The sequence below is a fragment of the Garra rufa genome, chromosome 8, assembly GCF_049309525.1.
Source record: "Garra rufa chromosome 8, GarRuf1.0, whole genome shotgun sequence".
In the NCBI taxonomy this organism is placed as follows: domain Eukaryota; kingdom Metazoa; phylum Chordata; class Actinopteri; order Cypriniformes; family Cyprinidae; genus Garra; species Garra rufa.
In genome coordinates this window covers 1,067,187-1,139,275 of record NC_133368.1, presented here as the reverse complement: position 1 = coordinate 1,139,275, position 72,089 = coordinate 1,067,187, and the positions used below count along the sequence as shown (strand labels likewise).

At 38.4% G+C, this 72,089-nt stretch overlaps 3 protein-coding genes and 1 long non-coding RNA gene across 4 annotated transcripts; 2 read left to right on the top strand and 2 right to left on the bottom strand.

The window, feature by feature from the left end:
- Positions 1 to 16,997: 16,997 nt before the first annotated feature.
- Positions 16,998 to 28,566, top strand: LOC141340642 (uncharacterized). The gene is made up of 5 exons (XM_073845692.1): positions 16,998 to 17,129; positions 17,593 to 17,730; positions 24,383 to 26,899; positions 26,999 to 27,277; positions 27,451 to 28,566. Exons 2-3 carry the CDS (start codon positions 17,646 to 17,648, stop codon positions 25,459 to 25,461), a joined length of 1,164 nt encoding a protein of 387 aa, XP_073701793.1. The 5' UTR covers positions 16,998 to 17,129; positions 17,593 to 17,645; the 3' UTR covers positions 25,462 to 26,899; positions 26,999 to 27,277; positions 27,451 to 28,566.
- A 13,074-nt stretch (positions 28,567 to 41,640) lies between these two features.
- Positions 41,641 to 42,391, bottom strand: LOC141340647 (uncharacterized). The gene is made up of 3 exons (XR_012356591.1): positions 42,265 to 42,391; positions 42,007 to 42,118; positions 41,641 to 41,899 (listed from the first exon to the last, which is right to left on the bottom strand). It is a non-coding gene; the product is annotated as an uncharacterized lncRNA (long non-coding RNA).
- Positions 42,392 to 52,418: 10,027 nt separating this feature from the next.
- LOC141340789 (uncharacterized) lies at positions 52,419 to 55,358 on the bottom strand. Its single transcript, XM_073845882.1, has 7 exons — positions 55,345 to 55,358; positions 54,540 to 54,738; positions 54,134 to 54,241; positions 53,898 to 54,049; positions 53,687 to 53,782; positions 53,372 to 53,565; positions 52,419 to 53,036 (listed from the first exon to the last, which is right to left on the bottom strand). Exons 1-7 carry the CDS (start codon positions 55,356 to 55,358, stop codon positions 52,423 to 52,425), a joined length of 1,377 nt encoding a protein of 458 aa, XP_073701983.1. The 3' UTR covers positions 52,419 to 52,422.
- A 5,836-nt stretch (positions 55,359 to 61,194) lies between these two features.
- LOC141340641 (uncharacterized) lies at positions 61,195 to 69,166 on the top strand. Its single transcript, XM_073845691.1, has 11 exons — positions 61,195 to 61,350; positions 61,583 to 61,736; positions 64,599 to 65,091; positions 65,187 to 65,494; positions 65,624 to 65,825; positions 66,121 to 66,228; positions 66,309 to 66,442; positions 66,556 to 66,744; positions 66,858 to 67,087; positions 67,176 to 67,394; positions 67,555 to 69,166. The coding sequence occupies exons 2-11, from the start codon at positions 61,714 to 61,716 to the stop codon at positions 67,956 to 67,958; spliced, it is 2,310 nt and encodes a 769-aa protein (XP_073701792.1). The 5' UTR covers positions 61,195 to 61,350; positions 61,583 to 61,713; the 3' UTR covers positions 67,959 to 69,166.
- The last annotated feature ends 2,923 nt before the right edge of the window (positions 69,167 to 72,089 follow it).

Below are 72,089 nucleotides of genomic sequence, written 5' to 3'. Positions count from 1 at the left end.
TAAACGTCTAATCGAAGTTAACAAAACTTCCCATACATCTAGATGTTGTGAATTAGCACACTAAATCTCCAACCACTTCATGTTATTTTACTCTATCTCTCCCCGTCTTCTCCTTCGCGTCTTTTTGTTTCTTCTTTTCGACCAATTACCTCACTCTCCTTTACACACTGACACGTGAAGCATCCTATCAGAGTATAAATAAATCATACCCTTTTTACAACATGAAGGAAACATTATACAAATGAGAACTACACACTGTATTAAATAATTATTTTAACTAAAAGTACTCAGTGAGGTAAACCGCAGTAACAACAAAAGAAACATATATTTAGATATATGTTTTCCATCAGGGCTACAGATAAATGAGGACATGAATGGCATATATTTGTTCTGACCTTACAATCTTCTTACAGTGAGCTATTTTTTGATGGTTTTCACCAAGATATTTTAGTACAGAATCCTCCATTCTCTAGGATATATCACCTGCAAACTTAATATTGTTTAATCTTGCTTTGAATTTAAAATCACGTTAGTTCATAGAAGGATGAGAATGGAAAGAAACAGACCATGAGTGTCCAGTGGTTGATCTCATTAATTGAACTAATCACAACATCATATTCCCCTGAATCCAGCTACAGTGAAGATGCATGGAATATTGTAACAAGGCCATTTTGTTAGTTTTACTATAGCATGAAAGATCCATTTAAATAAATCAGGATTTTTGTTTTTACCCTTTTCATTGAACTGACACTGCCATTCCACAGGGTATCTGCAGGTTTCTATGAGTTAGATTTAAGACTTTTTAAGACCTTTTTAATACCGTACAGAATGAAATTTAAGACCAGTTTTGTAGTAACAAATTTGCAAACGCCACACAACACAACCAATTACCTTAAACTCTTTATTGATTTACAGAAAGAGTGAAACAAAATTGCAAAAACAGTCTTTGCACTGACTAATCATTAGGAAGAATATTGACAGCCATGGGATTATGAAGATTTCAAACAAACACTGCACAGCAGTAAGTACACTGCATGCCATTAACCTGAACATTTGTTTTTTAACAGTTCTTTGCCTCCAACTTGGTCTCAATTTGCTGTAATTCACTTGTTTTTTCTTTATATCTATTCCTCAGTGTGTTTGATTTTGTAATGAGCTGTGCCATCAAGGTGCCAGCTTTTCCTTCAGCTTCTTCTGCAAGCTGATCTGAATCCCTCTGCAGGCTCATAGATACCTGGACCAGAATTTTCTTTTTCTTTTTCAGGTCCTCGATGTTTTCTTCTAAAGATTTCCGTTTCTGTGCCTGGACATCTGTAATTTTCTTAGCCTTCTGCTGATCAAGGTGCATTCTATATCTAGACCTGGCAGATGCAGCTGAGGCCAGTAACTCTTTAGAAATAGGCACATTGAGGAGCCCCCCACAGATGTTGACATAATCGCATACCAGTCGATGTGTGACCATTGTCTCCTCCTGCATATTGCAGGTCTCCACTTCTTTGTTAATGGAGAATCCCCTCTCCACTGTAGCCTGCCCATGGGACAGGAGAAGCAGTTTCTTGCAAAAGCCCCACAACTCATCATAGCGCTCGGCAAGTACACCATGCAAGAACGTATATAGCCTGGTCTCTGTGGATCGGTATGAGACAAGGGTCTCATTTTCAGCAGATAACATGTCACTAAACTGCTGGATTATCACATCACCTACAGAAAACAACAGTAAGGAAAAAAATACTATTATTTTTTTTTTCTTTTAAAGTATGCATGCATATAAAGTATTAATACAATGTTTACACAAGCCATTTTTACATTTAGAATAACGGCATATTTCACAACTTGATTTACTACCCTTCGATAGAACTGAACTATTCTTTCCTACCAGCAGAGACACCTCCTGACAACTGTTGGGCTTGCAAAAACTTCTGCACCAGTTTTGTCATGTTGCTCTTGCACCAGTCAGGGTCAGACAACATCATGCTGGGATCCAAACAGGCCACCTGCCTCACTACAGGATACTTTAATGGGCTCTTTTCCTGTACTTGCTGGATGATGGTAGACATCATTTTAAGACGGTCTTTCCTAAACTCCAGAACTGTGGGTTCCCCTATCTTTTTCTGTTTCTGTAGTTCCTGATGGGAGGATGCAAAAACCAATTATAACCTATTATGACCTTTTATGAAATCAAACTTTTAGCTGAATCAAAATAACTTGAAAACAATACCTTAAGAAGAGATTCTGCACCCAAGCCTATGTTTACTTCCTTTGGGTTGACCCAGCTCTGATTGTCACTGACATCCAATCTGACCAGCTGAAGTGGACTGATATCCTTGAGTACTTCTTTCTTGACAAAACGCCTCAGCATACTCTATATTTTAGTATACTACTGTAACAACTATTGTTGTTAGTGTTTGCTTCATCTCTTAGTTCCATAAACTATGTATGCCATTAAATGTACAACATCCAAACAAGATTTAAAATTAAATAAAATTATTAGATTAATTATTAGCATTATGAGAGTGCTGCACTGGAAATACAATACCTTCAACAGCTCAGCCAAGTCTTTGGCAAGGAACGGAATCACAGGCACATCTGTTTGATAGAAGGTAAGGAAAGGACTGAAGGTCCTTGTGATAGCCATGTAGAAATGTAGCTTTGCCAGAATAAGAGGATCTTTTTCAGCAGCTTCAAGAGTGTCATAAGATGCCGTTCCTAGATTTGGTATCTTCTTTTTCCTGACTGCATCCATGTACATGGTGTCAAGTTTGAGAAGGAGGAGATCTGGGTCCAAATGCGGGGAAGAAGATTTTAATTAAATAAACACAAATAAACAGAACAAAAGGCCAACACGGCACAACACAACTAGAATTGAAAATCAAAACAGGAAACACGGTCTGGAATCAGGAACAGGGAAACACACACGAAGACAATGCAGCCAGAATGAGCAGTGAGACATGAGAGTTCTTATAGACCAGATAATAGTGAGCAGGTGTGAGTGTAATCAGTGCTAATGACAAGACAGGAGTGAACAATCAGGGAAGTGCAGTGCAAGGGGAACAGCGACCTCAGGTGGCTGAGGGAAACCCCACAGCCCAGATCATGACACATGGTCACTGATGGCCAAACCTCCAAAGCTCTCTCCACGACTGGTAGATTTTCAAACCACCTGTGTCCACAGAACGAAAGTGGAAATTTTGTGCATTTGGTTAGAGCCTTGAAATCCTCTCTCCTAGCTGGCGCATTGTGGAAGAGTTTGTGCAAGGCCCTTAGAACCTTCTCCATGTGCCAAAGGAAGAAGCCACGTTTGCAGGCATTGTGGAGGGTTTGGAGGCCACAGCTCCCCACCACAATTAGCTGTGTGCCACCAAACTGCTCACGATGCTCCTGTTGCAGGAGTTCTAAAAACCTCCAATTAACATTTGGTCCATCCATAGAAACAGAAGGTTTTTCAAGTCCAACTGTAATGCACATTCCTAGGGAAAAGGTAAATAAATGAAATATATAAAAGTATGTATGTATATACATACATACACACACACACACACACACACACACACGCATATACATATATATATACACATACATACACATATATATGTATGTATGTGTGTATATATATGTATATGTGTATGTATATATGCATGTGAGTGTGTGTGTGTATGTATGTATATATGTATGTATGTATATGTGTGTGTTTAATTTTGTTTAATTAACAATCATTTTGTTCTATTATGATTTTAATAGAACATGTTTTATATATAAAAGTTTTATTTATTTATATTAATATATATATATATATATTAGGGCTGTCGAAAATAACGCGTTAACGGCGTTAATTATTTTGTTGTTGTTAATTACGTCAAATTTTTTAACGCATTTCATGCATGCGCAGTATGACGAATCATTTGTCAGGATTGGGGAGCTAGAGGCGAGATGGAGCAAGGTGAGCCTATGGACGGATTCAAATATAAAAAGAATGATGATGGTACAGTTAACAAGTACAAGCCTTTGCGACAGCCCCTCTGCAACTGGAGTGGTTAGCCAAGCTTAAGCTCGGTTCTACTGGGGTAGACGGTGCTATATAGCCTACCCTCAAACGAAAGCAAAGCAATTGAAGATCTGACAAACAATCCAGCGTTGTTCATCTCCTGACTAAGTGTAGACGCGATGTAAATAAAATATTCATTGTGTAGTTTAGAAAGCTTTATTGATTATAACGGAACGTTGTGAGATCTCTATGAACTAGATTTGTGACGCTTTTAGTGATAATAAAGGGAGCGCGCTTTGCACTTTCCATGCCATAATCCATTCAGAATTTGTATGAAAATTTCGTTTTTCTTATGTTTTGGGAATTACATCTGTACATCGTACAATTACGTTCATTCTCGAAAGAGCGGTGACTGACGCAGTGACAGAGTGGAGAGTGGAAGATACATGAAGCCGCTTTGCAGGTCATCGAGGCACCAGCTCAATCAATTGCATTTTTTCAGTGGAAGCAATTTCAAATTATCCGTCATTTTTGCTCACAAAGGAAAAAGTAATACACCAAAAAACGTTGCAGTGTTTTTATAAAATAAAGAAAACAAAAATGATGCGCTTTCTGTCGTCTCGTTCTTGAACAGGAGTGCTTAACAAAAATAAAGCTAAATGCATGCCTCACAGACATGATAAACATATCTATAGAAAGTTTTAAATTATTACTTAACGAAATAAAACAAATCGAAAACAAAAACTTGTTTAATATGTAATCCTTAACGATAAATTTCTCTCTCAAGGCGCGTCCAAAAATGAAATTGCAGGATCTTTGCGACATTGACTCACATTGACTCACAGTGAATACACTTTATTAATAAATAATTCAGATATGTCCTTACTCTTTCCCCGACACATTTATTATTTATTTTTGCCGGTATTTGTTTTAGCCTACTGCGTGCGATTGAACGCGGATCTCTTCCAGTTGCGCCATCCCAGCCGTTATCGAAAGTAAAAGCGAAAGTCTCGTGTTGTTTCCACCAGCGCGACATTATTGATGGATGTCTAAAATATAAAAAATAAGGAGTAGCCTAAAACAGGCCCGATGCGGGCCCTGGCATAATATGAAAATGTGAAAATTATGTATCCTGTTATTTATATTTTGGTATGCATTTTAGAAAAAAAAAATGGTTAGGATTCAGGTGTTGCAAATAGTGATTAATCATGATTAATCCACTGAAAAGTCTGATTAATCTGATTAAAAATTTTAATCATTTGACAGCCCTAATATATATATATATATATATATATATATATATATATATATATAAACACACACATACATATAGACACTTCATAGCATTTAAGAATAATTATTGCTTCCAATGATACATAAAAATTTGATTTGTGAAAGGTTGGTACTTACTTTGAAATGGTGAAGCAAATCCTGAGCTGTTCCATGTCCCATGAATTGTGACCCTAGGTATCTTGACTGGACGCGATCCTGCCCCCAAAATCGAACATGCAATTCCAACTGCTTACTTTTGGACGTTTCATTAAGACTCTCATCGAACAATAAAACAAACATTTCCTTGTTAACATCCGCAACGAGGAGCTTGGTTATGTAAGGAGCCAGTCCAAATCTGGCAATGTATGCGGTTTTGTCTTTGCCACATGCAAATGTACGAGCGATTTCAGAGTCTGGAAACATAGTTCGGAAAACATCACCGACAGCTTCGTTAGCAGTATAGGACTGATGCTTTGTTTTCCTATCCAGACAGTACCTCGGCTCTAAGTGTTGTGGTAGAGGCAAACATTGCTCTGATGTCTGCTGGAGCGGAAACCGCAGTGCTTAAAGTTGAAGCTGATGCAGTCACCGATGTTTGGGATGTAGCAGCGCTCTGTGGTAGGCCTACTGTTGTGGGCTCGACGGAGCAGAACTGGTAAATACCAGGTGTTTTCTGACAGGTTTCCGCACCCACTTTGTGTTTGTGTCTCCAAAGCTTTCACTCCCATTGTTCCGAGTTTTAAGTTTTTTTTGCATAGTATGCACCGGACCTCGAACACACTGCCACTAACTGGTCTTAACCACGGTGCAAAATTAGGGTTATGTAACCAATTTTCACTAAATTTACATTTCCCCATGGCTAAACAAGGCTAAAGCTCAAACTTTACCATGGTTCATGCAGCGCTGATAGGAATCAAGTACAAAGCCCTTGCCTGTGTAGTTTTTAGTAAGCAAGGTCAAGTATGCATTGATAACCTAAAACAACTGTACCATTTACAGCACATTTATTTATGCCTAGTGTTTTGGATTTGGATAATAATATTGCTGCTTACCTGTTTCAGAGTTATGTTATTTGCTTATTTTAAGTTGATGCCAGATGCTTTGAGATAAGGATGCTTGCAATTGCAAAATTTGCTTTGTTAGGATGAGTAATAAACAATTGTGTAAGACATGCTCATGAGTTATTGCTATGTAATCAACCACAAACGTTAACAGGAGGGTACACAGGGGTGAAGAGAGCATGTTGCAACCCCAAGCAGAGTTGAAACAGATGAAGACTTTGAAGAGGAAACAGAAGAGTGCTAGATGCAGACAGCAATGTAAGAGACAAAGGAAAGACCACCGCCTCATTACGATTGACGATTGGAACATACAGGACATTGAGGAATTGATCACTGATAAGATGATTAATTTATGTGTAATGGGAATTACCAAAAAGTTTGTATAAAAGGTCTGAGGGGTAAACTACTCTTCAGATGCTGACTGCATTAAGTGTAAAGGATACCTGATACCCTAACGAAGGACACTTAACAGCATCTCCAAGATTGCTGTTGAAAAGTTTGATTATATAAAGAATAGCTAAGCTGATTTTCTTTCTTTTTTGCATTAAACTGGTTTGTACTGTAATCAATAAATAATAATTTTATCGTTACTAGTGCCTCTTGGGAGATTTTACTTAAAACTTATAAAATAAACCTTGACCAAGAACAACCACAAGGAGAGTCTTCTACGTCATTCCTGAAGGACTGCGACCTGCAGACATGTGAGTGCATTTTGGTTTAGGCTAGATTCGGCTATCCTTACCCTACCTGAATAATCATAGGGTTAAAGGTGTAAGATGCACCATATTAACACTAGAAAACAATTGATTAAACCAAAATATTTTAGAAGAGCAATTACACACACTATTTGCTTTCAAGCGTTTCTCCAGGTCTGAGACGTTAAACATCCAATGTAAAGACTTCATATGGGCCAATTTTACTGCGTAGTATATATTCTTCTAACGCTGTATGTGAGTAAGAGAGTGAGATGCTCAGTTACCTTACACTGTAACATTACAGTTAATAATATGAAGATGTACATGTGTGTTGGCAGAGGCATACATACAAAGTGAACACTGGGTGGGTGCAGATATTTGGGGATATTCCATGAAGTGGACTAAATGGTCTTTGTTAATTCTGGGAAAGCAGTGTCCTTTGTCAAACTGCAAGTCAACAGATTTGTCCTCCACATTTATTACTGTGTACGGACCAATGTAGTCTGGGTCGAGTTTGCCTCCCTTGCTCTGTCTGCTTCGTACATTCTGTTGCAGTACCCTGTCTCCAATTTGAATATCAACAGATGATCCCTCTTACAGTTGTCTCTTCTTTGTTTAATGTTGGACATTAGTAATATTGTCTACTAATATTGCACATTTTGGTAAATCCTGTCCTGCCTTTTAATGCATTCCACAATAAACTCCTCTGCTGTAGTATCCTCGATTGTCTTGTTGATCTATGCAAGAATTTTTTTTTTTTATTCGGATTACAGAAGAAAATGTAACTTTTAAAAATGAATATACTAACCACATATTTCTCAGGTACTTTATATGGATAACTTGCTGTATGGCCAAACATTAGAAAGTATGTTGAGTACCGAATAGTGACTTGTTTTTTTTTTTGTACAGAGGCCAAACATTGTGGCCTCCAAATAATCTGCCCACTTGTATAGTTCCCTTCACACTAGCTTGTTCAGTGACTCTTGAATAAGAGAGGAGTCATTAATAGCAAAACACTCTCTATTTGCATGATATTTTTGACAAACCCCCTGACATTCTTCATTTACCATCTATGCAATAGACAATATTTTTTATTGTACTTTAATTAGAAATTGTCAGTTTCAATTCAACCAACCCATTGGTCTGTGGATGGTAGGGAGCAAATAAACTCCTTTTGATACCAAGTATTTCACAGACACCCACATCGATCCATTTACATAGGTACAGAGAACAGGAATTATTATATATTTTTTTCAATTCCTAAAACTAATAAAAACAAGCAAATCAGGTTTAACCATTAGCTTGTTCACAAATTATGTGCCTTGGTCTGTTAATATTCTTTTTGGGGCACCAAATTTGTAAAATAGCTTAATAATACAGTCTTTGACCTCCTCTGCGCTTTTAGTTTTTAGCGGGAAAGCCTCACACCACTTTGTAAAGTAATCAATAATTACACAGATGTACTGATAACAATCCTTGGTTTGTGTAAGTTTTTCCACTAAATCAAGACCAACAACGTCCCACGGCTCAACAACCTGAGGAAAGATGTTACATGTTCAATCTATTTGCATTTACAGAAACTTACTTCAATAGGTGTATAATCAGCTTGGTTCTTAATGTGAGCTTGCTTTGACTGTCAGGCAGCATAGTGCTTGACTTAAACAGAGTCATTTAGCAGTAGTAGAGTGCAACCCCTCACACTCAAAGATTGCTGAGATCCGTTGTAATCAAAATGGTCAGGTAGCACTACTCATTGAACTCCAACTCTGATGTGTCCGTACTTTTAGTCAAATGTTCGCTGACAGTGATATTGCTAAACGGTTTTCTTGTGGTGCAACCAAATCTGCTTACCTCCTAACCTTGAACAAAGATGTTAGAAAGGCACAATGCTGTATAGTGTCATTTGATTAATGTTTGAATACAGTGACACAGATACAGGTCCTTTTAAAAAAATTAGCATATTGTGATAAAGTTCATTATTTTCTGTAATGTACTGATCAACATTAGACTTTCATATATTTTAGATTCATTACATACAACTGAAGTAGTTCAAGCCTTTTATTGTTTTAATATTGATGATTTTGGCATACAGCTCATGAAAACCCAAAATTCCTATCTCAAAAAATTAGCATATGTCATCCGACCAATAAAAGAAAAGTGTTTTTAATACAAAAAAAGTCAACCTTCAAATAATCATGTTCAGTTATGCACTCAATACTTGGTCGGGAATCCTTTTGCAGAAATGACTGCTTCAATGCGGCGTGGCATGGAGGCAATCAGCCTGTGGCACTGCTGAGGTATTATGGAGGCCCAGGAAGCTTCGATAGCGGCCTTAAGCTCATCCAGAGTGTTGGGTCTTGCGTCTCTCAACTTTCTCTTCACAATATCCCACAGATTCTCTATGGGGTTCAGGTCAGGAGAGTTGGCAGGCCAATTGAACACAGTAATACCATGGTCAGTAAACCATTTACCAGTGGTTTTGGCACTGTGAGCAGGTGCCAGGTCGTGCTGAAAAATGAAATCTTCATCTCCATAAAGCTTTTCAGCAGATGGAAGCATGAAGTGCTCCAAAATCTCCTGATAGCTAGCTGCATTGACCCTGCCCTTGATAAAACACAGTGGACCAACACCAGCAGCTGACATGGCACCCCAGACCATCACTGACTGTGGGTACTTGACACTGGACTTCAGGCATTTTGGCATTTCCCTCTCCCCAGTCTTCCTCCAGACTCTGGCACCTTGATTTCCGAATGACATGCAAAATTTGCTTTCATCCGAAAAAAGTACTTTGGACCACTGAGCAACAGTCCAGTGCTGCTTCTCTGTAGCCCAGGTCAGGCGCTTCTGCTGCTGTTTCTGGTTCAAAAGTGGCTTGACCTGGGGAATGCGGCACCTGTAGCCCATTTCCTGCACACGCCTGTACACGGTGGCTCTGGATGTTTCTACTCCAGACTCAGTCCACTGCTTCCGCAGGTCCCCCAAGGTCTGGAATCGGTCCTTCTCCACAATCTTCCTCAGGGTCCGGTCACCTCTTCTCATTGTGCAGCGTTTTCTTCCACACTTTTTCCTTCCCACAGACTTCCCACTGAGGTGCCTTGATACAGTACTCTGGGAACAGCTTATTCGTTCAGAAATTTCTTTCTGTGTCTTACCCTCTTGCTTGAGGGGTGTCAATGATGGCCTTCTGGACAGCAGTCAGGTCGGCAGTCTTACCCATGATTGCGGTTTTGAGTAATGAACCAGGCTGGGAGTTTTTAAAAGCCTCAGGAATCTTTTGCAGGTGTTTAGAGTTAATTAGTTGATTCAGATGATTAGGTTAATAGCTCGTTTAGAGAACCTTTTCATGATATGCTAATTTTTTGAGATAGGAATTTTGGGTTTTCATGAGCTGTATGCCAAAATCATCAATATTAAAACAATAAAAGGCTTGAACTACTTCAGTTGTGTGTAATGAATCTAAAATATATGAAAGTCTAATGTTTATCAGTACATTACAGAAAATAATGTACTTTATCACAATATGCTAATTTTTTGAAAAGGACCTGTAGAACAGATGGAACAGCTGTGCGCTATTTTGAATCAAACTTAAACAAAAAATACAGTAACACCAAGATATCAAACCACATGTTGTCTGGAGATGGTCCAGAGAACCAGCTGCCAATACAACCAGTGAGCCATCACCAATGGGAGCAACAGAGCGAACAATCTCTGTGGAGCTTGAGGATTAAGGGTTACATCTGACCAGGTGTGAGAGCCGGCTACAGAGCCCACGAAGGTAGAAGTTACTTTGGAGTGAGAGGTGGCCATGGAAGGCCACGCCCACTGCACTACCTCTGAGGGTGAGCAAATGCAGGACTCTGGGGACTTAAAATATTAGATTGATATCACTGAGGACATTGAAACTGAAATCCCTTTTTTTCCCCCGAACTGTCTGCCTGCCTTGAATGCCTTTCTGAAAATGATCTAATGGATGTCTCTGAGGATATTGAAATTGAAATCCCGTTTTCCCATGAACTGTCTGAACTTCCCTCCCTCCATCTTGTTCCTATTTCTATTGACCACCTGTGCAGTGGGTTCACCGCGGGTCTGCCAGTTTCCATCGGCGTCATTGCTGGAGGATCCCCCATCTCCGCCTCCAGCCTCAGAGTCCAGAACTCCACCTCCACCCTCCGATTCTGCGGCTCCACCACGGCTCTCAGCTCCCTTGTCTCCACCATAGCCCATTGGTCCACCAGCTCCACCGGGCTCCCTTGTCCCTCCGGCTCCGCTCCGGTCAGCCATTACATTTGATTTTCAGCCATTACGCCCTCAATGTTACAGAACTGTCAGTCTGTGTGTATTGGTTTCTCCCATTGTCTCCCCTTTCGATCTGTTTTCTTTGGTTTTGCTGTTTGTTTTAGTCATTGGCACTCCCTTTATAAGTTGGTCTGTGTTCTCAGTGCTTTGTCAGCCTTTAATGTTGCTGTATGTACTTGTTTCTCCTATTTGTTCTCCTTGTGGATTTAATAAAGACTGTGTTTGATTTTAACTCCATGTTCTGTGTTCTCCCTTGAGTACGTACTCATTACAGTACTTGTACCCTTGTACAGTCCCACCTCTAATAAATTATAAAATTATAGTGTCTCACTTCTATGAAAACATTTTAATTATTACATTTTTTATATTTTATTTTCACCTAGAATATATAATGTTGATAATTTGCTCAACCACTGTAGCTCTAACTTGTATTGACAGCTTAACAAACTTAAGATCTTTACTGCTTAGAAAACTTATGCTACCATTAATCTTGTTTGGCTTAGGAATGCAAACATCCAGGATCAGGTGAGGGCCTAAACAATGGAAAGCCCACTGCTGAAACTTGGCCGGGGTTTGTTCTGAAAGACGAGATGTTGGGTCAAAGGCCCTCCATTTCCCCCGTTCTCATTGCTTCACTGCCTGATGACGAAACACGGCCAGGTTGTAGTTCTGTTGAAGTCACCCAAGAAGCAGAACCGGAGGAGAGGCCAGGAATAGAGCAGTCAGCACGGTCAAAAAAGAGAAAAACCAAATCAGATTATCTTCTTGAGCTACTGAAGGAAGACATGGCACGAAGAAAGGAGAGATGCAGAAGACAGGACAAGGAGTTATATCTTTAATTTACTTGAAAAACTTTTTGATAAAATGTAACAAAAATATTTATAATATTTACTACTAGATTTACTTACAAATGTTACAAATATTAAAACGTAATTCTATTGTTAATTCTATAATTAAAAGGTATTTCTATTGTCAACATATGACTACATGTAAAAAATTTATAAATGAATAAATTCTAAATGGCTAAACACATATAAAAATAAATAAATATCTTTAGTTAAACATTAACAAAAATAAAAGATAAAGAAAGTGGAAAAGATGCCATGTGTTGTGTGAGTTCTCTTGCTGACTTCCTAGTAAGCCTAAGAACACAAATAAGAAAAAAAAACAGTATACTGGGTTAAGGTTTTTTAAATTCCATGAAAAGTTAGTCATTTGGAATGCTGTTTAAACTTACTATATTATAGGTAAGTAATTAGTTAATATCAAAGTCGGTATTTGTAGCAAATTATATTCATGTGTGTTCAACTTACTTTTCTTTTTATATAGGATGACAAATGTAGTCATGGTCCTGGTTGTATAATGGACTTGTGCTTGTCTAATAATAAATGGCTCCTGTATGATCACCTGTATACACACAAATCTGAAAACAACACTCGGTAAATTCTTCTTTCTGAAATTTAAGTTGTGTGTTAAAGGACAAAAACAGAACAAACATTTACAGATAATGTACTCACCCCTTGTCACCTAAGATGTTCATGTCTTTCGAGCATTGAAGCGCTGAGTAGATGTTGAGGCTGGATTCTTAAATGGTCATGATTGCGATTGGCTTCTCTGTTCAGGAGTACCCACCATCACAGAGGAGGAAAAAGCCCTGATGTGAATACTTTGACTATTTGTAAATGGGGCTGTTCTTAAGCACCCGAGAGTCGTGGACACTCCCGGAGTACCCTACAAAACTGTCTAAAAATTCCCCATGATAGTCGCATATCCCTTGAAGCAGGATGGAGGAAAACAGCTTTCTGTTTTTATAAAACTGCCCATCAGGGCCAGCTGACGGTTATATTCCCACATGGCATCCATCAATTGCTCCAACAGCTTTACCAAATACCTGGTGTTTGGTGAGAGAAGGAAAGCCAGCACCAACCTGGAGCAGGTGTTCTTCTGACTTTGGTAGGGCCACAACCAAAATTGCCATTCACCAGCCACTCAATGTATAATTCTGTTAATGGTTGGCCATGGGATCCCAAAAGCATGCGACACAACCCCAGAACCCCACAGGCCAACCAATACAAAAACACCAATGTCTGGAGTGTTGTACCCCAGCCATGTCTCTGTTGTTGATGAAGCAGCTCCAAAAGCTTATTGAGGATCTCTCTCTTCAGGCGAAAGGCGAATTTGGTTCAGAACGGCAATTCAATGCACATAAGGCTAATCATTTGATTCAGAACAGGACTTTAAAGCACACATTGTGAATCATTTGATTCAGAGCTGGAATTCAATGCGCATAAGGCTAATCATTTGATTCAGAACGTAATTTTAAAACACGTATCCCAAATCACTTGATTCAGAATGGGAAAGTGCATAAGGTGAATCATTCGATGGCATTAATCTAACTGCATTCAAGGCTCACTTGCATAACTTGCTTTGTGGGGCCGATCCTGCAAACGCACCGGCACTTCCTAATAAACATGTACCACTTACAGACTACAGCACTGCAGAAGTTTCTGCCCTAACCTGAAGCACTTTGGCTAGATTTAGGTTATGGCCAAAACAGCCAAACCATTTACATTTATTTACATTTATTCATTTAGCCGACGCTTTTATCCAAAGCGACTTACAATTGGGAATACAACAAGTGATTCATCCTAAGGAGGCAGATCAACATAGGAAGTGTTCAAAAATACCATATATCAGGCGTTGTTAGAAGAGTGCAGGCTAGAAGGAGAAGATCAAGAAAGAGAGGAAAAACAGGCTAGAAGGGAGGATTTTTTATTTTTTTATTTATTGAGTCAGATAGTGTCGAAAAAGATGGGTTTTCAGCAGTCGTTTGAAAGCTGTTAAGGAGTCTGCATTCCGGATAGGGGTGGGAAGATCATTCCACCAGGCAGGAACGTTGAACGAGAATGTTCTGGACAGTGATTTGATACCTCTCTGTGGTGGTACAATGAGGCGTCTTTCACTAGAGGATCTCAGACTTCTGGAGGGAGTGTAGATGTGTAGTAGTGAATGGAGGTAGGCAGGTGATGATCCGGTGGCTGTCCTATATGCCAGCATCAGTGTCTTGAATTTGATGCGTGCTGTAACCGGTAGCCAGTGCAGGGATATGAAGAGAGGTGTAACATGGGCCTTTTTGGGCTCATTGAAGACAAGCCGTGCTGCTGCAATCTGAATCATTTGTAGAGGCCTGATTGTACTTGCTGGAAGACCAGCTAAAAGAGCATTGCAGTAGTCCAGCCTGGAGATGACCAGGGCCTGGACGAGGAGTTGTGCAGCATGCTCTGTTAGGAAGGGCCTGATCTTTCTGATGTTGTACAATGCAAACCTGCAAGATCGAGCGGTCTTAGCTATGTGGTCTTTAAAAGTCAGTTGGTTGTCAAAGATAACACCCAGATTTCTGGCTGAAGTTGATGGGGTAATTGTTGATGAACCTAACTGGATGGAGGTGGCAGGAAAGATAAGGAGTTCCGTCTTTGCTAGATTGAGCTGTAGATGGTGTTCCTTCATCCATGCAGAGATATCCGCCAGGCAACCTGAGATCCGTGCAGCTACCGATGGATCGTCTGGTTTGAAAGAAAGATAGAGCTGTGTGTCATCAGCATAGCAATGGTAGGAGAAGCCATGTGCCTGTATGATGGGGCCCAGAGATGTAGTGTATATGGAGAAGAGGAGAGGTCCAAGAACTGAACCCTGAGGAACCCCAGTGACCAGTTGATGAGTTTTGGATACCTCGCCTCCCCAGGCCACTCTGAAAGACCTACCAAACCAAACACAGGCTAACCCATTAAATGCTTTATTCATGTTAGTCTGTTGTGATGCTAGACAAATGTGATGTGCCACTCTGGCAGCATGCTTTCAAAGAATTCTAAAATTGTCAGCTGTGTGGTCCTCTGGAAAAGAATCCAGGTTTATCGATGTGTTGATTCAAGTACGCCACTGCATTGTGCAAGTCTTTAGCCTGTTCAGATGTGGGTGCATAGGCAATTTGTGTCTTAAAGGAGTAGTTCACTTTCAGAACAACAATTTACAGATAATTTACTCACCCCCTTGTCATCCAAGATATATGTCTTTTTTTTCTTCATTCGTCAAGAAATTATGTTTTTTGAGATAAACATATCTGGAAATTTCTCCATATAATGGACTTAAATGGTGCCCCGATTTTTGAATCTTCAAAATGCCATTTAAATACAGGTTAAATACATTTAAACTGCATTTAGCCATTATGCCGCCCGCAGTTGGAATCAGCTTCCAGAAGAGATCATATGTGCTAATACATTAGCCACATTTAAATGCAGACTCAAAACTCATCTATTCAGTTGTGCATTTATTGAATGAGCACTGTGCTACGTCCGAACAGATTGCATTATTTTATGTATAATCATTTTTACTGTTAATTAATTTTAAATCAATTTTTAAATCATCTTAAATGTTCTTAAATTCTCTGTTTTTATTGTTGTGATTATTATTTTAAATTTTTTATGATATTATGATTTTAATCCTTTTATGTACAGCACTTTGAATTACACTTTGAATTTTGAAGCTCCATCTCGTCTGGTTTGAACGCGGTCTGCCTGAGGCTTGTGTCGCAGTTTTCTCTCTCTGACAGAGTTCATCGTCTGTGTATTCCGGCTCAAAAAGGTAGGAAAACTGTGTAAAAAACTCCATCTCATGTGCTCCTCCAGCTTCAAAGTCGTCCGACATCGTTGTACTTTATGTTGTACCTTGTTGCTAAAGAGTGTTTGATTGCGTTGCACTTCTCTCTTCTCAAGTTGGCTTTGTAAACACTGGGTCTGGAGTTTCGCATACGTCACGCGTGACCTTTAGACGTGAGTATGTGACTACAAGCCCTAGTGCTGGACGAGTTTCAGTGCTTAAAAGATATATAAAAATATATTTTTCTAAGAAAATGACCTAAAGTTTCAGTAGACAAGGACCTTCTTTGTCGGCTGGGATTGTTTACAGCCATTTGAAGCCGCATTTAAACTGCATTTAAACGGCATTTTGAAGATTCAAAAATCGGGACACCATTTAAGTCCATTATATGGAGAAATTTCCAGATATGTTTATCTCAAAAACATAATTTCTTGAGGACTGAAGAAAAAAAGTCATAAATATCTTGGATGACAAGGGGGTGAGTAAATTATCTGTAAATTGTTGTTCTGAAAGTGAACTACTCCTTTAATTGCAGACTCCTATAAAAACACGCTTCTTCAGCAAGTGTCCTTTATAAAACACTTGCCAGACATGTGGCCATACTGCAATAACACTTTCATACCACAATTTCTTCTAAATTTCCACAAAAAAAGGTAGGAACAAATGAAACCACAAACATGTTCAAAAGTTATGTTTAATCTTATCATAATAATGATATATTAAATTTAATATATATGTAGTTAAGATTAAATCTGGCTAGAGTGTGCCTAACAAATCTGTTTTAGGTTAAATTTATAATGTTTAGATGTTTATATAACACTAATAATAATGCTTCCTTATAATGCATAGTTAGGTTTACATTTATATTTAATCTTAAAACATGTTGTTATACGTTATTATAGCTCAAGTTATTATAGCTGTGAAAGCTGTTATTTGGGACTGAGCTGGTTTTCAGAAGAGCAGAGAGGACTTTTATTTTGCTCTGTCGGCGTGACGTCATGAGGCTGCGCTCCCGCATCTGTTGTTGTTCAGATGAAGAGACGTCTGTGTTTGTACGTTTTTAAACTGATAGAAACCTTAGAGCGGTGCAAGATTACTTATTATTGAATGTAACATTGTAGTGGTTTATCTAACATTAATAGACGTTATTTTGTGTGAGTAACAGAAGAGGTGCGTCTCATTTCGCTCCCTGTGTTGTGAATGTTTTCATAAACATGAATTAGAAAGTAGTGACGGGAAAACGGCGCTTTTTTAATCTCAGTTGAATGAAATGTCTCTCAAAATGATTCAAATTGACTCACTACACGCTGATAAATGACCTGCTGTTCATAACAGTGTAAATTTATCGAGGACAACAAACGCAATGGCAACTATTAAACCATCTGGAAATCTTTTCAAGTGTAATTTATTGTATAATTACAAATTCTGAATAACCTAACTAAATATTAAATGTCTGTATAGTTTGTAGTCCTAGTTTTAAGTGTTTTTGTCTAATCCTGTGATTTAACTCTCACTCTGACTGACTCCCTTATTAGTGTGCTGACTACTGAAATAGGGAGCTGATTGAGACAGAGGTTTAGTTTGGGTTTATTTTGCTTTCTGTTCATTGTTTTTTTTTTTCCATCTTGAACAGGACAAAATACGCAGAAACAAAAAAAAAGCTGCAGCTGAGATCCACTGATAAAGATGGCGATTATTAAAGAGGAGAGTGAAGACTTCAGGATTGAAGACGTATTCAGTCTGAGACAAGAAGACACTGAGGAACAAACAGGTTAGTTTTCAGTCTTAAAGATTGACTCGCTTGATTAAAATGTCAAGCTCTACAGAAATGAATGATGTTTCTGAAGAATGTGATAGGAGGGTCATAATTAAAGTGGCTTTAGTTGACATAGAGCGGGTCTTTTTTCTTTTAAGCCTTTATTTTACCAGGATATCCCCATTGAGATGCATAATCTCTTTTAGGGAGTCCTGGCTAAAATGGCAGCACTAAAAATTTCACAATAAACAAATGCAAAACATGATAACAAATCAAACAATTGCTTAACAAAGTGCATATTTCCTTTAGAGTAGTTCATAAGAGATGTTTAAAGAGGGGAGTGTTTTCAGCATTATAACACTTTGTAACTCGTTCCTAAAAAAACAAATGTTGAATTATCTCGAGTGATTTTTTCTTATTAGTATGGATGAATTGGATCATCGTAGGTCGACAGCAAAGACATCGATTAATAAAATGGGATTAAATACATAAAGGACATTTGTATTATCAAACATATTGAATTATTGCAGGTTTGCGTTGAATTTAACTTTTTATTCATTTTGAAGAATACCGTATCACAATTTCTCTCTTGAAAAACCACTGATTCTTTGTAGATTCATTTTTTGGAAGTGATTATAAAACTTAATATTGAGAATATCACACATACAGCAGCTGCAATTTCTTCACAGCAACCCGTCAAAATTAAAGTTTGGTTTAACGTGACGAAACTGTAACAATGGCTCTTTCCACGATGTAACAATAATAAATAGTGTATACAAAAAATATGTTTCAATTCCATTTGTAAACTGATGTTTACTGTTCATTTTTTTATTTTTATTTTATTTTAAATGCCAATAGCATTTGTATTAAAACTGTTTTACTGAATGTAATAAAAAAAATAGAGAATCGAATTATGACATCTGAATTGATACCCATTGAAATACGAAATACCAGGGGCGGACTGGGACAAAATTTCAGGCCGGGAAATCTCACACTCATCCAGGCAATACCATAAACCCACAACAAACTCTGAAACCATGGACAATAAAAAAGTATAATCCACTGGCTCGTGCCATGCAAAAAATAATTAAAGATTATCTCTTGAACTTCCATTTACCTTTTTATAAAAATGTAAGTATTACATTAGGACCATGTGCTATTGTTTTATCTTGCCTAAATGTTAAAACTTTTGGCCTACAATAATAGCTACATCTTGAATATATCGTAATACTGATTTTTTTTTTTTTTTTTTTTGCATTATCATAGGTCATGTTTTGTCCTTAGGGAAATTAACCATGGTTTAATTAGGCCTATGGTAAAAGTATAGTAGTGTGTGTGTGTGTGTGTATATATATATATATATATTATTTTTTTTTGGCATTTTGATTACAATTTGTATAACCAGAGTTTTACTACAAAAACCAAGTGTAGCAAAACCTTTGTTAATTTGTGGTTACCATAGTTTAACTATAGTAACAATGTTTTTTAGTGAAAACATGCTTAATTTTTGTAAGGGTTTTATTGTTGTTAGCCTTAGCTCCCTCTAAACGTGTGCGCGTGGCGAATTGCTATGTCAGTCAAGACAAACCGGATTACGATTTATTAGAGTATTATTATTGAATGGTGAATTTGGAAATAATCACTTTAGAACATTCGGCAACAGTCACAACAACAACAATATATGAGAAAATAAAATATAACTTAAAAAAAACATGGCAGCAGGCCAAATTGGCTGCCAGGCCACCGGGAATTGTCCCGGTTCTCCCGATGGCCAATCCGCCCCTGCGAAGGCCCTATTGTTCTTCTAAGGATTCTTTTTTTCTTTTATTTTTTTCAACCTTCAGGGCACTTTTGGGGGCCTCTACAGCGCCCCCTTGAACACAGTCAGAAAACTTGATGTACTGCGCACACATACTTGCACATATTCATATGAAACTCGGTACACATCTAGATCTCACTGAGCCAAACAACTTTTGTACTCTGTCATGGGCTCCACCCAACAGGAAGTGAGGTATTTAGGGCAGTCTAAAAAGCGCATGCTCTGGAATTTGAAATACTCCTCCCAGGATTTCCATGGGATTGTCACCAAACTCAGTCAGCATGATCTCAAGACATTGGGGATGCTAAGTTGCGAGGGGATTTTTGATATCTTGAACGGTTTGGCCGTGGCAAGGTGACAAAGTTATGGCGAGAAATGAGAAACAGGAAGTGTCTATTAACTGTTGCATACATTGCCTGATTCTGATGAAACTTCACCAGATTGTTCCTTGTATGATGCCGATTCCATAAATGTGACTATTATGAGTCAAAGTTATAGCGCCACCAACTGGCAGCAGGAAGTGTCATTTTAAAAATGCTTTGAAATCAGCCTCTTTATTTGTTTTTTTTTTTAACTTCAGCAAAATAATGTGAAAACACGGCCGATAAGAATATGTAAACGGTTCGATGATAAATCAAATGCTGTTGCCATAGCAACATGTCAAACTTTAAAATTAGGTTCCTGTCTTTTCGAGGCAGATAACATGCTTAGAATTTCATGAAACTCAACACACACATCAATATTAATGATAGTTAGACACTGGCAAAAGGTCATAAATGGGTGTGGAGCAGGCACTCTATAGCGCCATCTTTTGACAAAAGTTGGGGGGTTAGTTTTTCCTACAGTCACCAAACTCTGTACATATTTCGTTCTCATCAATCTGGACAACTTTTTAAATTAATCTCATTGGCTAAGACCAACAGGAAGCCGGCTATTTTGATTTGAATGTGGATTTTTGGAAAAATCAGGCTGTAAACAAATTCATACTTCTCATAAGAGCAACATGCTGTTCACACCAAACTTTTTTAACATGAAGAGAATATTCTGTAGATGCTAAATTGCGGGCGGATTTGGGATATCTTGAACGTTGTTGATGTGGTGATTTTTTTAAAGTGATAGTAAAAAAGATAATCATAATTTTTTATATATATTTAAAGTGCAGCATCCAAACTCTTTAAAACTTTTTTCACACAGATAACTAATCACTCTGAGCAAACGCTCATCTAGACAAGAAGTAAGAGTGGAGCATAACGTGTCGGTTGCTGCATTAGTATCCAGGGATGTGAAGTGGGTAGAAGAGGGAAGAGAGGAGGATACTGAGGAATAAAGGTGGGAGGGTGACAGAGAGTGTAGGTTTTATCTAAAAGTAACAGGTAGGGGGGATGGGGATGCACAAGTAGCAAGATGTTGGTTATGTGTAATGAAGAAGTGGTCAGAGATGTGTAGGGGTTTGACCACAATGTTGTCTGAAATACAATTTCGTGTGTAAATGAGATCAAGTTGGTTGCCGGATTTATGAGTGTATGCAGTGGTAATGCGTTTTAGGTCAAATGAAGCAAGGAGTGAATGGAAGTCTGCGGCATAGGGTTTGTCCAGATGAATGTTAAAATCCCCAAAGACTAGAAGTGGGCTGCCATCTTCTGGAAAAGAGGATAGCAGCCCATCCAGCTCTTCTAAGAAGATGCCAAGTTGACTAAGAGGGTGGTAAATGACCACAACATGGAGTTTGATAGGAGATGTTACAGTGATTGTATGAGATTCAAATGAGTTATAATTGCATGGAGGAGAATGTGTTGAGTATTTCCAGTTGTTAGAAATAAGAAGTCCCGTACCCCCACCCCTTCCAGTCTGACGCGGGGTGTGAGAGAAGGAGAATTTATTAGAGCGGCTGGGGTTACAGAGTCTTCTGGACGTATACAGGTCTCAGTCAAGCCTAGGATGCTCAGGCCAGATTGCAAATAAAATGCCGAAATGAAGTCAGCTTTGTTGACGGCTGACTGACAGTTCCAGAGTCCAACCGTGAAAGAGAAAGGTTCAGTGGAAGAGGTGTCTATAGGACGCAGGTTAGAGAGATTGCGTCGGCGTGTGCGTGTGATGTTAGTGCGGTGTGTAGAGAGCACCGGAATGAGTTGGAAACACATGATAGAGAAGGACAGAAAGAAGAGTGAAATAAAGTAAGGGTGTACTTAAGTGCGTTGTCGGTGTCTTTGCTCGGTTAAGTCGCGCAGGAAAAGTCGCAGGTCAGTCTTCAGCGTCAGCTGATACAACACAGTTAAATACACCACCAATCAAAAATTTAGTGATAGCAGCTGGGGACGCCCACTCGGCTGAGTAAGTCCCAAATGGATCGTACGCAAATGGGTCAGACCGAAACGAAAAACTAACACCCTTTGCTCTTTTAAGCGCGCTCAGGAAGGGAGCGATATCACAAACAAAAGCTTCCCTTGGCCGTCCGGCTCAGCATTTCAATTAGAATGAGAGCAATCAAAACTACAATTTACAACGAAATCACCAGGAAAACAAATAAACCGAAACGAATAAATACTGTCTAGCAACAACAAAATGCAAATAGAAACGAATAAGTCAAATAGTTAGAAAACAAGGACGTGTTTCTCTAGCAGCAACAAATGTAACAACCGCCTATTTAAAATACAGAATTCAAGTACTCACTTGCGTGCTGTCGTCCTGTCCGCGCCTGAGGGCTGAAATTCACTTATCCCTATATTGATAGACATTTATTTTTATAGTGTGATTTATTGAATATAAAATTATAATTAATAATTTCAAGACAAACTTTGACAACAAAACAAACTTTGCTGTTATCCGTTCAAAACATCTGAAAATTATACAATTTTAAGATGAGTTTATATATATATATATATATATGTGTGTGTGTTAAAAATATTTGTGTGTTCATGTTAATTCACAGTACAGTCGTGGCCAAAAGTTTTGAGAATTACATAAATACTGGAAATGGAAAAAGTTGCTGCTTAAGTTTTTATAATAGCAATTTGCATATACTCCAGAATGTTATGAAGAGTGATCAGATGAATTGCATAGTCCTTCTTTGCCATGAAAATTAACTCAATCCCGAAAAAAAAACTTTCCACTGCATTGTTAAGAAGGCTTCAGGGTGTCCAAGAAAGTCCAGCAAGCGGCAGGATGTTCTCCTAAAGAGGATTGAGCTGCGGGATCGGAGTGCCACCAGTGCAGAGCTTGCTCAGGAATGGCAGCAGGCAGGTGTGAGCGCATCTGAACACACAGTGAGGTGAAGACTTTTGGAAGATGGCCTGTTGTCAAGAAGGGCAGCAAAGAAGCCACTTCTCTCCAAAAAAAACATCAGGGACAGATTGATCTTCTGCAAAAAGTATGGCGAATGGACTGCTGAGGACTGGAGCAAAGTCATATTCTCCGATGAAGCCTCTTTCCGATTGTTTGGGGCATCTGGAAAAAGGCTTGTCCGGAGAAGAAAAGGTGAGCGCTACCATCAGTCCTGTGTCATGCCAACAGTAAAGCATCCTGAGACCATTCATGTGTGGGGTTGCTTCTCATCCAAGGGAGTGGGCTCACTGACAATTTTTCCCAAAAACACAGCCATGAATAAAGAATGGTACCAAAACACCCTCCAACAGCAACTTCTTCCAACAATCCAACAACCGTTTGGTGAAGAACAATGCATTTTCCAGCACGATGGAGCACCGTGCCATAAGGCAAAAGTGATAACTAAGTGGCTCGGGGACCAAAACGTTGAAATTTTGGGTCCATGGCCTGGAAACTACCCAGATCTTAATCCCATTGAGAACTTGTGGTCAATCCTGAAGAGGCGGGTGGACAAACAAAGACCCACTAATTCTGACAAACTCCAAGAAGTGATTATGAAAGAATGGGTTGCTATCAGTCAGGATTTGGTCCAGAAGTTGATTGAGAGCATGCCTAGTCAAATTGCAGAGGTCCTGAAAAAGAAGGGCCCACACTGAAAATACTGACTTTTTGCATAAATGTCAAGTAATTGCAAATAAAAGCCTTTGAAACGTATGAAGTGCTTGTAATTATATTTCAGTACATCACAGAAACAACTGAAACAAAGATCTAAAAGCAGTTGAGCAGCAAACTTTGTGAAAACTAATATTTGTGTCATTCTCAAAACTTTTGGCCACGACTGTACATAAACTAATGTTAAAAGATACAAATTTACATTTTATTAATGTATGAATACTTTTTTAGCTTAATATTAATAAATAGCTTAACATTAATAAATTCTATTTAATTACTGTTTATGTTAACTAATATAGTTAATGTTAACAAATGAAATTGGATGGCAAAATGTTATATTTGGTGTGTATGTGTCTTTTTTATTGATTTAAATGTGTAACCCTTTCAATTCTGAAAACTTTTTGAATCCAAACGGGCAGAGGGTTGCTGTGAATGCATGTGCCAACTGGGCACCATTTTCCTGATGCTATCGGGATGGCGACTGCGCAGATGGCGAGGGCCTGTTCATCGCTGCTTGCGTCTTTAATTGTATTTAAATTAACTGTCTCAAACAGTATTTTTATTTGAAATACATTTTGATATGTGCCCATCTCTGGATATAGACTGCTAATTCCTCTCACGCAGGTGCAGATCACATGTTAGTTTGCAGTCGGCTGTAGTCTGAGTGGTGTGTTCTAATAGATTTTTGGTCCAAACCCTGCTGACGGTAAAGCGACAACACCGTCAGCTTTCATTGGTGCTAGTCCTTTAAAGTCGGCTTGGTATGTTCAGTGATAAATGCTTACATGTTGGTTTTCAGATCTTTTGCTTTGTGGTTTTAAACTGTGGTTAACTTGTATTTATCTTTTGCTCTAGACCTGGTACTGAAAGAGGAGAATCAAGATTCAAACGAAATGGAACAGACAGATCAGTATGAGAAAAACAGTGACGGTGAAGAAGCCACACAGACTAAAGCGACTTGTGTACAAAAAAGAGCTCGGAAAACCAAATCTAACAGTAAAAAAGCCAAAAATACTAAAATGAATTCTATACAAAAAACACCTCGGAAAACCAAATCTAACAGCTGTTTCACCTGCAATCATTGTGGGAAGAATTTCAGTGAAAAACAAAAACTTAAAATGCACATGAGAGTTCACACTGGGGAGAGGCCATACTCCTGCCAACAGTGTGGAAAGAGCTTCTCTCATCGAGGTGCCCTTAAAAGGCACATGAGAACCCACTCGGGAGAGAAGCCTTACACCTGCCAACTGTGTGGAAATAGTTTCACTCAAAAAGGATCCCTTAATAATCACATGAGAACTCACTCAGGAGAGAAGCCATTTATCTGCCAACAGTGTGGAAGCAGTTACTCTCAAAAACCGCACCTTCAAAGACACATGAGAACTCACTCAGGAGAGAAGCCTTACACTTGCCAGCAGTGTGGAAAGAGTTTTACACAGAAAGGCACCCTTCATTCCCACATGAGCATTCACACCGGAGAGAAGCCTTATACTTGTGAACAGTGTGGAAAGAGGTTCCCTACAAAAAAAAACCTTACAGTCCACATGAGAGTCCACGCTGGAGACAAGCCTTACATTTGCAAGTATTGTGGGATGAGTTTCATACATATATACACCCGCAGTTACCATATGAGAATTCACACTGGAAAGCAGCTGTTCACATGTGATCACTGTGGAAAGACCCTTGCATCAAAATTTAGCCTTGAGTGTCACAAGGTCACTCACACTGGAAATAAACCCTTCAAATGTGATCAGTGTGGGAAGCGTTTCATACATGAAGTAAAGCTTAAGTACCACATGAAGACTCATTCAGCAGAGAAATGCTGCAAATGTCCTCAGTGTGGAAAAAATTTCAGTCATAACGGTAGTCTCAGTGCTCACATGAAAAAACAACATAGTTTAAAGAATCCAATAGGAAGACCTTCTCGCAAATAGAAAATCTTAATATTCACATGAAATATGTGGGGAATTATGTGAAGAAACCAACATGAGATTTCAATCAGCGGCATAGATTGTGATAGACTTAAACTTTTGGTTTTCATATTAATTCTAATACATTTAATTGCTTTTATTTTTGTCCACATTTTCATTTTTAATCATGAAATCATCAAAACAAAATATGCTAGGGTCAAGTAAGAAAACCTTTTCTCAATTTTAATAGATTCTCATTTCAATGAACCAATATTGAACCTTTAATCCCCATCAATCTTTTGGTTTATGCTGTTTTCAGTTGATGAAGTTGATGGTCTTTAATGTGTCATAATGTATCACTAAAGCTATTGTGGATGGGCAACTCACCTGTACTTACTTAAATGCATAGCAAAAGATTTGTGATATTTTCTTCTCTGGACCACACTGGAGCGCACTCTCCACCAACTGAACAGGGGTGGGATTTAGAGCTACAAGTTACAATATCCCTCAAAGTATTTGTCAATGTGACTGATGGCCTTCTGGGGCCGTATGTATAAAGCTTCTCAGAGTAAAATTTTAGTCTTAAGTGTTTCAAAATTCTAAGAGTGACGTAATTTTACTCTTATTTCTGGACTTAAGATAAAGAGTGATTCATAAAAGTTCTTAAGTGCTAAGACTAGGTCTCAGCTCCTAAATTATTTAGGAGTGTTTGGGATGTATCTTAACCTAGTTAGGAGTAACAAGATGGCAGCAGAGAGGAGGACACCACGCACCTTTCAAGAACAAAAGAATGTGTTGCAATTATATGATGACAGGGAGTTGCTAATCGTGAAGGTATTCTTTTTGTAACTAATCTAGTCAGAAATGCAATAACTTCTCACACTGTACGAAACAATGCCTTAACTGCAGAAATGAAGGTAATAATAACTCTGCGTTTTTTGGCGACTGGAAAGATGCAGCAGTGCACCAGTGATGACTTAGGCCCATCACAAGCCACAGTCAGCAGAGTCATAAACAGCACTATAGCAGCACTAACAACACCAAACATAATAAGGCAGTTCATTGACTTTCCAACTGACCTCCAAACTATACAGCAAAAGCAAGCGGCTTTTATGAGGATTGCGGGCTTCCCTGGAGTTGTTGGAACCATTGATGGCACTCATGTTCGCATCATTGCTCCGACTGTAAATGAGGAGGCATATGTCAATAGAAAAGGATTTCACAGCATCAGTGTTCAAGTTGTGTTTGATGCCAATTACAAGATCCTGGATCTTGTGCCAAAATGGCCAGGGTCAACACATGATGCTCGGGTTCTTTCAGAGAGTGGCCTCACTGGGTTATTTGAACAAAATTATGTTCCCCCTGGATGTCATCTGCTGGGTGATTCAGGATACCCTTTAAAACACTGGCTACTCACCCCTTACAGAAGACCACAAGGAGAACAGCAGCTCAATTATAACAGGTACTATACTGCATTCAACTGCAGGCATACAAATTTTGTTCAATATCTGCATTATTTAATTATGTCAGCTATGTTCTTTTATTGTTTTACATCATGAAGAGCACACAAAGCAACAAGAGCTGTGGTGGAGAGAGGAATTGGACAGCTGAAAAGGAGATTCCATGTCCTTCATGGAGAGATGAGATACTCCCCTGAGTGTGCTAGTCGCATCATTATGGCTTGTGGCATTTTGCACAATATTTGCAAAGCTCGTAACCTCCCACTGCTTGATGAGGACAATGATGATGATGACAAAGAAGACAATACCATCAACCACACATTACAAAGCACTTCAGGGAGAGCATCAGTAAGGGACTGCTTTGCTAACTTACATTTTGGGTAAGAAAGACATGTAAACAATAAGTGACAAAGCACACATTTGTCATGTCATTTTATTGTCAGAAAAAAACATCAAATGATTGTTATTTTTGTAATTTTTCCAGTTTTATTTTGTAATATTCTATTTGAATTTCCAACAACTTTATTTGTAATTGTCTTTTTTTCTTTTTAAGACACTCAATGTCATCATCAGGGCCTACTGCCTGTGCAAACTTTTGTGAGGCTGAAGGCTCATCTGCAGGACACAGGGAGACATCTTGATGATACAGCAGAAGACGGACAGGCTCCAGCATCATCCAAACTACGTTTACTTAAAAATATTAAACAGTGCAAAGACGTTTATTCATGCTGGTGTGCTGTGTTTTTCCCCTTGTCCATGATTAAAGTTACTATTGTCAATTCAATAAAAAACACAAACACACTATTACACATATCATTTTCTTACCAACTTTGTAACTCCTTCAATTTCCAAAAGCATTTGTTTAAATACACTGAAATATTAAATAGTGTCTTAATTAAATGTTTGTATTGTAGTTTCATCAAATAATTGGTGTCGTGCTGCTGTGACTCACATGAGCAGCTCACTATTGGCTGATTCAGAGGTCAAGGGCGGCCATTTTGTGTTTCAATCATTGTAGTCCTTAATTTACAACACTTAAGTCAGAACTTAAGAATCAGTCTCAAACTCAAAGTTGCTTTTAGATTCTTTATAAAAGTCTCCTACTCTAAAAAAAAGTCCTACTTCTTACTAAGAATTTTTTGACACTTAAGTCAAAGTTTAAGACTACTCTTAAGAGCATTTCTTAGAAGTTTTATACATACGGCCCCCAGGGCCTGTATTCACAAAACATCTTAAGGCTAAAAGTAGCACATAACTTGCCGATTTAGGAGAAAATCTTAAAAATAATGGGCGTGTCAGTCTTAAATTTAGGACTCCTAAATTTTTTGCTCTAAGAGTATTTTTACAAAGCGTTTTAGCATTAAAACTAGCTCCTAAATATGTGAAACTTAAAAGTTGATTTATACAAGACGCGCCTGCTAATTCGTTTGGATGCGCGGTAAAAGTGGTGTCATCGCGGCGTTTTTGACTGAACGGGTACGTCTGTACAGACATCTCTATGATCCATCAATGCGTGATTACTGAGATACTCAGATGGCAAATAACTCTTGGACAGAAATCGCCACCAGCGTTGGACTTTTGCAAGAAAGTTTGTGAAATTACATTTGAACACTTGTATTGTGTTGGTTTTACTGTGTTAAAGACTGCGATAATAAAATATTTTTCATAATTGCTTGTGTTAGTGTTTTACATTAGTTTTGTGGTGTAAACACATGTCAATTTATTAAGGTTGATTAACTCTCCTAATATCCTCAGATTTCCCAACATTTTTTTCCATGCCAATTAATGGGAACCTAGCAGGGTTACATTTGTAAAAGCAGCGGCATTTGCATTGTGTAAATAGCGATAGAGGCTATTTACACAGAGTATTTACACTTTGTTAAAATAGCAGGATTTTCTGCTATTTATAATATTTATTGCAAATAGAAGCAAGTATCAAGTATTGTAGTAGAATAAAAGAATGCAGTAGTATTGAGTGTAAATTATAGTTTTAATTATTATAGTTCAAATTATTAAATATTGGGACAATAAGCCAACCCTAACTGATACTTTATTTTCAACTTTTCAATTATTTCCTTTATTTTTATTGAAAATAAATTATTTTCCGCTTTGATATGAAATTTGAAAAGGGAGAAAAAAAGTTACCCAAAAGGCGGATTCAAACCCGTATGGATCGCGTTGAAAACAGACGAACACATGATTTACCATCTGCGCCACTGGAGATTACACACTATTTAGGGAAGATGAACAGCACAAGACATAAAGACGACACTCAGCTTAATGCTTAATAAATTAATACTTAGCTAAAGTTTATTATTAAAGACTTATGAATGCCCAGACTTTTTTTTCTTAAATGTAAATCTTGCTTTAGAGTGTTCATATATATTTACATGTATGTATGTATGTATGCTCTCTCTCTATACACACACACACACACACACACACACACACACGTATAGTCAGAGCCTGCAACCACAAAACTTTTTATCTTACCACTACAAGTTCTCCTAAATGCCAGAAAAAGTTTTAGCTAAGAGTTTTCTCTTGAAACCTATTCACAAAGCTGCTGAGACAAACTTTTACTAAGGAACAGAGAGAAGACCTAAGCTAAGAGTAAGGGGCGGGGTTGACCTTGTTACTATGGCTACGTTTACATTAATCCGGATACATTTGAAAACGGAGTTTTAATTTTAAAACGCTCTCCGTCCACACTAGCGTTTCCAAGCGTTTTCCAAAAGTTTCTCATCCACACTGAAACGTAGGAAAACATCAAATTCGCCTTACTGCGCATGCGTAAAGCCTCCAAAATTATACAGACGTAATAAGTTTTCACGCAATTCTTCTGGCGGGATAATTTACGGAAATATCTCATTATCCACTGACGCGTCTATATCACGCTCATTCATATTTTATCTGAAAAGCAGTTGTCGTCATGTTTTGCAGGACAGCAACTGTGAGTAAATTTTCCGTCATCATTTTAGGACTGTAATTTGAAGAGTGTACAAGGTAAATCTCTTTAGCAGCAGTGTGTGAATAGCACAGGCACAATTACTGGTGTAAACATAGATATCTATTGGTACAATATGCGTCACATGACTATAAATATGCGTCATCATTTTCAAAAGCCTCCGTTTTCACAGTCCACACTACAACGTGAAAACGGCGTTTTCTAATTTATCCACTTTGGCCGGAGTTTTTAGAAATAATCGTTTTCTGTGATAAAAACGGGGTTTTCGTGTAAATGAGAGGCCAAAACGCAGGGAAATATCTGCGTTTTCCCTTCGTGTAAACGGGGCCTATGGATGATGTCAGCATGTTAACTAATTATGCACACAATGATTGGCTGAAAGGGAAAGTGTCTCTGTCAGACATTTATTCATGGAAATATTGTAAAGTGCAATATTACGTTGCCGTATTGAAATAAAGGTTTTAAAATAACAAATATTGCCATATGCAAATAAAGATTTTAAAATGCAGGCTAAGAGTCACTAATTAAACAATTCAGTTCAGCTAATTGTCAGCCTCTTACATGTGTGCTCCTCGTTTACAATCAGTGGATATTTATATAAACAGCCTTTTAATTAACAGGGTAGAATAATCATGGCTGATAGTAAGGCATGTAAACGTAAAGAACAGCTCTTACTTCTTGCCCAACTTGTTCATGAACACAAGGGTGTAATCAAGGGAAAATTTGGAGTCGGGATAACCTCCAAAACGAAAAAGGATGTGTGGGAAAATATATGTTTGCAAATTAATGCAGCTTTCCCACTTTTGTCCAGAAGCAAAGATGACTGTGAAAAGCACTGGTATTCTTTGCAAAGTCAGGCCAGGGCAGAGATTGCAGAATTCAAGCGACAAACAACTGCTACAGGTAAAAGTGCATTATTTTCAAGTTGAACATAATGTTTTCATGTAACCTTGTTATGCTATTGCAGATTAAATCTATAGCCTAATTAAAATATGTATTGTATTCATAAGGAGGTGGCTCAGCACCCAAGGCTTTATCACCTGTTGCCTTCATGGTGTACAGTGACCTTGGGCACTCAGACACCAGCATCACAGGGCTGGAGGGATGTATTGACCCAGCAATGCAATTGCTGAATGAACTTGAGGAGTAAGTGTTTATTTGTTTGTTTTTTAATGTAAACATTTGCCTCAATTATTCACAGCTTCCATTAATGATTGTCATGTTTATAAATCAATTAAGAATCACATAATTACAATGACTTACAAAAAAATAATAATCATAATAATGATTTTGTAAATGTCTCACAACATAGGGTACTCAAAATAAGATGCCAAAACTCTCTCTCTCTCTTTTTTAGGGCAAACACTTCATCTGGCAATTATGGCAATGCTCCTGCCCAGATCTTCCTGCCCTTTCTCCAGGCTCTGCTCCTGCCAGTCCTGCAGCAGCTGGTGGTGGTGCTGCTACTCCAACAGCATCTCTGTTGGAACAGAAATTGAAACTTGAAATTAGTTTATTAAAAAAACAGCACAGGCTCCTTGACACTGTCATGATAGGGGCTGTGGGTCTTCCCTCAGCCTCTCGAGGTCGCTGTTCCCCTTGCACTGCACTCCCCTGATTGTTCACGTCTGTCTTGTCATTAGCACTGATTTCACTCACAGCTGTTCACTATCTGGACTATAAGAACACTCACTTCCCACTCCTGCTTCATGTCTGCATTCTCTTTTGTCTTGCATGTTATTTTGTGTGTTCCTGATCTGGCCTTGACCGTGTTCCCTGTTTTGGTTTATTTAGTATTCAGTTTATGTCGTGTTGTGCCGTGTTGGCCTTTTGGTTTTGTCTTGTTTGTTATTATTTTCATTAAAAAAAACTACTTCCCAGCATTTGGACCCAGACCTCTGTATTAACGTGACAGACACACAGGAGAGGCTTCTCCACTTACAAGAGAAGTACTATTCTCAGAAACTGAACATGCTTAAAGAGAGACAATCTCTTGAATAAAAACATAAAAATCATAACTTGTTTTGTGAATTATTTTTTTGTAGATTCAAGATGAAGCTAAAAAAATGTTTCATTTAAAGGTTGTATCAACGATTTCTAGCCTAAACATAAAGTGTCGATTTCAGCTGACCTTTCATCACGATCCGCTCGCTGCTTGCCCCATAAATTGTCTGTGAAAAAACTGCGTCTCTCTGGTCAGCCTAGGGTCCGAGATAAGCCAAAAAAACAATCGGCACTACCAACCTTTCCACAGATAAACAAACAGTGTTCCAGCCAATCAGCGTCAGGGGTTTGGTGTTGTGGACTTTCGCTCCGCCTCCCTCACATCCCTGCACCAGTAGGAAAGTCCACAACACCAGACCCCTGACGCTGATTGGTTGGAACACTGTTTGGTTATCTGTGGTGTGTTGATAGCGCCGATTGTTTTTTTTGGCATATCTCGGACCCTAGGCTGACCAGAGAGACGCGTTTTTTTCACAGACAATTTATGGGGCAGGCAGCGAGCGGATCGTGAAGAAAGGTCAGCTGAAATTGACACTTTATATTTTAGGCTAGAAATCGCTGATACAACCTTTAAGTACTTATTATAGCCTGGTAATTCAAGGTCTGTATTTAAGCAGAGAAGTGACATTACTCTGAGATACTGAGATACTAACTGTGATACTGTTGTTGTGATGGTTTACCCAAAGTGTGTATTGACGAAGTGGTCCCTGTATGCCAGTCCACTTTGTAGCATGTGAATAACCACTCTGCCTTCTTCAGCAGCAGCAGAATCATCACCATCACCATCATCATCCTCTTCATTTTCCTCTGGGTGTGGAATATTTTGTTGCTTGCACAGGTTATGCAGAATGGCACAGACGGTGATGATCCTGCTCGCTTTCTCTGGTGTTAGCCGGATTTCCCCATGTAGGACATGAAACCGACATTTCATCTATCAAGGGAATGCCCCTTTCCACAACACTGCGAGTTTTCTTATGGGCTCTAAAACATATATAACGTCTTGAGTGAGACAGTGAATACATATCGAAAGGTTTAATACAGCTGAACATATGTTGTCTGTGTAATTTTGTTTATTTTTATTTTTTTATTTAAGTGTTTTTGTTACCAAAACAACCAGTGATGTAGTGCACTTCTTTATCAGTCGGTTTTGCGTATGCCCACTTCTAAATCCCCTGATGCGCATCATTCAGTAGTGTCGCGCATTAGCCAAATTCACTACATGAATAACAAATCATGTGAATAAATGTAAATGTTCCCTTAAAAAAGACAGTAAAGACAGTGAAACAGTCCTTTAAAATATGTTTGATGATTGCGCCTGTTGCGCCCGCTACTCCTCCAGCCCAGATGCTGCCAGTTCATATGCAAGAGCGTGTCAGGGGAGGCGCGTAGAGTGGAGATTATTGATAAGTAGTACATTATAACAAAAACAATACCGTAAAAATTAAAATAAGCAGGTTTTTACAACCATAAATTTCTTAAACCAGTGAATAATTTATTGCGGGGGGATCAATTATGCATATACCCACTTCTGCAGGCACCACTAACACCACTGAATGTAAAGCAAGCATTTTGTTAGCTTTCCTGTTGTAATTCATTTGTGGTCCTGGTTGTGGGTGGATGTAAGGCGTAAGAAGCCATGTCCTGCATGGATAGCCACTGTCCCCCACCAAGTGACATCCAGGTGGGACATGATGCCTCTCAAACAGAAGCCTCAAGCCACTCTCTTGTAGGATCCGGGAGTCGTGTGTTGCACCTGGCCACTTGGCGACAATGTCCAGAATATGTAACTGGCATCAAAAACCACCTGTGTGTTAATGCTGTGAAATTTTTTCCTGTTTACAAATGCATGCTCATCTTCTGATGGTGCAATGATTCGGACATGTGTCCCATCTATAGCACCAACTACACCAGGTAATCCAGCTATGGCCATGAATTGGGCTTTGTTTCTGTGTAGTTGGCGAATGTCAAGAGGAAAGTATATAAATTGACGGATGATGTGAGGTCGACAGAGGGCGTTTATAGTTTGATGCAATATTCTGCTGACGGATGGCTGAGAAATTCCTAATTCATCTGCACTGCATAGCTGCATTTTACCTGTGGCCAGGTATCGTAGCGTTGTCAAAACCTTGATCTGTGGCGTTATTGGATTATTTCTGTTTGTTGGTGAAGTGACTGCATCCCTGACAAGTTCCACAACAGTCATAATACCTTCACGATTTAAAAGGTCATTATCGTCAAATGTTTCTAAAATGTTTCTGTTCCGAGGTAGATTGCCAGCAACAGCCATTTTTAGGATAGTTTTATGACTTGGTCTTAGTGACTTAGGAGTCCTCTCCAGTCCTCTTAACATTTCACAGATTTAGGAGCTAGTTTTAGTGCTAAAACGCTTTGTGAAATACTCTTAGAGCAAAAATTAGGAGTCCTAAATTTTGGATTGTTTTAAGCATTATTTTTAAGATTTTCTCCTTAATCGCTAAGTTATGAGATAGGCTACTTTTATCCTTAAGATCTTTTAGGAGCAGGGGCCCAGAATTTGGTGATCAGCCTAAATTAGCCTTAAATCACAAGATCAAATCCTAACCTTCCTAATATTGCTGTTGCTGGCGATCTGCCTCGGAACTAAAACTTTTTAGAAACACTCTGCATATGGACGCATATTCCCACACAACTTTTTTTTTTTAGTCTTGGAAGTTATCCCAGCTCCAATTTTTCATTTGATTATATCCTACGTTGGGCAAGAAGTAACAGTTGTTCTTGCGTCCAGTTTGGTGTTGTTTTACGTTTGCGTATCTCGCTATCAGCCATGATTATTCTATCATGAATAGAAAAAAAGCTTTTTACGTCGGCACTGATAGCCCCGTGGTTATTGCGTCAATATATAGCGTAACTCTGCTTAAAGCGCCCTGAGTTTGATTCCCGTTTCGAAATGTTTTGCTGCTCCCGCCCCCTTCTCTTCACTCAATGATTTCGTGTCAGTTCTCCGCTATTCTGTGTCATTAAAAGCATAAAAAGCTCTTTAAAAAAGTCTCTTTATGTAACAGAGGCCAGCTAGCAGGTGCTGTGCAGGTAAACCTCACTCCCCGATCTCAAGAGATGCACTAGCGACAGACACTAGAGGTTGCAGCCTTTAGCCTCCTAGTTAGTGCATCCGCCTCACATGCTGGAGACCCGGGTTCGAGACCTGCTCGGAGCAGGTGCGGTAGGACCTGGATGTGAGGGGTTATATTTACATGCATATCAGCTAATTGTTTATTATAAAAGACTGTCAATCATTTGAACACTTGTTTAGTAAGTGACACTTGCCCTGTATTTTGAATGTGGCAACATTTTACTAACTTTTTAAAACTTTATTTGAATATGGCAACATTTACAACAATATTTCTATGAATAAATGTCTGACAGAGACTCCTCCCCTATCAGCCAATCACTGTAAGCATGGTTAGTGAGCATATCGACATCATCCATAGTAACGAGGTCGACCCCGCCCCTTACTCTTAGCTTAAGACTTCTCTCTACTGCTTAGTAAAAGTTTGTCTCAGCAGCTTTGTTAATAGGTTTTAAGAGAAAACTCTTAGCTAAAAACTTTTACTGCTATTTAGGAGAACTCTTAGTGCTAAGATAAAATGTTTTGTGAATACGGGCCCAGATCTGTACCATTGGGACTGTATGTGCAGAAGCTCCACAGCTGGCAAATACACATGTCCTGCATACATTTAATGCATGTGTCCTCATTTCTGTATCCTCGTATAAAAAAATAAAAATAAGTACACTAAACTAGTAAACCTTTTTTTTTTACATTTGTCTTAAGTCTGAAATGGCCTTCCTGATAATGGGTGGGGCATGTTCGGGGACCCCATTTTAAGTTTTCCAACAGACATCATTATTTGTCAAACCCATTCTGAGGGTCTGAGGTGTCAAATAAAACTTATGTAAGATTTTGTGCTGTGTAAATTGTCCTCTAGCTTCTCTTACATATTTGCCTCTGTTTGACAAAATTCTTTTCCACTCTTCGACCCCAATCACCCCATTTTAAATTTTAATAAAGAGGCATCTTAGCCAACATTTACATACTGCATCTCATAACCTTGTACTCTAATTATAGGTAATCAAATGCAAATTATGTTTTGCCTAAAATGCTATACACCAGGGCTGTCAAACTCTGGCCCTGGAGGGCTGTAGCCCTGCAGAGTTTACATGCAATCCTAATTAAACACACCTGATCCAACTAATCAAGGACTTCAGGCATAATTGACAACTGCATGGAATGTGTGTTGGAGCAGGGTTGGAACAAAACTGTGGAGGGCTGCAGCCCTCCAGGAACTGAGTTTGACACCGCTGCTAACACTATGTCAGGGTTCCTCAATTTTTGATCCATTTTATGATCAAATGTTTGCTCTTATTATTACTTTTTATTAATATTATTGTTGTTTTTATTATTATTTTATTTTTTTTAAGTAACAAGATAATATTCTGACAATTATTAACATTTTTCTATTCAGATACAGAAAACTAAAGAAACTTTGCCTGTTAAATATTAAAAACAAATGAACAAACAAAAAATCTGGATCCTGCTCAGACTGGGTCTCTTTTCTCCACTTTCTCTAATTGCAAATTCAGTTATTAGATCTGTCAGCATAAATATTTTTATACGTTTTTGTGTAACAGTGACAAGCGAAAGCGATTCTATTTTCGAAATGGTTATATTTTAAAGTCACGGCTGGAACAACATACAAACTGACGGTGATAATCTCGGGTAATGATTTTGTGCTTTATTCGTTGTTAAAATGGTCTAATGTGAGTTTGAATATCATATTGCGTGACATTTATAGCCATACTGAGGGCAAAAATAGATAGTTTACATCAGATTTTGAAAATAAATTAAAGCAAACATGTACATTAATCTGAACCAGAGGAACAGCAGAACACAGAGTAGGAGAGCATTATTGTCTTGCATCAGCATAAAATCTAATCAAATTTATCATTGCTATGAGAATAAACCATTTAAAAATGGCTCAACAGGCACAATATGACAACAAATAATATTATGATATTCGTTTCATGCATTGGACTTTCCCAGCAATCTCCGGAAAAGCAGCTTCAGCACCAACAGAGCGCCAGCAGTACTACGCCAAACCAGCCTGCAGTCAAGTGAGGTCTTATTGCTCCTTTAGGGATTATTTTTTTTAGCTGTTGTTAATCGGACTTTGAACAGCCTCAGTATTATTTTAGACCATTTTATAATTTTTTGAAAACACTTGTGAATTGCAGAACAAAGCAAATACAATCTTCCGTCACTACACGAGAAGAAGTGCTACAGCTACAAAAGACCACACTGCAGTTAGAGATCGAAAAACTCAAAAAGGAGAAGGAAAATCAAGGTCTATACAACTTCATTTTTAACAACAAACTTCTTCAGTTACAAAGCAAAGGGAAAGTTACCATCAGAGCAGTTGATGAATAAATACATTTTGTGACAGGTCTTAAAGGGATGGTTCGGAGTAAATTTGACTTCATTGCTATGCACTCCGAAGCCCATGTAAATACCCCATCCAAAGTTTTTTTTTTTACCTTGGTCGAACATTTATGGAGAAATCAGAGTTTTTCGAATTGCTTGCTACAGCAGTGAATGGAACATCTGATCAGCTCAGCGAGGGCGGGTCTAAGGTAAGATGCTCATGTCAATCAACTGTTTTTGTCAGTTTGTACGTGTAAATGCGAAGTATATGTTCGGGTGTCGTGTCAGACCGCACAACATCCAATAACGTTGCTCTATTAAGGATTTCATTTGCATTTGTGATGCAATTACCTATGCAAACATCACATGAAACATCTGTTTGTGAATGAGATGGTAATTTTACGTTGGCATGTACATAGGCAAGCGTAGAACTTTAGAGTCAATGATGCATTTATGCGTTGGTTGAGATGTCAGTGCTGTGTCATCTCATCCCGTTTGTACACATGCAGGTTTTTTTGTCTCCGGTAATGTTTTTGCTCTCTACGATGGCTCTTGGAAATTTAGAATTTTTTTTATTAAACTGTCAAAGAACTTTTACAGACTGCGTTCAGTTGGCATCCTCTTATCACACGGAGGATGATTTGAATATCATCATAACCAGATATGTCCTAAACATATTACATTTACAAGATGGCTGACTTCCAGCAACTTGAAATGCAAAATGAAATAATAGAAGATAAATGCCATGCCTTACAACAACAGTGGGGTTTTTTTATGTCAAAATTATGTTAAACGTTCTGTGTTACCATAAACTGGGGACAAGAAACCACGTTTAAAAACTATATTAACGTTACTGTATTTATATTTGCATGCTGCATGGTAATTTGTTCTGTCACAGAACACTTTCGCTTCAGAAACCATGTTTAAAACACATACATTTTATTGCATGGTTATTTCCTGGTTGTGGTCTCTGTCTCCCTCTCTCTCTCTTTCTCAAGCCAACATAAAGACTGCAAGTTTAACTATATCTAGTTATGTTTATGAATTACAGAATGCAGACAATGGCCAGAAGCGTGGCATGGTCTAGAGTGCGACTACTTGATCCAGAAACGGCAAATATTATCCTGAATAGTCTGTCTGAATTAATGGATATTCTGGAAACATTGCCTCAACCCCAAGGTAAGATCTAAATAGCCAGATTGACTGTAATTTTAATATAATGTTTCTAACATTTGTAATTGCAACTGCTATATATACGCTAGTCAACATTTGAAGTGGATCAAAAACTTTCAAAGTTGGTCTAAAACCAAAATGTGTTTCTTCACAATTTATGCAAAACATAAGTCTGTTTTTAGTCAATGATGTATTAATGAAATGTCATCCTTAATGGCTTTTGATGGTCTCCAGACATGATGGTTTGTTATTAGGTAACAATTGACCTGTCACAGGTGTTAGTAATTGGGAACTGCTCATCATTTAAGGCTCTGAATGCTTCACTTGAGACCAAAAAATACTAAAAATGCCACATTTATTGAGATTTCAGTATTCTGACCTTAACAGGGCCATTGAGATGCTGCAAGGAGGCATGAATCAGCGTGAAGTTGCAGACGCAGGAGGGACGTCTCAAAGTGTAATTTTCAGAGCCTGGAACAGGTTCAGACGGTTTGGTAGTGTGAGTAGGAAGCATGGTGGAGGTAGACAACAGGTCACAACACCAAATCAAGACCGATACTTGACCCTGCATGCCCACAGAAATCGTTCCATGCCTGCAGTCAGCCTGCAAAATGACCTTCAGGATGCAACAGGGGTGCGAGTGTCCACTCAGACTGTGAGAAGACGACTTCATGAAGTCGGTTTAAGAGCCAGAAGACGAGCTGTGAGGGTGCCTCTTTCCAGAGCACACAAACTGGCACGTCTGCAGTGGGCCAGAGAACACCGCAGGTGGACATTGAATCAGTGGGGTACAGTGCTTTTTACAGATGAGTCCCGGTTCTGTGTGAACTTCCTAGACAGGCGTAGGAGGGTCAGGAGTCATCCTGAGGTGAGAAATTTTCCGCAAAATGTTGTACAGCATGCCCCTATTGGCAGATCATCATTCATGGTATGGGGAGGCATCTCCATGGGTATAAGGACAGAGCTTGTCATTATTGAAAATGGCAGCCTGACAGGCCAAAGGTATAGGGATGAAAATCTGAGACCAGTTGTGCGGCCGTATGCTGGTGCAATGTGGCCAGATTTCGTGCTAATGGATGACAACGCCGGCCCACATCGAGCAAGACTGGTGACGAAATTCTTGGAAGAGGAGGGCATCTCAAGAATGGAGTGGCCAGCCCGATCACCTGACTTGAACCACATTGAACACATTTGGTAGCAGCTACAGTCAAAACTGCAAGCATGCCAGGTCCCTCCAGGAACCCGTGTGGAGTTGCGAAGCATAACCTCATCTAAAGCACACATTACGTTTGTTGTTTCTTGTTGTTGACTTGTTTTTTGCATTCGTTATTCAGTTCATGTTTGTTTTACAGTATGAACTCAGATTTTTAATTTGCTGTAACGTGAAATAACATCTTGTTTTTTTGAACTGAAAAAGCTTTCTTTCCTGTTTTGCGTCATACTTCAATCTCTGACAATCCACACAGAGTGACTACAGTTCTGTTACAGAACAGTATCCAGTGCATCACCATTATGACCATTGTGATGGCTCCTTAAAGGAACACTCCACTTTTTTGGAAATAGGCTCATTCTCCAACTCCCTCCGAGTTAATAAGTTGAGTTTTACCGTTTTGAAATCCATTCAGCCGTTCTCCTGTTCTGGCGATATCACTTTTAGCATAGCTTAGCATAGATCATTGAATCCTATTAGACCAATAGCATCGCGTTCAAAAATGACCAACGAGTTTCCATATTTGTCCTATTTAAAACTTGACTCTTCTGTTATATCGTATACCAAGACCGGTGGAAATGCAAAGCTTAAATTTTCTAGGCTGATAAGATTAGGAACTACACTCCCATTCCGGCGTAATAGTCAAGGAAGTTTGCTGCCGTAATAAGGCCGAAGCAGGAGCTGTAATACCACGCAGCACATGTGCAAATGCTAAACTAGCTGGGAACTCATTTCTGATAATATTCTGCCTGCTTCGGCCATATTACATATTCGAATGGCCTTTCTTAATAATGTGCTTGTTGGTAAGTTTCATCACCAAACACCGCTAAAGTAAACATTACGGCTCATAATCCCACCTAAGAGAGGGCGGGCGAGCAGAGCTCATTTCTAATGAGTCATTTACATTTAAAGGGCCTCTGCAATACAAAGAGTTAAGTTTTTGCAGAGCTGATTTTGACAAGGTAAAAGATTGTTTTTTTTTACACTGCTATAGAGAATTTCTAAATGAAGTATATTATAGACTTTTCATTAGGACCTAAAGAATCATATGAACTTGTGGAAAAATGGCAGTAGCACCTCACTGCAGAACATGAAATCCACTGGGAGGAGTTGGATCCAGATCCAAGGGGCGGAGTTGGATCCAGATTCAGGGGGCGGAGTTGGATTTCCTCCCACTGCATTCTGATTGGTCGACAGGTTCCTAGCGTTTCTCACAGGTTCGCGTTTAAAGGCTGTGTAGAGAGAATGGTGCCGTCAAGCTGCGCCTAATTTAATAACAAATGATCGTTGCGACGGAAGCGAATCAAACTAACTTTAGCTGGAAAATAACTTTATTAAAGAACCGCTATAAAGCCAAAACAATCTCCGTTTCCTTAAATTATAAGTTTATCTCTGTAAAGCTGCTTTGAAACAAATCTACACTGATAAAAGCACTATATAAATGAAGATGATTTGACTTTTGATGGAAAAACAAACTTGCTGAAAACAAATCTTACTTAATAAAGTTTAAAAAGTTACAAGCATTGCAGTTTGTACATTGTGTGAATGTGATTTTTTTTTTCATTTGGAAAAATAATCCAAAAAATTATAATCCAAAATAAAAAGAATGATTAAAAATTCTTAAATTTCATCTTCCCTGAAAAGCATGTGGTTCCTTGTTACATGCAAGAATAAATATCTCTTAAAAGGAAATGTATTCTTTGACTGGCTGATCTTTTACCCCTCTCATTAATAAGTAGGCGCTTCTACTTTATATATTAAATATTAAATCAAGTTTAAATTCAAGTAGAAAATGTGTGCTTTTCCACTACTGATTATGCAACTGTAAGTGACTAAATTATAGCACCACTAATTTTATACTTATAAATGAAGAGTATCTCACATAAATTCATTAAAAAAATTAATTACCAGCACAATTGAATAGGAGAAAAAAAACATGTTTATTGACACACTAGGTAAAACAAACATTGTGAAAACAGTAGGGAAACTTTGAAGGCAGAACATAAGGAAAACCACATTGGGAGCACACGCAGAATGACACAAACATTACAGGGAAACCACCAGACATTCACAATTAACTATTTATCCTTTCAGGTCAGCACAGATCTGGCAGAACTCGCTGCAGAAGTCTGGGTGGGTGTCTTCACTTATTACTTTAAAAAGTTCCCCCTTTCTTCCTCGACCTCCATATCCTGTGGGTTAGCAAAGAAGGCAAATATTTCAATATTCATTATTTTTTAAATGTTTTAATTCATCATTGAAAGTAAAACACTCCATGGCAACAACTAACAATGCATACCTGGAGTGCAGTGTTTGTAAACATCACCACATTGCCTACACGTTTCCAGTTTGTACATTTTGTAAGTACTCCGCCTTGTAGTACGGTGAGAAAACGGTCCAATTTGTGACACCTGTAAACATAAAACATTTTTTTAAAATCACACATTCAAAAATACACAAGGCATTAAACAGCCAATCAATCAAAAATCACCTGAATTTTAATAAAAATATGTAACTTTTGAAAAAGTTATGCAAAAACTCTGCAATTAACACTTACTGTCAAACCAAAGAAAATGGGCTCGTCTTCTGAAGCCTTCCCGTGTCACAAGGTCTCTGAAGCGAGTGCACACAAGGGCCAGCTCTGTTCTCTGCACTGCAAGTTGCACTTGACAATTAGGAATTCTGAAAAAATAAAATTATTATATATAAAAAATATTTATATATATATATATACACACACACACACACACACATACATACATATACATATACACACACACACACACACACACACACACACACACATACTGTATATACACATATACATACATATACATTATATATATATATATATATATGAAATGTAAATAAAGGTATAACACTTAATGTCGTGAGTCATAATGGCATAAGTCGTGGTAATGTGGGTATGATAACTTATTAAATTAACACTTGATGTATTTTTTGGATTATGACTATATTACTTATGAAATAGACTGATGTAAGAAGCATGCTAAAAAAGGTCAACAATGTTATTTAACTGTTTAAGCATTACAACACTACAATACTTACATAAAACAAATTAGGCTAATAAGCAACCGATAACGTCAGTAAAATAATAATCAACATTAACAACGTTTATAATAATGAATTATGTTCAAATAACTTCGAATAAAAAAAATCAATGCCAACTTGCCTTGATGATGTACTGCCAACGATAAGTGGTTGGAGACATGATACTTCACCATGTGAAGTTCCGTGGTGGGATTGAAGACTTTTGGTCCGCAGAACGGGCAATGATAATTAGAGCAAGAGCTCTGGCATCTCTGAAGGACAATCTGCCCATGTCGCAACACTGTTCTGTGCATCTATGAAGAACGTTAAATAAATTTCAAAGGTTATTTATTGCCAAGTTAGCGATGCCTAACCTGGCTAGTGGGTAGCGTGGCTAACCTGGCTAACTAGATAGCTACCTGACTGACATCATCACATGTTAGCTAAGTTATAAACATAAGAACATACCAGCAGTATTATCCAAAGCTAATTAGTTTAGCTAAATAGATAGGCCACCTCTACACGTGCGTGCTAACGTTAACGCTACAAACGACCTAACTTACCATTAATGGATGGCAGTTTAGCGGACTAGTTAAACATGTCTTGGCGTTATCAAAAAGTATGGACACTGTCAAAACTTTAACATATATTTAAGTGTGATCATTACTTAAAGACGCACACTAAATTATTAATCTATTCTCGACTATTATTAGTAATCAAAATGCAGACTTACATTGATGAGAGCAAACAATGAACCACCTTCACCGATATGCAGGTTCATCTGGTTGTGGGGCGTGGGGGCGAAGTATATATAGTGGGAGGAGTCGGATCTGGATCCAACTCCTCCCAGTGGATTTCATGTTCTGCAGTGAGGACCTTCTCAAAAATGGGCATCCGATGACCCCTTTATGGTAACGTTTTGCCAACCTTAGTCTATACTTAGGAAAATGACAGTTAGGGGGCTTTATGCAACACTTAACGGTTTTTAAGGGATTACTTAAGTGAAAAATCTATATTTTAGGGAAATTCTAAGGGTTTATGACATTTCACTTAAGTAACACTTAAGGGTTATTTTCTGCAACACACTTAAGTTTAAAGGAAACATAAGGATGAACTTAAGGGAAAATTACACTTAAGGTGCTTTATGCAACCAGGTCCCGAAGATTACTACCATTCTCATTAACGCAAACAAAAATGGATGAACTGTCAGCTAATATTCGTTACCTACACAAGTATCAGAATTCCTGCTGGCAATCACCCAGATGTCATTGGACAGCAACATCAACCCCAGTGAGGTGGATCCTGCAGGCCTCACATCATTTAGGACCGTCACAGATCCTGACATCACGGGGAAGACTCATGGAGGTGGGGTATGTCGTCTTGTTCGAAAGGATTGGTGCCTTGAATTCAAGGTTAGAGAGAGCCTGTGTGCTACAGACAATGATTTGTTATGTGTCTGTCTACAACCATATTATCTACCAAATGAGTTTACCCAACTTTTTATCACTGTGGTATGTATCCACCTTAAAGCAAACATTAAGAAAACTAAAAAGACCCTTATAAATAAGAAAAAAAGGCATATAGAAATCAGGATGCGATGGCTCTGAGGGACATACAAATTAAAAGACAAATACAAAAGATAAATACACTGTCATGCCCCGTCAATGTGTCATTAGCCCATCTATATAAGTTGATTTCTGTTCAGTGATTTCTGGTCCGATCTCAGGTGTACTTTGGTGTGTGTTTCCCTGCCTGTTGGATTAACCTTTTGTGGATACTACTAAAAGGATTTTTTTATTGTATTCCGGCATTGTACGCCTCCTTCTCTACACCCACACAGTGTCAGAAGATCGGGCCCGAAAAGGTGAAGCAGCGTTTTTTTTTTTTTTTTTTTTTTTTGTTTGTTTCTGTCAGTGTTTTATTTCTTTCGTTATGAGTCATCCTCCTGTCTTCCTCATCATGCTGGAGCAGAGGAGCCTCTCCCTCGAGGACCATACTAGACTGTTTGGGGAGATCGCCAACCTTACCCAAATAGGCAGGAAATTTTGCCGCCTATATTGAGTGAGTGCCCTGCAGATCTTCACGGACCATGGAGGAAAACACCAGCCCACCACAGACAAAGAGCCAGTGCTGAATGCAACTGAGCCATCGCCAAAGGGACCGACAGCAAGGAAGATCACCACAGAGCCTGAGCCAATCACGTCCGATCAGGTGCTAGAGTCAGCTACAGCACCAGTGGATGTTTCAGTGGAGCGTGAGTGTGCTATGTAAAGCTCCGCCCACTGCACCGCTGCTGAGGGTGAGCAAAGTCTGGATCTGGGAAATGGAACAAGATTTGATTGATTTCACTGAGGATATAGAAATTAATCTAGCTGCCTGCCTGTAAACTGTTTGTCTGCCCTGAACAACCTGTCTGCCTTGAACTATCTACCTGCTTGAATTTCCAACCCACTCTCCCTCTGTTATCTCCATTTAACAGCCCTGCTGCTTCAGTTCTGCCACCTCTGGACAGCCCCTCAGCTCACCCTCAGCCCACCATCTGTGCGGTGGGTTCGATGCGAGTCTGCCAGTCTCCATCGGCACCATGGCTGAAGGATCCCTCATCTTCACCTACAGCCTCAGAGTCCCGGACTCCGCCACGGCCCTCCGACCCTGTGGCTCCACCCCGGCTCTCAGCTTCTCCCTCTGTCGGATCCACCCTGGAATTTGTTGTTCGTCCTCCTCCTGGATGTCCATTCTCCGCTGAAACTTCCTCCAGGACAGACTTCCTGATTCCATCTCACATCCATCTCCCACAGGCAGTCCGGAGGCATTAGGATAACTCAGACGCACATCATTCTGTTATTTCCATCCACCGACCAGGAGACCGCGTCTGGTTGTCCACCTGGGACTTCTGCCTCCGGCTGCCCAGTAGGAAGCTAATCCCCTCCATTCATCCATTTCCTCTTTTCAACAGCGTGAGGTTGTGCCTTCCAGGAGGGGGGAGTAATGCCCCATTGGACTGTTTGTGTTGGTTTTGCCCACTGTCACACCCCCTTTGGCCTGTAATGTTGGTTTCTCCCTCTTGTGCCCACTTTGGTTGTTCCTGTTTCCTGTTCTTGTTATGTCTTTATTAGTAATCACCTACACTTGTCAATGTGTCATTAGCCATGTGTCAAATTGATTTCTATTCAGAGTTTCTTGGCCCGATCAAGGTTACTTTGCTGTGTTTCCCTGCCTGTTGGATTTGCCTGTTGTGGATACTATTAAAAGGATTTATTATTGTATTTCATCTTTGTGTGCCTCGTTCTCTGAACACACACCGGTTGCTTAATGCACCTTAAGTTTTTCACATAATTATGACACTTAAGGAGAAGGGTCTGGCTGCAGACCGTGGTTGCGAGTCGTACGCCATATTGGTCCGGGCATGACGCGGTCGCCTTGATGGTCCGGGCAAATTTTAAGACATTGCATATTTAAAACTTATTGTTTATTATTTTGCTTTGTATTATTTATAGTTACATATACATATACGTAATATTTACATTTCCTGTACATTTTATCATTAAAACGTTTACCATGGCAAATTATATATGTATATAATTATATATTTTAGAAAGTAAACAGATCTATAATATCACTGGACATTAAATGAGAAGTTAATTTATTAAACATCTTAATCACAATTTGTATTTTAAACAAAATAACAACATGTACATATCACAGTGAAATGTTTTCCATCCATGTAACAGTTTTTTATTTTTAACTATAACACAACACCTTTACAAAACACATGAACTTATTTCACACACACACACACACACACACACACACACACACACAGCCTTTAATCCTCCCAACCTCCATCATCGGTGTGGCAATCATAGCTACAGTAGCCTGGGTGGTCATCTGAGGAGTAAAACCCCAAAAGCACTTCCCGTTGGCCATTCCCCTGATAACCAGCCCCACAGTCTTTATAAAGTCTTTATACTTTATATTTCACTCATCTACAGTAACACTCTGTAGATGGCAGGCCTGTGTGATATCCTGGGACAAATCTGAATGTCTCCTCAAGAGGTGTGTATTAAAATTTTCTTGAGGAGACTAAGATTGCAATGTTGACACTTTACATACTTCCCACAAACCTCTGCTGCACCCTGCACCGGTTGCAGTGCATACAAGTGGTCTTGTGATGGACCAGACTCTGTTAAAGGGGTGGCACAAGGCAGAACAGACTCTGTTAAAGGGGTGGCACAAGGCAGGACAGACTCTGCTGAAAGGGTGGCACAAGGCAGGACAGAATGTTGATTATAGTACAAGACCAAATGCCTTTCCCTATCTTATTATGGTCCGTGAACAATAGGGGCAGTGATAATGCCCTGAAGCATGGCACAGTAATCTGCATCGGTGTAAAATTTTGTCTGTGGAAAAAAGTAAAAAAAAAAAAAAGTAAAAAAAAAAAACAGATAGAACAAAAAATATTAAATGTGATACATGTCAACTTAATTTAATTCCTTTATTTCAGACTCTTAGGTCCATATCAACAAAGTAACAAAATACACGATCATACAAACATAAGATACACATACCACAACACCATTGAAAAACACAAACATTCATGCCAAAACTTTCAATACCAGAAGTACTTAGGATCACTTAATTTAAGGGTTACTTAGAATTTTTTTTTTTAATTTCTAGAATTATTCAATGGACACATACAATTGCAAACATTTTATTCCTTAACAAAGCGTGAATATTATTGTATACCAAACAAATATCTGACTTGCACTTGTCCAGCTTGGGAGCTTAAGTGAAAATCTCAGTGCATCATTAAATGCCACCAAAAGTCTTTTCATTAAACTGTATCTTAACTATAATTACATCACAAATGTGCGGTATAACATGAAGTACAAATAGCAAAAAAAAAAAAATCATATTTGCACAAAAAATTAGGATAAATGTCACATGTAAATTAGTTTTGTCTTTTTGAGTGACAACATACATTTAAAATGCAATGAATGATTAATCGTTGATATATCCAGCCACGACAATCCTATGCCTGGAATTAAGTGAAAACAAACTCCTCATATGCATTCTTAAGGTTCTACGTTACAATACATAGGCTACTAAACTTTTGTGTCCTTTCAGTATTCAGTAATGTTACGTTATGTTAACAAATTTAGCCACCAAAAACATAGGTATATTGCTGCCTTACAGGTGGTGTTGAAGCCAAGAAATCCATCTTTAAATTATGCATTATTTCTAATTTTCAGGAAAAATCCTAATTTCGAGTTGTCTGCAAGGCAGCATTGCGCCTATGTAAGCTGTCACAAGTAGTTTTGTTATGATATGATAACCTCGTTGTAACTCGCTATTGTAGCAATGCTAAATTAATAGGCTACAATAAAGTGCACGACGCCATTTTCATTTTAGTGGAGGTGACGTGTTTCCAGTTTGAGGGTGGAGGTGACGTATTTCCGGTGGAGCTCCACTCGCCGTATATCTGCAGCCAGGTCCTCTTGCACTTAAGGCATGGTTTCCCCTTTTCTAAGGGAATGATTTAAGGGTGTTGCATATAATCCCTTAAACACGGCCCTTAGTTAAGGGAAACCGTTAAGTGTTAAAAAAAATCTACTGTTGCCATGGATATGTTATTTGTTAATGCAGATAGCAGTGTAAGTTTTCACAGAAAACAATACCATTGATAAGGAAAATGAAAAGAAAAAGAAAGCCAAATATATAAGAGAAGGATCAGACGAGACGTAAACTTAAATTGATAATTAACTTAAAACCGAATTCTCTCATTATTTACTCACCCTTGTTTCCTTCCAAACGAATAAGACTTTCATTCATCTTTAGACAACAAATAAAGATCTTTCATTACTTCTGTCCATTTAGAGTTTTTAAGGGACTCGTGTTAATAAATCTATATTTAAATACAAAGAGACAAGATACTTCTATGCATGATGTGACATTTATTTATAAAACGCTAAATGCCCTCATGATGTGTATGTTTCATTCATACTCGAAGCCGGAGGGCGCTCTTGTGCTGAAAGTCCAATCCCGACTCATAGAAGTATCTATGCTGGAATATAGCATGAATCGCTGTAGCTAAGCTGAATGGTAAACACAATAAATACACAACAATATATGGTTGATGTGTGTTTTTCAAGTCATCTCCAGGTAATATACAGAAAAATACAGAAATAAAATATTATAGAAGAATATAAATTTGAGCTATGTATGTCATTTGATCAATAAGTACATGTGAATAAATCTGTCTAGCATATAAAGTTGCCGATCGTGTCTGGTACAATACTTTTGGATTGAATCTGCTTGCTGTGTAACTGTTACAATGGGGAGTCGAGATGTGGATCCAAACGCAAGCCTTATTGAAGGTCGTAGTACTTCCAGGGCAAGACAAAAGCGTAATCCGATAAGACAGACGAGGGTCCAAATACAAGAGGGTAGTCCAAAGTAGCAAAGAAACGAAACAATGAAACAAGGTAAACTAAGGCTAGGACTAAGAAACAAAATTGGAACAATGACTAGGGCTAGAAAAAACAACAAGGCAAACGGAACAAGGAAACCAGGAAACAAGGAAAACACTTGGTAGAGTCCGCAAGAGCAAAAGAATATTTCGCAAATTCCTGTTTGGCATGGCCATCACAGGCAGTGTAGTGGTAAATGGGATGCCCACCGGGCTTGAGGGTGCGTGGCTTGGGAGCGTATGCTCTGTGTGGCTTGGGAGCGTAGACAGCAATCATTTCAGACTAGACATGGCGTGGCTCTGGACGCTCGGGCGAGACTTGATTTGGCTCTGGATGCTCGGGCGAGACCTCGCTTGACCTTGAAGGATCGACTGTGACCTGACGTGGCTCTGCTGGATCAGTTGTGACTTGATTTGAATTGGCCTTGCTGGAACAGTGGTGGCTTGACTCTACTAAAGCAGACGTGGCTTGGCTTGATTTTGCTGGAACAACTGCTACTTGGCTTGACTTAGCTGGAGCAACTGTGACTTGATGTAATCCAGGAGGTGCTGCTGTGTCTTGACTTGACTCAGGAAGTGATGTTGTGTCTTGACTTGATTCAGGGAGTGTGGCTGTAAGTTGAGTTGGCTCAGGAAGTGCTGCTGTGTCCTGACTTGTCTCTGAAGGAACAGCTGTGACTTGGCTTAGCACCGGAACCTCAGCTGCAATGTGACTTGGCATAAGTGGAAATGGATTGTAGCGTGGTAGGAGACTAGTTAGGGAGCGTGAGGGATTGTAGCGTGGTAGGAGACTAGTTAGATATGCAGGAGCTAAACCATTAAGGACCTTATAGGTAAGAAGTAATATTCTGTAAGTGATACAGAACCCAATAGGTAGCCAGTGTAGAGACCGTAAAATTGGGGTTATATGATCATATTTCTTTGACCTGGTAAGGACTTTAGCAGCTGCATTTTGGACTACCTGTAGCTTGTTTTTTGAAGATGCAGGACAGCCACCTAGTAGTGCATTACAATAGTCCAGTCTAGATGTCATGAATGCATGAACTAGCTTTTATGCATCAGAAACAGGTAACATGTTCCGTAGCTTAGCAATGTTTCTAAGATGGAACAATGCTGTTTTTGTAACAGGAAAAATCACTAAACACTCTCTGTCAGGATTTGCCAGGTTTTGGTCTGATATTCAAAGCAGATGACACCTTGACATTTGAACTCATATTAGTGCAGGAGATGCAGATTCAGAAAGATCATGAAGCATGAGATAAAGTGATCAAATAACTGAATAAAGATTATTGAAAATCTTTGTTGCATTTCTGTTTATGGTCAATTTCATGCGGTGGCCATGCTGGAAAATTTCCTGAGCATCAACCCGGTGAGTGAACAACGATATAAAGCGACTTCTCAAGAATATTGATGAGCATATAGACAACAGAGAAATAAATTCAGTGCTTTTATTTCCAACATGCGTTAATTCATTACTGTATTATTTAATAAATCCAAAGTTACGTCTTTATAAAAGTTACAGGACTGCATAAACTAGCTACATATCAGGCATGTAACACATCTAATATGTGCATTAATAGCTGTTATGCTAAATAAAGCTTACTAAGCAAGTAAGTATGCTTTACCTATGCATGTTGTTGCTGTCTTGTGGCACAATTCTCAAAACACCCACAACATGGTGGCATTTATCCGTGACACTATTAAAAAAAAAAAAAACACACACAGTCCATGCCCCACACTTGGTCAGTAGTGGAGTGCACTATTGGAATGCTGAAGGGAAGGTGGCAGTGTCTGGATCATCAGGCGAGAGGCTACTATACGAGCCAAACAAGGTGAGGCCAATTATTTTGGCCTGTTGTGTTTTACATAATATATGCGTGAAACATGTGCTTGAGGTCCCAGAAGGGGAAATGCATGTGGATATCGCCCCAGTCCATTTCCTTCAACTACCCGCTGACAACCAGTGATGGGAATAACGGCGCTATAAATAAACGGCGTCACTAACGGCGGTACTTTTTTCAGTAACGGGCAATCAAACAAATTACTGTTTCCCCCGTTACAACGCCGTTACCGTTACTGACAAAAAAAATTTGCGTTACTATAACTGAGAACACTGAAGCGGTTTTCCTGCAAGCAGCATCTCTCTCAGCCACGGCCTCTCTTTCTCTGTTGTGTGTGTGTGTGTGTGTGTGTTTGTTTGGGGCCGTGGCGGGCACATGACCAGTGATGATGATTGGTGTGTTTGTTAACGTGGTGTAACTGAGAACGCGATGATTGGCTTAGATTGAGTAAATTTCCATTGTGTGTCAATCAGAGGCAGAGTAGTACGAGTGTTCACACACAAGCGCGCGCACGGTCAGTCGCACACACACATATTCCACAACATCACAACGATGGTAAGTCCAACAAGTTCAAAGGTAGCTTTTGCAAACTGGAAGTATAAGCACTATTTCCCTCGCTGAGGTGAAAGGCAAAATTATTTAAGTAATGTGCAATTTATGCCCAGTTAAAAAGAGTCTCTCTGCGTCGGTGACAAGTAATACTAATCTATAGAAGCACCTCGTCACGTGCCGCCACAAAATTAGTGGCTAAGAACACAGGTGATAACGATATTTAAAGTTCTAAATCATCTATTGTGCTTTATAGTTCCACTATAGTAATGATAATATTTATAATAATATGTTGAATTTGATAGTTGTCTCTCACGTTGTCCCACAACAACATTAATATAGTGTAGACTAGTGTACAATGTTTTATATTTATTTTACAGTTATATTAAATTATATTTTTTTAAGTAACGCAATAGTTACTTTGCCTGGTAATTAGTTACTTTTATAATGATGTAACTCAGTTACTAACTCAGTTACTATTTGTGAGAAGTAACTGTAACTAATTACTTTTTTAAAGGTATGTGCCCAACCCTGCTGACAACCCACACGTCATTGCGCTCACGAGAATGGCAATTCATTCACAAGCTATAGTTGTTTTTGTTCAGACAGCAACATTACACACTATTAACCACCCCTTTAATTCAATGTATTCATTTTTATTCAATGCCAACATAATCTTTTTCCACAGACAAGTACAAATAGTGATGCTCTTCAAATGTTATTGTTTTAAAAAATTACTTGTTTTCACAATATGAATGTAAAAGCAATAAGTCCCATCCAGAGAAGGATATTTGTCCATCTTCAGTTAGGACAGCGTCAGATCCAGACCGTCCCCAGCGTAGGACCTTCTGTTGTCTCCATAGTCGTAGCGGATCTCTTCACCGCTCTGAATGTCCCGTGAGGCCATGAAAAGTATGAGCGGTTCATCCTCCACAAAGTGCAGTCTAGGACTGAGATTGGCGTGTTTGGTAGAGTGTTTAATGTGTCTGCCAAACGTAGTTTTGTTTGGATGGCAGTGGCAGCGCTCCTCATGAGCGTCCAAACACATGTCCTGTCCGTTCTTGCTGGTGAAGAAGAACAGATGTCCAGCTTGTGCCTGATTGTTCTGGTGGATCTCCAGTCCCTCTTCCCTGGAGATCAGCCGGCCGTGAAAGTCACAGATCACCTCTCCGCAAGCAAACGGCCTGCTGGTGACCACCCTGAGACCCTTGCCTTCTCTGTCCATCAGCTGCAGGCCTTTCCAGCACTGCCTGCGGCTCATCCGGCGGATCGCTTTACTCTCTGTCGGTGCCTGGATGCTTTGTGGAGGTTTCCAGTCCTTCATCACTTCAGCAGCATCTGGCACGTTCTCCATCCATCCCTGCTTCTCAATCCAGCTGTGGACTTTGCTCTCGGATGGCTGACGAGGACCAAACGTATCTGCAGAAACAAGATGATATTAGCTGTGTTTGTGACTTACAACAGTGCCTTCAACTTCACACACTTTTACCGATGTGGAAGACTTTCACACGGTGTCTTGTCTTCACTAAATATAATAAACTGATTGGACAGAAAAGTTGTAAAAGTGAGGATCAGGAAGCATGAGAAATTTTGGTTGAATTTGACGAAATTTATAATTATTTTTTCACAAAATAAATGCATTAATAAATTAGGAAGCAATTGTTTTAGTAAACCTGTTAGACATGCCAATAGCAAAGTTGATGTTACACTTAAATGTGGATTATCAGTTTTGACTATTTGAATGAACGACTTACCAAGTACAAGACGCTCGCGGAGTTTCTTCTGAGTCAGGCACCAAAGCCAGAGACAATTGCTCTCAAATTTCCTTGAGATTTGCACCCGTGCAGCTTTTTCTGGAGGCGTTGCATGCAGTGTGACGGGATGTGACATCTTCAACAAGCAGAAAGCTATGTTTGCATTCATCCATTTGGGCTCAGGTGCTTCTAGACTAAAGAAACACAATCTTGGTCAGGATACTTGAATGATGGAGAACATGCATGATAACATTCAATAATGAACCAGCAGAGCTGGACTGAGGTTTCTCATTGTCTCTCCAGTAGCTGAAGTACCTTGAAAGTTTCTCATCATCTGTCAAATGCAGTTTGTGCACAGCAGTGTGTACAGAAGATCTGACCATATCAGTGGTGATGCTTGGGAGACGATACCTGCAACCAGAACAGAAGATGGTTTAGTAAAGAATAAAGAGTTTCACAAAACAATGTTCATATCAAAACCACTAAAACACTACACATGGAAAAGGTTTATTTTGAGTGCACTCACTCGTCATGCAGCTTCTTCAGATCCTCAGAGGGATTGTCAACTGGATTCCCTGAAGAGTACATGAAGAATTTCTCCGCTTCATCTGAACTGCATCTCCTGTGTCTCCTCCGGATCATCTCTGAACGCAGATATTCGTAGTAAACATCAAACCACTGCATGATGGACACAAGAGAAAGTTGTTAGTTTCTGACAGATCCAAGTAACTTCCTTTTAATATCATTCATTATGAAACTTACCGTTTCCTCTTCATTTGACAGGACAAAGGCGGCATTGCACTCGTTGACTCTCACCATAACTCGCTCACTGTTTCCCTCAATGACTGTCCGCTGCAGCCAATCAGAAACCTGCAAACATTCAAACAATAATGAGCTAAAATAACTCTGAAACTGACCAGATTTAACTGACCATTTCACAACATCATCCACAATTATGTGGGTTTGTTGACAAAAATACACAATTCTTTCAAAAATAAATGGGAAATCTGACCAAACATATTATCAGTTTCTAAATTGATTTATTTTTAATTTTACTGTGAATCAACAATTAACTATCTTTAATCAATTTCCTTAAACAACTGTTCCGTTTCCCATTTCTATGAGTCTGTGTAGAAGAGGTCATTGTCACTGAGACTGAATCACTCACAGTCATTTTCTTGACCACTTCTGGCTCTTGGAGGAAACACAGCATCACTAAGGCCTCAAGGAAACACACCAGCAGCAGCTCCTGTTCCCTCGTCATTTCTCTGATGTATCTCCAGTCGATCATAAGGTTAGCGATGTGTGTCAGGACATCGTTTTCAGCAGACTGCAAGACCGCCCAGCACTGCTCTACTGAAACAACCCTGCAGGAGAAAAATCTTCATCAGTAAACATGGCAGCTTTGATAAGAAATTAGATGCAGGATCATTTTGGATGATTATAAATCTGTGATTCTCTAGATTCTAGAAAATGCAGAGGCCAAGATGTTCAACACAAACATTTGGAAGAACATCAGAAAAGTCTACTTGTCTATGGATGATCAGTTTCTAGTAGCCATAAAAAAAATTATATTTTGCGAAACACACACAGAACTGAAAGAGTTTACTCTTAAACTTATTAAAAAAAGAAGAATACATTTTCAGTGTCTAGTCATATTGTAAACATTATGGCCCGGTTTCCCAGACAGGGCTTAGACTAAGCCAGGATTAGACCATAGTTCAATTAGGACATTTAAGTAATTTTTTATAAACATGCTCAGAAAAAAACATTACTGGTGTGCATCTTGAGACAAAATAAAGGCACTGATATATTTTAAAATCAATCAGTGCAATTTTATTTCAGTTGAAACCACTCAGACTTACATTTTAGTCTAGGACTAGGCTTAAGCCTAAATGTTGTCACACAAAAATCACCAATTTTGTTTCTTTTATTCAGATGTACTCAAATGTAACAAAAGCAAAAGTATTTACCTCTCAGAAGCCATTTCAGTGTCTAAATATCTCCAAATGCGTATTTTTCCAAGAAGAAAATGTTTGTTGAGGTTTCTTCCGTGGTGAAGAAGAGATCTAGTGATATCTGTTGTCTGTAGAGGCTTTAAATGACCAGAGCAGCAAAACAGGCGACCAATCCTGAGCCAACAACCTGACGAGCTCATTAACATCTGAAGACCATTTCCATTCCCACCGTAAACAGCAGTGATTCACAGCCATGGGCCTCATGTTAATGCAGCAGACAAAGCAGAAACTCATTTGAATAAGCACTAGAAATGGATTTTGTTTCATGTACTGTATATTTTTGATTATTATGTGGAGAGTAATGTAAAGCAAATGGATCTAATAATTCTAAATCCTGAACGTATTGTTTGTTTGAACATATCTAAAGATGTAGTGTTAAAAAAAAAACATTCAATTTGCTCCTGTAGTTGTAGTTTTTCCTTTAATACTTGCTGGTTTACTATAGTCACATTTTCTTGAGCTGCTTACAATGTGAAAATAAATAAATGTTTCTAAAGAACTAAATAATTTTATTTGTATGCAATATTTTAATTTTACTACCTTATAATAACTGCACAATTGAATTACGTTGAGCTTGTGTTTCTTGTGTATTTAAATATACCATAGTTACAACAATAAATAAATGGTGAAATGGTCTTAAAGGTGCAAACTAGCACTATCATAAAACAAAAGCCATTATCAGACTGCTGACAGCCGTAACTGAGGACTGAATGTGTGCTAATGGGCAGCCGTTTTCAGTCTCTATTATAGAGATCTCAGAAACTCTACTTCAGTAGAAATACATTTACTGACTGAAAATTACTCTCAATTTAAAAGTATCGTGCCAAAAATACATACAGTAGAGGGAATGTGGAAAAAATATACATTTACATCATGAATTTATGATTAAAGTCAGTTTAAGTAAATTTGTATTTTTCCGCACTTCTTTTCACCTGGGCAGACTGCAGTAAAATTAGTTAAATTGCCCAACAAATTTCAAATATAATTTGGTGGTAATAATAATTTCACACACAATGAAGTGGTTAGATCCACTGCAATGTGTTTTTGTTTTTCAAACATGCTAAATGTACACAAACTGATATACAAAGTCAATGTAATCGACATAAATGAATCATATTAGTTGAGTTTGTGCAGGAGATGGGGCCAGAGGGACAATATAGTAAAATACAGTTTGTGTAAAACTAAATCTAGCCACAGTATTCACATCAGTAAAAGATGAGCTATTATAACTGTCACATGTTGAAATATGTGTGTTTTTGGAAACTCGCTGTGTTTCTACATTTGCTCAGGCTTGATCTACTTACTGTTTTATCGATCAAAACTAAAAAGTGTCTGGTCAAAAGTGTCATTAAACTCATTCATTACTTGACTCAGTACACAACATAAAAATAAAAATGTATTTTGATAACAGTAAGTAACTTTGCAACAAAATATCAACAAGCAGTCATTAGAGTATGTCTGCACACTTATATTTTCTGTAACACTTTATTTTTGATGGGTCCACAACATGCAAGTATATGTCAGCTTCTTCTACTAAACCTAACCTAGACATGTGGTTACAAGTTAATGAGAATTAGTTGGCATGTAGTTGCAAAGTTACGTATAGTTAGTAGTTATTTATTAAACTTATTTGAACAGTTCATTTCCAACTAATTTTGAGTTCATTTTAAGCAGTACCTTTTTTAAACAACACCTGATGCACTTTATATATTTTAATGGTACTATACTGAGTGTATAAATTCTGTCATTTCAGAACAACTTTAAGTATATGTCGTGTACTTCAGGATATGTTTTTGATATTACGCTGTTTGCGATATATTTTGATATGTTTTGTTAAAGTGGAACCGCTTCAAGTACATAAATACAATTTAAGTGTCCTCCTTTACAATTCATTTAAAACACATTTGACTACTTCCTGATCCACAGTTCTAATATATTTTAAGCTTCATTTTCAGTTGAATGTGCTTCAAGAACAACTGAATAGCCTTTCAGCTCATTAGAAATGCACTGCCACTACACTACTGGTTTATTAAAAGCTCTTTTCAGTGTTCAAGATTATACATTAAAAAGAGCAAACATGTAATATAAATGTTTAGAGACACACACACTTTGAAATCTAGAAAGCTTAAATACACTGTATCTTCTCTTGAACATTACAAAATTCCTAGAAAACATCAAAAAGGTCCAGCGTATATATGATCTCTTGACCAAAATACCTCCCAATAAATGTGAACTGCTATATCAGAGCTGTTTTTATCCATTTGTGGGACATTTCTGTTTTACCCGTATAACTGAAAAGTAAACCATAATAGCATACCAACTTAGTAAACCACTGGATAAATAAGCACTAGAATGCTGTTTTCTTTTCTTTTTTTCTTTTTTACAATCTTAAGTCTGCAAATGACTGAACCAAACAAAGAAAAAGAAGAGTTTAAATCATCTTCACTCTTCTTTGAGTATGACTTGAAGTTTTTGCAACTAAGTGTCACACATGCGGGGAGACGAGGAGCCAGGAGAACACACGAGGAACTGGGGTACAAAACAAAACACTAATTTATTAATAAAAAGGCAAAACTAAGATAAAGGGTAAACAAACACGACACAACTTTGCCAACAAAAACCGAGGAGCAGGAATAAACACATAATGACATTAACACCGGACGAGGGGAGTGAGGAACTGAAGATATTTATACACTGAAAAACAAACCGTGGTTACAAACAAGATAACAAGGATGACAAGGGGGAAATACAAATATGGGCACGACAAAACCAACTAAGACTTAACCAAAAGGGGGAGACAAGGACTAAACCATATGGACTAGAAACAGAGGGGAAAAAACACTGGGAAAACAGAACAGACATGACTAAATACTGACACTAAGTGCTTGTGATTCGGACACTGAAGAATTTGAAGACTGCTTCATCACAAGGGCCTGTGAAGGAGAAATATTTTATATGAAATTATTTACAGTTTGCATCTCATTTGAATTTATTATGAATTATAATTAGCGTAGATATGCATTAGAATTTAATTTACTTCTTAGTTTACCTTTGAAAGTTTTGACTCTACTCTCATCAGACTTGACTAATGTGTCCGTTTTTGTCCCTGTTTACTAAAAAACAAACAAATAAATAGATTCTTACACAAATGACTCAAAGATAGCACAGAAATGAATCTCTACAACAGAGCTGATATGACACAAAAACATGCACATTTTAGGTTGTCCTTTAAAGCAGCTGACCTGAAAAACACATTTTAATTAATATTTCACACAAAAAAAAATGTACCTGTGAGTAATATAATTTGAAAAAAAACTTTGCGTCCTCAGCAGTTTAGATGTATGCTCTCTTAAAAGCATCCCTTTTTACAATTTCATCTTTGTACCCATCTGTAATTAGAAATATATATTAGAAAATAAACATAAAGGTTGTCAAGATTGAACAAATCCTTTAAACCCTGCTCAGCACTAGACAAAGTAATTGTGTGTTCGTAACATTAGGTTTTCCAAACTTTAAAAAAAATCATTTACCTCATTACAATAAAGCCAATTTGTTGAGAAAATCAGAAATGAATACACTAGGAGTAGTTCACTTTCAGAACAAAAAAAATACAGATAATGTAGTCACCCCCTTGTCATCCAAGATGTTCATGTCTTTCTTTCTTCAGTCGTAAAGAAATTATGTTTTTTTGAGGAAAACATGTCAGGATTTCTCTCCATATAATGGACTTCTATGGTACCCCTGAGTTTGAACTTCCAAAATGCAGCATCAAAGAGCTCTAAACGATCACAGCCAAAGAAAAAAGTCTTAACCAGCAAAACGATCAGTTATTTTTCTTGTCTAGCTCTGTGTGTTCTCTGTGTAGAGATTAAAATTTATATGAAATATTTTTTTTTTTTTTTTTTTTTTTAAATAATCAATTGTCTGGCTTGATAAGACCCTTCTTCCTCAGTTGGGATCTTTTCGAGTCCTTTGAAGCTGCATTTAAGCTGCATTTTAGAAGTTCAAACTCAGGGGCACCATAGAAAACCATTATATGGAGAGAAATCCTGACATGTTTTTCTCATAACATACATAGACTGTGTTTTATAGGTGTTATAAGTACATAAGTGCAAGTAATTTTTTTTATGATTATCTTACTTCCGAAAAGGAGGCTGAAACACATTCATTACACATTCATTTTGCTGTAGGCATACACATGGTTATAAAGTAGGCTACTTTAACTTTTAACCCGCTAAAAGTTGAATCATTTTGCTATTTTCCTTCACTCTTTTGAGTGAGAGTGAAATTTCTATAAATGCACTAAAATTTCACTTAAAGTGTGCTTGTGTTTTAGCATATTTCTTTAAAGCTTAACTAAGTTTATATTTATTACAAAGTTTTTGGAAAATATTAAAAATTAATTTCATTAAATTTATAATGCACTTCAGATGCTGGAATTATAAATGTACTAAACATACTATCAGATGTATTCAAAGCTAACACAAATGCCATAACTATCACGTTTAATCAACAACAACAACAACAACAACAAAAAAGCCTATATGAAGAAAGGAAAAAATACAAATATTTATTATTAATAATAATTAATTAATACAGCTGTAAAATATACTTAAACTATACACAATAAAACTCAAACTCTATACTCTTCTGATCTAAAAAAGAAATTAAAACTATAAACCTAAAATTATGGTTTGTTTGTTGTGTACCTGCAGAGCATCTGGACCCTCATTAATGCATCATAAAACGATCATTTACAGCAATCAGAACTAATCTGTGAACGACGGTGATCTGAGGTAACGGCTCATTGTATTGCGTTAATGGCAGACATTAATGAAAGCCATACATTTCAACAAGTCACCAAAGACACACGTTTTGTCATTTAAAATCAGGACTGAGACAAACTAATCTAAAAATGACTTGGAGTCAAACTAAAGTACAGACATATAAAATACATGAAATAGAACTAGTGACAAATCTTGTGATAAAGTATTAAGTTTAGTTGTAACAGTTGGTGACACTTTAATTTAAGATGCTGTAGTTAAATTAGTGTTTTTGTTACGTGTAATTATGCAATTTACTGTATTGCTATTACTGTAGTAAGTAGATGTAGTAAATGTAAATATGTCACCTTAAAATAGTGTTTCCCAAGAGTAAACTGAGTGTAATTAAATCATGTGTACACTTCATTACCAAGTTGTTGTAATTTGTCATTCAGTAGGATTTTAAATGTTTTGAAAGAAGTCGCTTGTGCTGAACTAGACTGCATTTATTTAATCAAAAACAAAGTAATTTTCCAAAATATTATGACTATCTCAACTGTTTGCTGTGTGAATATCTGTTCAAATGTAATTTAATGCTGTGATCAAAGCTGAATTTCCAGCATCATTACTCTAGTCTTCAGTGTCACACGATCCGACAGAAATCATTCTAATATGCTGATTTGCTGCTCAAGAAACGCATTAAAATTTATGCTGAAAACTGTTCATTAAACGGAAAGCGTTTGTAACTTAATAAATGTCTTCACTGTCACTTTTAATTAAGGCATCCTTGATGAATAAAATTATAATTTTCTCTCTTTTTAAAATAAATATTTTCTCTTTTTTCTCTCGTTGTATTGCATTATTTCACAAAAATATAATACAAACATACATACAGATGAATATTTGTAAGAGTAGCAGTGGTTCTTATGATTGGCTCAGCTGCAGGAGAGCCCCGCCCACAGTGGCACAGACTGATATAAATACAGCAGGAGCTCAGCGCTGTCTCACTCGTGTTAGATCTGTGGTCTGAGAACAGTCTCCGGAGCAGAAGAGGGCAGCAATGCACTTATGAGCTGGAGGACAACTGCTGGAAAACAACGAAGAAGAGGAAGAGCACGGCTCTGAGCAGGAGAGAAGAAACAAGAACATCGAGGCTGAGGTTTGGACACTAGACTAAATTCAACTTTGTTCAAAAAAGGTAAACATTTCACTGGGAAATGTGATTTGTGTGGGCAGGAAGAGACAGGAAAACATGTTATATTTTAAGAAATGTGAAAGAGAAAGAAGACATTTGGTTGGAAATGAGGAGAGATGCAAATATGATTTGATTTAATTGATGTTTTGCAGAAAGAGTCAAACTACGTTTTATAATCTATTGTTTCAATATCTTAGAGAAACTCATTTATTGATGTTCTGGTCCTCCATACCAGGTGGAGGCGGTAAAGCACCAGTAAGTTGTTTACCATCCGCCAGAGGAAGCAGAAGAGGCAGATCACTGCTGTGTGTGTGCTTTCATCAGGAGACAGACTCTTCTCCTGGAGAAGCTTTGATTGCTGTGACAATGATTGAACAACAACAGAAGAGGTAAGGATTGTTACTGATGTTTCCTTAAGAGGATGTTTTCAGTTATTGTAGAACTGAACAGTGTTGGAAAGGTTACTTTGGAAATGTAATTGTTCACAGATTATTTGAAATGTAATAAGTAGTTTAGCTATTTCAATTACTTTATTAATGTAACTGATTACATTTGATTACTTTTCAACAGGTAATCATTTTCAGTAGTACTCCATACTGATTACTGTCTAAAGCCTTTCATCACTTAAACTGAGATTATAATAATATAATTTTAAAGCACAGACACCACAAAATCAGACTTTAACACCTCTTTTAACTCTGAGGTCGTTCTGAGGTTAATTACAGATTTAAAACCATTGCATATTTGTAAAGCATTGTATATTTATGATAGGAAGCATTAACAATTCCTTGAAAAAAAAAAAAAAAGTTAATCTTAAAAATAGAGTAAATACATAAACCTAAATAGAAAATTGTTAAATAAGCATAAGTGTACTATTATGTATTCTAAACTCTTGAAATATTGATGTCTCACATGTTACAATTTCTTAAAGAAATAATTTAAATGTGTGTAACTCCCCTTTTAATCATTAACATTTTCATAAGTAACTTAATTACATTTTTTTTCTCAGAAACTCTGATTGCAATTACATTCATTTTGTAATTAAGTTATGTAATTCTATTACATGTAACCTGTTACTCCCCAACATTGGAACTAATTTATCTAAGAATAAGCAGTTAAGGTCAGAGGTTAGGTTATGGTCTTTGCATCTACATTAGTACATGTATACAAACTTGTAGATGCACAAAAATTTGTACATACATCTAAGGTCCAAAAATCTACAAAAAAAGTATCTTGGAGTGAAGCCCTAAATGCAACAGGAAGTCAGATGGTTTAAATTTCATCTGATTTATGTGCAGTCATCGCCATTTCCTTACACTACTCAACCATACCATGTTCAATCCACATAAACTTTAAATGTTTGGTAAAAGTCCTAGATAAAAAGACATCTACATGCCAGTGTGGTTATAGTCATAACGCTAAAAGCAGGCAGCAGGAAGTGTGGCACATCTAAAAGGCTTTGATGTAGGCCTGTTTATCACGGCTTGCAGATTTAACGTTTGAAATCTGTTTAACTACATAAACCATGGTTAACTTGTGATTATTGCCAAAAATCCTATGGTTATTTTGTGGTTACCACAGGCTTGTGTAAGTAATCAATTGTACTTTTGTTTTATAAAATAACATTAACGAAAAATAATTGTGGTTTTACTACAAATAAAAAAATAAAACATGGTTACTATAGTTAAACCATGGTATTTGAAGTCAAACTGTGGCTGTACAAATGGTAAGAAATATGAAAAAAAAAAACATGGTTAATACACTTTTCATATAGTAAAACTATTGTTAATTTTCATAAACAATTGTCTATAAGTTGTTTTGTGTAAATGATTTAATAGGTTATGACAACTACATCACCACCTTTATTTATTTTGTTGTGATGGGAAGCCATGGAAGGTTATCGTCAAAATAGTCCATCTGCCATCAGTGGTTCAACCATAATTTTACGAAGCTACAAGAATACTTTTTTTGTATGCAAAGAACACAAAAATAAAGACTTATTCAGCAATTTGTCTCCTGCATATACTAGCTCCATTTTTGGAGATAATTCCCTGGATGCAAACAGCATACAGTGTTCTCTATCATTGTGTCACGCTGTTTTTGTTCGAGAATTATGGTTGAACCACTGGTGGCAGACGGACTATTTTGACAACATCTTTCATACTTTTCTGAGCCTTGACAGTCAATGGGACAGTCACAAAACTTCAGCGCCTTGCAAAAGTATTCACTTTTTTCATGTTTTGTTGCAGCATTATGTTAAACTGCTTTTAATTAGTTTATCCCCCCACATCAATTTACACTCCATACACCATAATAATGACAAAGCAAAACCAGATTTGTAAATTTGACAAATTTATTAAATAAATCACTGAAATAAGTAGATTGCATAAGTATTCATCCCCTTAACTCAGTCCATAGTTGAAGCAGCTTTACAGCCTCAAGTGTTTTTGGGTCTGATGTGAGCATCTTTGCACATCTGCATTTGGCAATTATCTGCCATTCTTCGCCGCACCTTTTCACTTCTCCATCTTTCTCAGACATTTTCTAGAGTCCTAGTTGTTCCAATCGTATTCCATTATGGAGAATGCTTCTGTCAACCTTCAATGCAGCAGATTTGTTTCTGAACTCTTCTCTAGATCATCGCCTTAACGCAAGTCTGTCTCTGAGCTCTACAGGCAGTTATCTTGGTTTTTGCTCTGATCTGCATTTTCAGCTGTTAGACCTTTTCTGAGAGGTGTGTGTCTTTCTAAATCAGACTCATTCAAATGAATTTGCCACAGTTTAACTCCACTCCAAGTGTAGGAACATCTAGAAGCAATATGAAAGCTCCTGAGATACGTTTCCAGTGTCCCAGAAAAGGGTATGAATACTTATGCAACGGGATCTTTTCAGTTTTTTAATTTCTAATAAATTTGCCAAGTTAGAAAATTTAAAAAATGTTGTGCTTTGTCATTATGTGTATGAGATGTAGATTGATGTGGGGAAAAAAGTAATTTAAAGCATTTTAACATTAATGCTGCAACAAAATATGAAAAAAATGAAGGCGTGTGAATACTTTTGCAAGGCAGTGTAAATATCTTAAATTGTGTCCCGAAGATGAACTTAGCTTTTATTAAGTGATTAAAGACAACATTTTGGGGTGGATTAGCCCTTTAAGACACATTTTATGCTAATGCGGTATGCCTGTTCTGCTACTGCCTATTTGGTTGTTTTTAAGTAATGTTTCTTTATATAATGTCTTTTTCTCAAAGGTCGGGTGATCGCAACATTGTGCACTGCTTGCACTGCCACAAGCCGCAGGAGAACCTCCCCGTTCACCTGGCCAGGGTGTGCATGAAAAACAGCACACCAGAAGAAAGAGCGGACGAGGTGCAGAAGGCCAGGGCTTCCAGCAGAGAGTGGATCCGCAACAACAGGACCTGGAGTTACAACCGGCTCTGTGAGCTGCTGCCGGACAGACGCTCTCGGATCACTATGTTGAAGGAGTTTCTCCGCCGTGGTTTTTTCATCAGGAACCAGCCAGAGGAGTCTGAAATGGTCTTAGACCCTGAAGGAGACTCGGCCACTGTTGATGCTGCCACCACTGACACATCCAACGGAGATCCTCAAACCTGTCCTCCTTCTATGAGGACAAAGTTGAAAAAGGCAGGTCTACATGACAAGTTCCCTGCTCAGGCAAAGCTCCTAGTGGGCTTTAAAAAATACCTGACAGTGTCGCGGAGGCTCCCCAACTGGCAACAAGAGGTAAGATCTCTTTTCAGTTTTTCCAATTCAGAAAGGTGTTCTTCCTTTCATGATCTTAATGCTGATATGTCTTTCTCAACCACCTTACTTTGAAGGTTCACAACGTGTCCCGTTTTCTTCGGTACATGCAGCCCACCGGGAGAGAGCCATCTCTGGACTTCCTATCAAAAACCGCAGAGACCCAGGACTTTCTGACAGCCCTGCAGCGAGCTGACTTGAGTCCAGCCACCATCCTCAGTTACGTCAAGAGCATTAAAAGGTTCTTGGAGTACTTGACAGCGAGGCTGGATCTGAGAAGAAGAGACCCACGGCTACCAACCAACTGTCGGTGTTACGCTGACCTGCTGAACAGACTGAGGAAGAGAGTATACAAGACCCATAATCACAAGACGTGTGAGACGAGGTTAATGGCTGAAATGTTCATTCGGCATGTTTCCCTTTTAGTGCTAATGTCACTGTTGTTTCCTTACATTATCACAAGGGCGATGTCTTTAATAACTGGATTTGTTTGTTGTGATTATTTCAAACACAGACCGTTTGTTGATGGCACTCACTGCATTAAAGATTGCCAGAGGATTTTGAGAAAAGCAAAGCCAGACTTCCTCAGGATCCATTCGAATCTGCTGATGGGGAAAGAGGTCTCAAATAAAGAGAAAACGCTGTACCGCTATTACTGCGAGGCGATCTTGGTCTTCCGTCACATGCAGCGCCCAGGAGTTGTGGAAGGCTTCACAGTAAGTTCATCTGTAACACTTTATTACAGAGACTATTTCTCAATAGTACCTAGTTGCGTATGAGCATGCATACTACTAACATATTGACTGTTTATTAGTACTTGCATAGCATGTGTTCCGCTTGACCATACTCTACATTCCTAATCATACCTAAAATTAACCACCACCTTACTAACTAGCAGTTTAGGAGTTTGAGGAGAAGAATTGGTTCATCTACTTTAGTCTGTTTGTACTCATGGTATGCTGTAATTCTTGAACGTGTGTAAAAGTAAAATGAACCTTTTCAATGTCGCAGGATACAGACTGGGTGGAGAGGATTGCACAAGGTGGCAGGGTGGTGATATCCGTAAGGAAGGGAAAAACTACAAGTATGCAGTTCGCCTTGACACAAGAGGAGGAAACTGTAAGTCAGTGAGACTCAAAAGAGTACATTGCATACCTCCAGTGTTTTACATTCAGTAACGCTTTGGTCATTTCCCACAGTGCTTTCAGCTGTACTACAAGCAGATCAGGCCTAAGAACATTGGGCTCCAAAAATTCTGCCAAGGTTTTTTTGCTTTGACGTCCGGTGAGACGGTTCGCAGCGTCTCACAAGACATGAGTCGCCTACATGAAATGTATGTACCTATACAGATCCGTGTGAATGTGTGTAAACAGATACACTACATTATACCTGGTCAGTCGTGGCCTTATCACAGTTAACATTTCATGCAATCTTGTCTTATTGCAGGTATAAGCTGGCCCCTTTCAGGAGTCAGGATGTACGGAAAGCTGTTGGGAAGGCTGCGCAAAATCTCCCCCCGCACCAACATGAGGCTGTTAACCTTTATCTGGCCCATAATGCTATTGCGGACCAGCAGCACGACAGAAAGCCTCAGGATATCGTGGACGCAGCTGTGCTGCTTGACTCCTTAGAGGGGTAGGTCTCTTCATCCGAACAAGAATATAACACGTCACCTACAATTTATACAGCTGTTTAGTAAGGTGTTCTCATTCTTTATTCATCTAACCTTGTTTTCCTCACTTACACAGCACTTCAGATGATGACACTTTCTTAGCTGAACTGAGTACAGCTGGAACCAGCGCAGAGCAGTACACTTCACTGAAAGACTTCTCGGCCTTTGTGGCCAGATTTCCGATTTCGCTGGAGGGCCATCCACCGACCAAAAATCAGCGGGTTGCTTCAGGGTTTCCTGAAGACCGTGTCTTTTATGACCGGTGGAGAGCTTCTCAGTACAGCCGGAGAGAGAAATATCTGCTGTGTGAGTCTTCAGTGCATTAATACAACAGACTTTCATTACCTCGACACAAACTAGGCCATTAACTCCGTCATTTAATTCTTCGTTTCAGCACACTTTGCACACCGCATGCCATCTGCCGCAAAGGTGTCAAGGCTGATTACGCAGGAGGGATGGAAGGGCAACTGTCCAAAGCCAGAGGACATTGAACGGCTGTGGAAACCAGCTTCCACAGGCACCATTGAAACAGATGAGGTTATAATAAAATGTGTGTCTGAGCAGGGCTGGACAGGCCTGGCTATTAAGGACTTTGGTGATGAGGATGGGCTAGGTAAGAAACCCTTTCGTTTTTCTTGAATGGGGAGAAAATACCAACACTTAATATATTTCAACAACTGTTGGCTGCACCAAGCTGAGATGGCTTGCCTGTGTGTGTATTGTGTATTGAGATGTTATTTTGATCTTAAAATGTAATGTTCTCTTGATTATAGGAGTGGTTGCAACCCGACCGTTTTGTAAAGGTGAGATTGTGTGCGATTACCACGGAAAGGTAATCAGAGCGGCCGAAGGGATGGCAATGATGAAGGGCTTTCAGGATGAGGCCAAGTACTTGTTCTTCTTCAAAGCTGGACAGAGAGACCTATGCATTGATGCTCAGACCGTCCCCTGTGCATGTCACCCCAACACTGACACGGTTGGCAGAAGAATTAGATATTGTTATATAAGGCCTAACCTGGAGCCTGTTCACTCTGTGCTGAAGGTGAACGGAGAGGACAAGGATGTCATCCTCTTCAAGGCACTGCAGGATATCAGCATCGACACACAATTAAAATATTTCTCTGGAGTAATAAGAAACTCTTTCCTTGGCCTGGACCTGGACTGGCAGGATGAGTAGGCCGAGTCTACAGGTCCAGTAGTCGTTTCTCCACTGGAAGGCCACTGTGTGCCAGTGCTTTCAATGGGCTGGTGGGGCAAATAACCTCGGACCAGTAGCACCTAGCCCAATATTAGGTTGTGTTTCCACTGTCGGACCAGTGCTTAATCAAGACATGTCCTCAATGTGCCTCTCTGGAACAGCGGCATGCAACCCCACCATCTCACTAACAAGAGGAAATTTATTCACACTGGAAACTAGCAAGATTGCAAAACGAACATGATAAAATGTTTGCCTTTTTTGCTTTGAATTCCCTAAGAAGGGAGATTAGAAAGATCTGGTCCAACCAATTGGCTAGCCAAGATGTACCCGCCCAAAAGGGCCTTGGCTTAGGGTCAGTTGAGTACCCCTGTAACCTTGTTGGAGATCTTCACAGGCTTTAAACTGAAGCCCGAACACGACCCATGCTCGAGATCGTCTGACCTGACCCGGTCATCACACAAAGCAAAACCTTACCAGTTATGATCATTTATGAACAACAGGGTTAATGGTCATATAAGTTCTGCCAATTTATAAATTTTTTTTTATTTTTTATGGATGAACAAGATGATTCTTCCGCTGTGCAGTTTTCCTTGTAAAGTGTAAGAAGTCCTCCTGATTACTGTATAACAGTCATTGCTCTCGACTCATTGATCTCAATGTTGTGACAGAGAGACCCATTAGCCCTGTTGAAAAAAAAACTGCATGTGCTGGTTAGGTTTTTATGCTGGGATGCTGATTTTTAGCTGGTTTAAGATGGTCCTTAGCTGGTCCTAAACTGGTCCTGACCACATGACCATCTAAGAATGAGCTTGAGCCTTAAATTTAATGCACGCAAAGGCAGTAAAAGGCAAAAATTATGCTAATTTACATCAGTTTACCTGATTACCTGTGTCTGTGCATCTCTCCCACTAAAATGATGTTTAATCATTCATTCGTTCATTGCTGAGAAATATAATTGTAGCAAGTCTGTATTGATGCTATTTTATTAGTAAAAGTTTCTCTGTGCCACAGCGTTTCTGTGTTTGCACTTCTCTGAGCTCTGTGTTCAAGTTATATCTGTGTGTGCGTGTTTGTATATAGTCTTATACGCCTGGACGTGAAGTTATTCATTAAACATTAACCTGAATCCCACTCAAAACCTGAGAGTATTTTGGGACCCATCAGGCTCTGATTGGAAGATTACCACAGCTCTGTGCAACACCTTGTTGGGGTCATTTCAGTTGTTTTTTTGTTGTTTTGTTTTTTTTGCCGTGTTTGTATTGTTTAAATTTCATCACTCCTTATCACTCATCATTGAACAGTAGCAAAGGATTCATATGCATTAGAGAGCTACTCGACCTGGATGAGGCCAAAATACAATTAGAATAAACTCAACAATGAGTAATGAATGTTAAGAGGTAATATTAATAAGATATGGTGAGATAATTGAGGCAGGCACTTACACTATGACTTAATAAAGACAGGTAGGGGCAAGTCATACCCCTAATAGCACACAAACATGCCCATGTGAAAATAAAGTGTACTTGAGTGCACTAAAAATAATTCTTAAATACAAAAAAGCATATTAGTAGTACAATCTTATATTTTGTGCTAAATAAACTTGTAAAAATGATACACTATAAATACACTAGTTAAAAGTATACTTTTACTTTAGTAGTGCTTTAGTGCAATTGTGAAAGTAAACTAAATACAACTGATATTTAAATAGACTTTAAGTACATAGCAACAAAGTGGACTACTGCAAAAATATACATAAAGAGCTTTATTAGTGTATTTCTTAAAAGCATGTTTTGAATGCTTTAAAAATTGGTTCAATGTTAGTACACTTGCAGATAGTTACCCTAAGTTTAAATTAAATTGATTTTATTTAAAATATATTGGCAATGTAATAGTTAAAATGACATTTTCCAAAACGTGTTACTTAAGCAGACTTAATATAAATATACTAATGAGCACTTTAGCCCCATTCACACTACATGCGACAAAGCGACGCAATCCCATTCATTTCAATGGAGAGCTGGCAATTTCCGGCGACAAGAGCAACAGCAACCAGTGACCGGATGTGGGCGTGTCCAGCGACGCAACAAAGTTCAGAATCTCTCAACTTTATGCAAATGAAGAGCGACTTTCGGGAGCGACAGCCAATAGGAAAGAAGCCGATAGTGCTCATGTGATCATTCTCCTTTCAGCTCCAGCAGTGTTGGAGGAGAAAGGAATTCTTGCCGTTAGCAATTGTCCTGTTTTATATGACATGTCCCTGCCCACATACAGGGACATACATTTAAAAAATGAGGCATGGGAAGGGGTGGCCGACATCGTAAGGGATTCCAGGTAGGTTTTTAATGAACTAATAGGATGTAAAATTAGATATTACCTCTTAAAAAATCAAAACCAAGATGTGTTAAATGCATAGACTGTAAAAGATGGACGACGCACCTCGGCTTAATTTCACTATAGAAAAGTGAAGCCAATACGTCTCAATATGGCCGCTGCCATTTTGGGGGAAATGATGTAATTTGGAGCCAGATTCTGCACGTCCCATTAGATTACATGGAGAGGGCGGGGTTTATGACCTATACTGCAGCCAGCCACTGGGGGCGATCGAAAACTTTTGGCTTCACTTTTCGTGACTCATGCAGCACACTTGGTTAAATGCAGGACAACAGACAAAATCATAAATGATTAGATAGCAAATAAACGTACCATATTAAAAAATAATATTGACTGCATTAAAATGAATTGTAACCTGCTTGTCTTTGTTTCTAAAGTTGCTTTGGATAAAAACGTCGGTTAAATGATTAAATGTAAATGTAATTGTATAGAAACACTACAGTTTACACTCCATACTCACATACACAATGTATAAAATGTATTTGATTGTTATGTATACTACATAAATTAATGCAATTATATTAATACTGTAGTAAGTCACTGTGTACGTAAACAAACTTTATATTAATACAATAGGCTATATGTATTCATGTATTTAGTGCAGTATAGGCTACTGCATGTACAGTATACATTTTAGAGTGCATAAGTACACACACACACACACACACACACACACATACATATATATATATTGCATATTTATATATAAATATATATAAACAATACATACTATGCATTCTTACATTTGATCATAAATTGTCGATAAATGGTAATAACAGAAATATTTATCTTGTGTGTGTGTGTGTGTGTGTGTGAAATACTATTTTTCCCTCTTTTTAGTTGAAAAATGCAAAAAATGGAAAAACCTTTGTGATATATATAGAAGAGAGTTAAACAAAATAAAAGAAAGAAAAAGTGGCTCAGCTGCAGATCCAGTAAAACCTTGCAGGTACAGTGCCACCATGGGCTTCCTTAACACATTTATGGAGCACCGAAGCACGAGTGGAAACATGTCCCAAGGGGTTGAGGAGCCCACTGTGGCAAATGAACTCCAAAGCCAGGCAGCACCAGTCAGACAGCCAGCAAATCAGGAAGAAGCAGCCAGCCAGCCAGCCACAGTCACCAGTCAGCCAGATCCCGCAAACAGCCAGCCGAGTGAAACCAGCAGCCAGCTAGATCTAGGCAGACAGGGAAAGAAATTAAGACAAAGTCTTCCCAAGGCATCTCAAAACGGCACCGGGGCAAAGGCACCTCCATCTCATCCCCCATCTCATCTCCCATCTACATCTAATGATCCAGGTGAACTTTTCCTCCGGAGCCTGTTGACACAAAGAAAAACTCTTAATTTGAGAAGGAATGAAAAGGTTAAATTTGAAATACACAGAATCATCTTTGAGTCACAGTGCAGCAAGGACTAGGAGCAGAGTATGGTACAGATGACACAGCTTTGTGGTCCTGTACCCTGCAGCTAGAGTTAAAATATGTGTTTAGTGTTCATATTGTCTGTGTTTTTTGTTTATTAGACAAAGGTACAGCTGACAAGGTCCAAGTTTCTATATTTACTATTACTGTTTACTGTGCAGTTCTGAGCAAAAAAAAAAAAAAAAAAAAATATATATATATATATATATATATATATATATATATATGAATTAGCATGTTAACTTTAAGGCATTTTTTCAAATAAATTTGTTTCAGCCTTTTCAATGTTTCTTTTTC

Bases quoted from the DNA above. Each gene is read 5' to 3' on its own strand.
- LOC141340642 (XM_073845692.1), top strand. From the start codon at position 17,646: ATGGCGATTATTAAAGAGGAGAGTGAAGACTTCAGGATTGAAGACGTA. The intron at 17,731-24,382 runs GTTAGTTTTCAG...CTTTTGCTCTAG, and splicing joins AGACACTGAGGAACAAACAG to ACCTGGTACTGAAAGAGGAG.
- LOC141340789 (XM_073845882.1), bottom strand. The intron at 53,783-53,897 runs GTGAGTGCACTC...TTCTGGTTGCAG, and splicing joins CTGAAGAAGCTGCATGACGA to GTATCGTCTCCCAAGCATCA. The intron at 53,037-53,371 runs GTAAGTCGTTCA...TTGTTTCTGCAG, and splicing joins CCGCGAGCGTCTTGTACTTG to ATACGTTTGGTCCTCGTCAG.
- LOC141340641 (XM_073845691.1), top strand. From the start codon at position 61,714: ATGATTGAACAACAACAGAAGAG. The intron at 61,737-64,598 runs GTAAGGATTGTT...TTTTTCTCAAAG, and splicing joins ATTGAACAACAACAGAAGAG to GTCGGGTGATCGCAACATTG. The intron at 65,092-65,186 runs GTAAGATCTCTT...CTTACTTTGAAG, and splicing joins TCCCCAACTGGCAACAAGAG to GTTCACAACGTGTCCCGTTT.